The sequence below is a fragment of the Mytilus trossulus genome, chromosome 3 (genome assembly GCF_036588685.1).
Source record: "Mytilus trossulus isolate FHL-02 chromosome 3, PNRI_Mtr1.1.1.hap1, whole genome shotgun sequence".
In the NCBI taxonomy this organism is placed as follows: Eukaryota; Metazoa; Mollusca; class Bivalvia; order Mytilida; family Mytilidae; genus Mytilus; species Mytilus trossulus.
The window spans coordinates 73,476,245-73,548,333 of record NC_086375.1 but is presented as its reverse complement, the minus strand read 5'-3'; the positions used below and the strand labels follow the sequence as shown (position 1 = coordinate 73,548,333).

Below are 72,089 nucleotides of genomic sequence, written 5' to 3'. Positions count from 1 at the left end.
GTACTCACTTGGCAATTAATGTATAATCTGCTCGGTTTTCTCTTCCTATATTAATAGCTTCCTCTGATGTTTCAATACATTTATCATATTCCTTCATTTCAAAATATACAGCTGCAATGAAAATCACATCATTTATATACAATAAATTGGAGAGAAACTATCATCTTAGTGGCCAACTATCACCAAATACACAGATTTTTATACATTTAAACAAGCAGCTCACTTGGAATCTATACATTATAAATATCATATTCACTTAACCTGTGTACAAGTTTGACAAGTTGAATATACTTATAACCTTGTCCCCACAAGTCAATTAAATCTTGTGAGAGTATTCCTCTCCACAAATACTTTATGCTGATTGTTGTTTTCATTTAAATAAAGGCAACAGAAGTATACTGCTATATGAAATTCATAAATTGATTGAGAAAAAACGGATTACAAACTAAAGCTGAGGGAAACACATCAAATATAAGAGAACTATTACACAACAGAAACACAACACTCATATGTAACACACACAGAAACAAACTATAACCCATTCTCCAGCTATACCATCTATGATTGCAACAGTCATTCTTTTATAGCACATCTGACCCTCCATAATTTTCAGAAATATGTGAACAGTAGCAAAAATCAGAGAAAATTACAAGTTTAGATATATACTTTTCTTTTTTTTATTGTAAATCAATTTTATGTAAAATGGTTTTTTTTAAAGATGGAAGTCTTATTTATACTAACGATTATGATTTTTTTAATCTACAATAGATAAATGTTTGCACTTTCATTCTTTCTCATCCCGGGTGAAATTGATTAAAAATTTAGACCATAACCTTATACAGATTATAAAGTCTGCCTGAGATAAAAGCTTATGTTGGAAAATGTATCAATTGTTTGAATATGCCTACCGGCTTTGTTATTTCTAAAAGTAATGTCTGTGGGATCTAATTCTATAGCTTTATCATAATGTACAATAGCTGTTTCAAAGTCTTTCTTTTTGTATGCTTCATTTCCTTTCAGTTTTTCTTCTTGAGCCTACAAAATATTAAACTTGTTAAAAATACAACAACATATTTAAAATATCAAAATTTATCAAATTTTGGGCCAAGTTCGGATTAAACTCAAGTACTGACTCTAGTTCCATATGAACCGTAAATAATTTTGAAGAGTAAGGACTCTAGATTACTGGAAATACAAGGCCCCTATTCTGAATATGTTTACATTCAAATTTGATTGGATCAACGTCATAACATCCGGGATATCAAGTTGATCTCTAGTAACCCTGCCACAATCCAGGGCTCATTGAGTTCTAATGGCGGGAAAGCTATATCCAATCATAACAGGAGTTATATATGACCATGTAAATCCTATCTACTCTAGATATCCATCCGAACTTGGCCTTAGATACATTATATATCTGAATAAAAGTATTGAATTTTCCTAGAATTTATAAGCAATATTTTTTTATCAAATAAGACTCCCAGCTGATGAATTGAAATAGGATTACAGCCGTTTTTGTTTAAAGCTACTCAAAGAATGATATACACATACATTTAAATATATCATTCTATGCTCAAATATATATCTCAAACTCTCACCCTTACAGAATGCTGTGTTTATAAATATTAAAAAAAAACAAAAACATTTACCACTAACAATGACTAAAGTACCATGCTAAAAACATTTTTTAAATTCATTTCTGCTTTCTTTAATTTCAGGTTTATAAATGACATTCATGACTTTAGGTCTACCTGTGAATTAGGTTGGTTATCAGGTACAGAATTATAATGATTTTGGGAGTTTGAATTTGATCTTTGAGAAGGCATAGAAGTTTGTTCTGGCATTGCTTCTGTATCTTTGTCTTCACTTGCATCAGCTTGTTTTTGTTCTAAATCAAAGCCAAGTAAAACACCTAATGTCTGAATAATTCTAGGATCTTGAAAGCTTCTGAAAAGAAATAAAATACAGACATGTAATACACATTATTAATCTGTGGGTGCAATTCTTTATGTCATTTATTATTTAATGCTGTAATTTTCAATAAACCTGCTTCCTAACTATCTATCACTATCCTATGGCAATGTTTTTATACCCGTAGCCAGGGGGTTCGGACGAACCCCCCCCCCCCCCCCCCCCCCCTCCCTTGAAATCTAATAAGCACTGTTAAAGTCGATGTTCTGTTCGAATTGTGACTGTTAAAGTCGAGTTTGTGAGTCAAACGAATCCCCCTTTGGAAATTCCTGGCTACGGGCCTGGTTTTATTTTGTATGCAACACATTAGGATTTTGCAATAAGGTCCTTCAGTCTATATACTTTTTAACTAAGTTCCTTAACTCTTACCTGTTTACTATTGATTGTTCTAACCATAGTTACAAATAAAAACTGCTTCCATATTTCTAATTATGTCAGCCAATAAAATGAAACAGTGTCATGTTTTATGAAGGCTTAACTACAAGTAGCACATGAGCTTAACTTTATCTATCACAACCCTTGGCAAACGAAGATGTTTTTTTTTTTTAAAGAAACCAGATTTAATACTATGGAAAATTGGTCAATAAAATCTTCAATTATTGTCTTATGGCTATTATAGAAAAAAAACTGCAGGGGCGCAAGACATCTTCTTAAAATGTAGTGTAGTTTAAAATAAGTCTGTATAAGTATAATAATGGAAATGAACTCAAAATACTGAGTAAAACTTTTCCAGGAAGTGTGTGTGCGCCACTATGAGGTGATGAGAAAAAGGTGCCTTTAAACCCATGGACACATTTAATTTTGAAATAGCCCTTACTGTAAACTATTGGGATTCTGTTGAAGTAATTGTATCATCATTTTGTAATCTGGCTGTTTTAAATATTCTCTTGTCTTTGGATTGGCTTCTAATCGTTGCATTATATCTGGAGCGGCAAAAGGATTCCCTAAAGGCTGACTACCTGATGGTCCTGTCAAATAAAAATAAGTCATAACAAACAATGTTCATTTTATTCCTAACATAAAATAAGATCACATACAGCATCAAGCATAATTATTGACACTTATAATATTGTTATTGGTATAAATATATATATACATTTATATAACAAATGGTGTAGCATTCTTCTTTTTTCATTGGACGGTATATATAAAAATGTCTGCTCTATTGTTGGGTTGTTTTTTCTTTGACACTTTTCCTATTTCCATTGGACCCTAATGTAGACCATTTTGAAAACAGGACCAAATATTGAGATTCAAAATACATGGTTAGATTTGGCATATCAAGGAACCCAAATAATTAAATTTTTGGTGAAATCAAACAAAGTTTAATTTTGGCCCCTAATTCCTAGACTGTTGGGACCAAAAACTCCCAAAATCAATCCCAATCTTCCTTTTGTGGTCATAAACCTTGTATTTAAGTTTCCTAGATTTCTATTTCTTTATACTAAAGTTATAGTATGAAAACCAAGAAAAATGCTATTTGTGCCCCTTTTTAGCCCCTAATTCCTAAACTGTTGTGACAAAAAAAAACAAAACCACTCCCAACCTTCTTTTAGTGGTTATAAACCTTGTATAAAATTTCATTGATTTCTATTTACTTAAACTAAAGTTATTATCCAGAAATCATCTGACAACGCTGACGACGACGTTGATTCCAAAAATGATTGTATCTAAGGCAAATGCAAAATTACCTGACAATTTACTCTGTGCATCCTCCAAACCATTTTTTAATTGTGCATTTTCAGGGTCAATCTTTAATCCTTCCATAAATACTGAAGCTGCTTCTTCATATCTGTTCAAATAACAGAGGGCTGTGCCTTTCCTGGAGAAACCCTATATAAAAATTACTCTGTATTTAATAAACTTGTTGAACCACCTTATTATGAACAATGTGTGTCTTGAAATACAAAAGCTATAACCTGGCATTTAGAAATTAAACAAGAACATTTTGTTTGACATGAACAGAAACGAATCATTCTTTCCCCATATTTACTTAAACAATGTTAAACGTCACATGGTGATTTTGAGAACAGGTTATAAATTAGAAGTCACATTCAGATAGACTCCAGATTGACTCTAGATTCCAATATAAAAATTGTCTATGGAATTTTTTGGTATATTAAATAACATCTATTCCTTACCTTTGCCCAATCTGGTTTTATTTCTATTGTTTTGTCAGCATCCCCAAGTGCTTCAAGGTATCGTGCAGCTTTAGTGAGTGCTGCAGATCTGTTACTATATAGTACATGGTTTTCAGGATCTAATGCTATGGCCTCTGTATACTTCTTTATTGCCTCCTCAAAGTTGGAAGATTCTAAAGCCTTATTTCCCTCAGATTTAAGATCATTCACCTAAAATGTGTAGTGTGTTGTATCCTTTCATTTATAAAACCGGTTGCCTTTTCCTTTTAGATTATCATTTATTAAAATAGGCTGAATCAGCAAAATGTCAAACCATTAGAATTATTGAATATATATAATTTGAGTAAAAACAAATAACTATTGAGCATGAAAATATACATTCATAACATTATTACTATCTACACTGTAACAATCACACAATATTTTGTTATGAAAAAAAGTAATACACAAAATTGGCTGATATTAAAACTTGTTCTACCATACTGATGATAAAAATGTCATTACCATGGTTACAGCTTCCTGTCAATAAAAAATAATGGCAGTAGGTCAAATTTTTACTTTTTCTTACACAAATCATTCATAAAAATTATGCATTTACCCCATCTACACACCTAGTAATTTCCCCATACATACAAGGACAATCCCCAACCCAATACAAAGGAAGTGCTAGGACATTGGGTATCAAGTCCTTTCGGGCCGAATACACTTAATCACTCTACATTTTCGCCCACAAAGTCCGTTCGCGCCTCATTTTTATTCAAACTTTATTAAATTTATAGATATTTTTTATATGTATATACCAAATAATTCTATTTTCTTTAATGATTAATTATTGAATGTTCTTTAAGTATAAGATTACTTGCTAATTGGTATTTATACACAGCTAAATTTGGTGTTATTGTTGAGTGTTCAAAAATCATGATTGTTGTTTTAACTTGCTTTGATGTTAATACTGCATGTAATAAGCTTTTACCATGATAGATAGTGTACCTCCACCCCAAAAAACCATTGTCAGAATCCAAATTCCTTTTGAAACAATGAAAACAAATGTTTATAGCAATATGCTTATGCTTATGCTAACCATTTATTAAACACAAACAAAAAGTTGTCAGAATCACACTTGATTTAAATATTAGAAACCATGAAAAAATATATATTTTTAGCAATACACTTAAAATGACTTACCAAAACTCAATTTCAAATTATTAAAACACAAAACCAATAAAACATGGGCGCAATTGTGAAGGGTGTTAACAGACTTGGGTATGAACAGACCCAGATTCAGACATTGGAAAGTCGGTTTTTATGGTAGAGGAAGCCGAGAATCAGGAGAAAACCACTGCAACACTCAGCTGAAACAGAAAAGTTTCTTTGCCACAAGTTGAGGGAGGTAATAAACAGATTTGTTTCATTCACCAAAATGAGTTATAATAAGGGTAACTTTTTAATTAGCAATCTGATCGACTTTTGGCTGGAACAACATGAAATATATATCATAAACCAGGAACATATATTGTTCCCAGCATAAACCTGTTTGGGTTACTCTGATACTGATAGTGATAGCTTTACACGAATTGCGACTCCGTGGTTTCATGTCAAATCAACGTGGCATTTTCACGTGAGCTAAAAGTTAAAAGTTTGTATTTACATTTTTTTCATTGATATGTGTGCTAGGTGCCGGTTTTCCACTTTGTGTAAAACACGTGCAGGCAAATCCAACAGAATTCGTTGAGGTTAACCATACTCATAGCATAAAACTGGTTGTCTCTTCAATCTAATCTTACCCTTTTCTGATTTTCGGATGACATATTCCTACAGCTACAGTGTTTTCCTGTGTTTTCTCAATTATTGAAACCGAATTTTCTAGAGTCCTTCGTACTTTATCGGAACTCACCTAGCATTATCTATAGGCTTTTGTCGACTGATTCCCTGAATAGAAAAATTTCTTCCTACAGAAAAGAAGGAACAGTATATTTACCTCCCTTTGATAATTCGGAACACTTTGGTAGTTTTCCTCAATAGAAACGATTTGCAACTTAGTCTATACCTATGATATGCGCATTAGAATAATTTAAAATAGATCATTTAAATGCGCATATTACATACAAAAATAACTCTCGCCCCTTGAATACCAAAACCTATACAATACCAATACCAATACCAATACCAATACCAATACCAATACCAATACCAATACCAATACTTTAATATACAATACCAATACTTAAATATACAATAACAATACCAATACAATACCAATACCAATACCAATACCAATACCAATACCAATACCAATTCCAATACAATACCAATAAAATACCAATACAATACCAATACAATACCAATACAATACAATAATAATATAAATATCAATACCAATACCAATACCAATACCAATACCAATACCAATATCAATACCAATAACTTCGATATTTTTTTGGTAGGGGTGTGCCATTTTTGCCTCAAAAAACGTACCCATTTTAATATAACATTCACTGAAATTCAGTACCTATATATAGTCATATAAATATTTAAGAGAGAATGACCGTTACTTATATACAATATTTAAAATATGACCCATGCTTATAAGCACTAACTCATCATCACTCATAATTCATAAATATACCAGCTACCCTTAAGTTTTTATATATGAATTGACATCGTTTGGTGCACATATATTTTATAATGTAAGATTCTCAATTGCATATTTATATATGATATGGTATAAATCAATATACAGTTATCAAACGTAAATGCATTTTAATATAGGATGTCATTAAAAAGGAGGGTCATTGTTATATTAAATCTCGCAAAATTATGACCCATATTTTTAGCACATCCCCTTATATCCAATAATAGGAAGTTACCCCCCCCCCCCCCCGTAGAATTGGAAATGGGAATTGGAATCGAATATGTATAGGAACTGGAAAAAGAAACGAAATAGAAATTAGATGTCAATTGATTACAATTTTCTAAGTCAATGACGATGTCAAGGTCAATGACGATGTCAAGGTCAAGGTCAAGGTCACTGTCTATGTCAATGTCAATTGCAATGCAAATGACAATGTCAATGCTAATAGGAATAGGAATAAAAGAGGAATAGGAAAAGGAATTAGAATATGATTATGACTAGGAATTGGAATTGGAATTATAATTGAAATAGGTTTTGGAATAGGAATAGGAATAGGAATAGGAAGTGGAATAAGAATGGGAAGAAATAGGAATAGGAATAAGATGTCAATTGATTACAATTTTCTAAGAATGGAAATGGGAATTGGAATAGAATATGTATAGGAATTGGAATAGGAAACGAAATAGAAATAGGATGTCAATTGAATACAATTTTCTAAGTCAATGACGATGGCAAGGTCAATGTCAATGTCAATGTCAATGTCAATGTCAATGTCAATGTCAATGTCAATGTCTATGTCAATGTCGATTGCAATGCAAATGACAATGTCAATGCTAATAGGAATAGGAATAAAAGAGGAATAGGAATAGGAATTAGAATATGATTATGATTATAAATTGGAATTCGAATTATAATTGAAATAGGTTTTGGAATAGGAATAGGAATAGAAATAGGAATAGGAAAAGGAACAGGAAAAGGAATAAGAATGGGAAGAAATAGGAATAGGAATAAGAATAAGATGTCAATTGATTACAATTTTCTAAGAATGGGAATGGGAATTGGAAAAGAATATGTATAGAAATTGGAATAAGAAACGAAACAGAAATAAGATGTCAATTGATTACAATTTTCTAAGTCAATGACGATGTCAATGTCAATGTCAATGTCAATGTCAATGTCAATGTCAATGTCAATGTCAATGTCAATGTCAATGTCAATGTCAATGTCAATGTCAATGTCAATGCAAATGACAATGTCAATGCTTATAGGAATAGGAAAGGGAATAAGAGGATGATTCTGATTATGAATTGGAATTGGAATTATAATTGAAATAGGTTTTGGAATAGGAATAGGAATAGGAATAGGAGGAATAAAAGAGGAATAGGAAAAGGAATTAGAATATGGTTATGATTAGGAATTGGAATTGGAATTATAACTGAAATATGTATTGGAATTCGAATTATAATTGAAGTAGGTTTTGGAATAGGAATAGGAATAGAAATAGGAATAGGAATAGGAAAAGGTAAAGGAAAAACAAAAATATCTGCATTCGCATGGGAACAAACTGTTCCCCTCTTCGTGTCGACTTATTCCTTTATTCACATGAGGCTGACTTCTCATAGGAACTTCTTATGAAGAATGAAATTTTGTGATGCTAAAAAATCACAAGATGGTATTGACAATTATATTGAAACTTTAACTACTCAGTTAACGGATATTGTTGCTCCATTTTTTAGAAGTACCAGTAATAAATCTATTGACTGTCAACGTACGAGCCGAAAATTTGTATGTAAAACTACTGATAAGCCATGGTTCAATTGTGAGTGTAAAAGGCTTCGTCATGTTTATTTAAGTGCGTTGAATCTATACTATTAAACGAGAAGACCTCATTTTGGGTGTCGCTTCTCTTCTTTCCACAATAAATTATTCATCATGCCTCTGTGTCCTATGGGTACAGTGCATAATCGCATTTGTCATCCATTCATATGATTATTTAGATTTAGTTATTTTGGGTGAAAAACGAGAAAATAGACGTCCGGATATGTTTCCGTCATTGGGCGAAATTTCAAGTCAGATTAGACTTCCGGTTTGCGTTATCTTTTTACTTTGAGTATTTTCTGTCTGATATCATTTTCAAGTTTACTATCCACGGCAGTCACAGGGTTTATTTGATAGAGAGGGTCTGAATAATATATCAATGACCGCTGTGGATCAATTATTAAACTGAGAATTGACTGTCAAAAGAAAATACACTTCGGGACGTCTGAAACGGGTGATTTTAAGATCGAAATTTCAGGATTGACCATTAATTATTAAACTGAGAATTGACTGTAAAAAGAAAATACACTTTCGGGACGTCTGGAACGGGTGTTTTTAAGATCGAAATTTCAGGATTGACCATTTCGGGATCCGGGATTTCTGTTTTCGAATTTCGGGATGTCGAGATATTTAATTTGTATAATAAATTCAGAACCTCGAGATTTCATGTTTTTAAGCCCGGGATATTGGGATCAGGGCCCCTCTGCAGTGGCGGATCCAGAAATTTTCATACGCAGGGACCCGTTGACTGCCTAAGAGAGGCCCGCTCCGGTCATGCTTCAGTGATTCCCTATATAAGCAACCAATTATTTTCCAGAAATTGGGGGGGGGGGGGTGTCCCCTAAATCCACCTCTGCCCCGACCTCCCTTCAATGAATGTTCATAATATACAGATAAGCGCTAAAAATATTCATGTGTCATTAAAATTAATAGAGAACAAACAAACAAAAAAAAAGGATTTTTTTGTGGAAAAAGGAGGAGCCGGGCTAGAAAAACAATTATCTTGTCCCAAATTACCTATGACTTTTGCTATCTTTTCTGAAATTCTCAAGTCACTAAATGTTTTACAAAAAAAAAGAAGATGTGGTATGAATGCCAATGAGACAGCTCTCCACAAGAGACCAAAATGAAACCGAAATTAATATTTGAAGGTCACCTATATTCGGTGAAAAGCTCATTAGAGCTTATGTTTGTATTGTTTGTCAACATGCCGAATCCAAATAAAGTTTTACTTACTTACTTACTTACTTACTTTCACCTTACGGCCTTCAACAATAAGCAAAAGCCGATACTGCATAGTCTGATATAAAAGGCCCCGAAATGACAAAGTGAAACAATTCAAATGAGAAAACTAACAGCTTTATTTATGTACAAAAAATGAACGAAAAATAAATATCACTAAACCACTGAACTGGAATGTTCATAATACATGTAAACTAAATGTATTTTCATAATGAAATTAATAGAAAACAAACTTGAAATGGGAAGGAGGATTAAAAAACATTTTACTGTCCCCAAGTACCTATGACTTTTGATACTTTTCCTGAAATTCTCAAGTCGTTAAATCTTTTACAAAATTCTTCCTATACAACACTTTACATCCTTTCAAATACGCTATGAATGCCCGCGATTTCGCGGGTGTGTTCTAGTATATTTAATAAGAACAAAATAGCAGAAAATCATCAGAGACTTATCTCTACAAAGAGACAATACAAAGTGTTCGAAAATAAGTTAAAACGGCAGTATGAACATCAAGAAGGTGACATGCTTGAGCATCTACGTAAAAGCGACCCTAAAAAGTTTTATAGAATGTTCCAAAAGAAGCGCGCTAACAATACAAAAGTGCCCCTTTCGTCATTTTTTGAACATTTTAAAGAGTTATCATCAAGTAACACTCCAATAGTCCATGACTCACAGAGTATACAAGACACTACATACGAAGAACTTGACCGTGTTATCACGCAGGACGAAATTTTGAAATGTATTTCCAAATTGAAACGTGGGAAAAGTTATGGAATTGACGAGATTCTGAACGAAATGTTAATTGAATATAAGGATGTGCTGATTCCCTTCTTAGAGGAAATGTTCAACAGTCTTCTGGTTACTTTCCGACAACATGGACAGTTGCGATACTTGTTCCAGTTTTTAAAAAAAAGGCGATCCGTCTGGCCAAATTGTTCACGTCCATTATGCATATGAGATTATTACTTCTGGTCCGATACCTATAACATTATAACTGATGCACAGTTTGGATTTCGGCCGGGCAGCAGTACAGTTGATGCGATGTTTAGTTTATTTTAAAACTGTCATTCAAAAAACACTCTCCAGTAAGAATCGTTTGTATTGCTGTTTTGTAGACTACAAACAGGCGTTTGATACAATATGTAGACTGAATTTATGGTTGAAATTGTCAAAAATTGGTATAACAGGGAAACTTTTATCATTTCTAAAATCAATGTATTCAAATGTAAAATCATGTGTACGAATTGATGGTTTTTATTCAGAGCAGTTCACGAGTACAGTTGGCTTAATGCAAGGGGAAGTACTCTCTCCAATCCTTTTTTCATTATACGTGAACGATTTTGAAATGGAATTTTTAAATACTTAGTAACGGTAATGTACCGTATGAAGTACAGGAATTGTCTCTATTTTTGCTTATGTATGCCGATGATATGATACTATTTTCTGATTCTGTAAAAGGTTTACAAGATATGTTGGACACACTTTTATTGTACACTCAAAAATGGGGTTTAACTGTGAACAATGCTAAAACAAAAATTATGGTATTTAGAAATGATGGTAATATGAGGGTTGAAGAAAAGTGGTATTTTGATGGTAGTTTTATTGACATTGTTGATGAATTTTGTTATTTAGGTATTCTGTTGAATTATAACAGAACATTTTTAAAAACTCAAAAACAATTAGCTGAGCAAGGCAGGAAAGCTGTGTTTGCCTTGAAATCAAAAGTGCCATCCTTATATTTGAATGTTTTCACGTACCTTAATTTGTTTGATACATATATATGTAGTATTTTATGCTATGGTAGTGAGATATGGGGCTTTCATAAAGCTCCGAATATTGAAAAAGTTCAGTTAAATTTTTGCAAAAATATTTTAGGTGTCAAACAATGTACAACAAATGTAATGGTGTATTATGAGCTTGGTAGATATCCTTTGATATATTAGAGATTGTATGATATTACAAGATAATGGTTTAAACTTTTATCAACTACATATTGTATTCTTGAAAATTGTTACAAAGAGCAGGTACGGAATCAATATAATAACAGAAATAGTAAGATTTATCAACTGAAGTATTTATTGTTTAATTTGGGTCTGAATGACTTCTGGTATAACCAAGATAATTTAGTTGTAAATGACACTCTTAAGTATTTTGTCAAAACTAGAATATTTGATCAAGCTAATCAATATTTGAATCAATTATTGGATGGCTCGCCAAAGTGTTTTTTTATATAAATACTGTGTAAATAATGTTCGTTTACAATTTTACCTTACTAAACATGTGAATTTTAGAGTGTATCTAACTAGAATAAGATTGTCTTCACATAACTTATTTGTTGAAACAGGACGATATCACGGGGTTAATAGATCAGAAAGAAAATGCACTCTCTGTACTTTAAATACGATAGAAGACGAGTTTCATTTTATTTTACATCGTCATTTAAGCTTATACAGTTGTTGGGCACAGAAAAAGTAAAAGACATATGTAACCTTTGTAAATTTCTTTTCCATGCATTTAAACGTAGAACAGACATGTTATAAGTTATCAATACTTAATATAGATTATTATTATTCTCGGATGTATTCATTTATCAGTTATGTATGTTTTGTGTATTTATTTATGATATATTGCATTTGCATATATATTATATTTGTACTAATGAACATCATTTGCTCAAAGTAATGAAGAATTGAATTGAATTGATTTCTTGATTGACAATATATTCAGTACGTTTGAATGACGTGTTTTTAACAAAATAAATCTCCTCTCGCATGGGAACAAACTGTGCCCCTCTTCTTGTCGACTTGTTCCTTTATTCACACGAGGCTGACTTCTCACAGGAACTTCTTATGAAGAATGAAATGAAGTTAGCAGTACTTTCTGCTATAGCTATAAGATAAGATAAGATAGATAAGATATTTTTATTTCCAATTATGGGCCCCAAAGGGCATAAACATTACAACATCAATATTTTTTTCATAATACAATACAAACAATGAGATAAAAATAAAAAAAAGTTAAACGAGAACTATTTAAGTTCTTAAAGAATACGTAGATAAAGAATCTATAGTATGTTTTTTTTCTAATACTAATGCATTTTATTGCAAGTGTGGTTGATATAGATAACAAACAAGCAGCCCAAAAAGAAAAAAAGAAAAATAGATATCCACATATGTATAGTACACAAAAAGTTGGATCAATTAAATATATAATAATTAGTCAAAAAGAAAGTAGAAATTAAACATGTCCATGACTCATCCTGTGTCAGCAGCAAATAGGAAAGCATTATGGTTTCCTAAAGGCAGCTGACACCAGGGGGCGATACCTTATGGGCCATAGGCATGTAAAATGTGTGTAAATGTCTCTTTCCTACCTGTATCAAAAGCAAACAAGGAAGCATCATAGGTAACTTGAATGCAGTTGATACCAGGGGACGATGCCTCAAGGATATAAAAGAACATTTGAATAAATAATATATCTTAACAATTATTATTTTTTTTTTTTAATCGGCTAGTATGTTTGTGATATTCAGATGAATATAATTTTCTATGTCCAATCAAATGTATATACACACATAGATTTCCTTTAACTAATATTCACTAAGGAAGATGTTTGTATATAAAATTACATATTATTTTAAGTAACTCAACATTTTCTACACTAAATAACCAGATAATTTTGCTTTGACTGTTCATATGATTAAAATAAGAATTATATTGTGCAATACTAGCTAACATACAATTTCTATCATCCTCAAATTTGTTACAATCAAATAGAAAATGAGCCTCATCTTCGACAGTATTGGAAGAACATTTATTACATATTCTGTTAATTCGGGGAATACCCTGATATCTACCTAATTCTATTTGTAATCTATGAGAAGATACACGTAATTTAGTAAAACTTCTTCTAAGTTCAAAATTCTTGATCAATGTTAGATATTTTTCAAAACCAAAATTTGTTTTATATAAAAGTTTACTGTCTGAAAATTTATCTATTTGTTTTTTCCAACAGCTAATAAACAATATTGATAGCTTGGTTTGTATATATTTCTTAAATTTGTATAAGGATTCACAAAATGGAGCATTTATGGCATTTGTATAGTCAATACCAAGTAATTTAAAAACAACATTTATTGAACCATACCATGATGTTATATTCATGTGATGTAGTGTCTTTGATTGTGTATATGCCTCTTTTAATAGAGGAAAATTATTACCTAAATTCTCTAATCTATACCAGTACAATAACATTCCTTTTATAACATTAAAATATAGCTATATATAAATGATGTTCTATCTATTGGCATTGAAGGTCGGTTAAAAACAGAACTTTAGGACAAAAGAGACGGTTTCGACTCCTCAATTGTGAACTCTCCATTTGTATTTAGAAACAATTCATCAGTGCCTGCATATGGAGTACATTTCTTCCACTTATTACGATATTCCATTGCTTGTATTTTATATTATGATTACCATGATAGAGACTGGTTGCTCACATGGAAGCTATAAAACCAAGATTTCAAAATTATTTTGAAGCCATAACTGGTTGGTTAACTGTATTATCCATTAAACAGATGACAGCCGATATATATGTAACATAATTATGTTCCTAACGTCCCGTCCCCTTTTTTTAAACGTGAGACTTATTACCGGATTTGTACTCACTTGAACAACACGATATAGGTGCCTCATGTGGAGCAGGATATGCTTACCCTTTTCCGTATTACCTAAGACCACCCCTTGTTTTCGGTGGCGTTTGTGTTGATCAGTCATTAGCATTCTATGTTGTGTTTTGTGTACTATTGTTTGTCTGTTTGTCTGTTTGTCTTTTGGTCTAATTCTTTTTTTTAACATTGACACTGTCAGTTTATTGTCGATCTTGATTTTGAATGTCCCTCTGGTTTCGTTTACTTCTCTTATGCTAGTTTGATGATACCAGTCAGCAACAGCATATAGATCAAATTATTTATACATTGTGGTAGTTATGGCTCAGAATTATTTTTGAAAGCAATCTTGTTAAAATATAGACCTCTGATGTGTGGTCCTTATATATGTTAGTGGCAATAAGTAAAATTAGGCATAAGCTTAAACCCCAGGCCTAAAGATAACTTCATGGCGGTACGTCTACTGGCGAAATGTTGTTAGGCATTACTCTTAAATCCTGAAAATTATGTCACGTACTAGTTACCTAAATTGATAAAAAAAAAACAAAAAAAAAACACATTTATACCTAAATTGCACAAAAACAACATTTATACCTAAATTGCACAAAAACAACATTTATACATAAATTGCACAAAAACAACATTTATACCTAAATTGCACAAAAACAACATTTATACCTAAGTTGCACAAAAACAACATTTATACCTTAATTACATTTATACCTAAATTGCACAAAAACAACATTTATACCTAAGTTGCACAAAAACAACATTTATACCTTAATTACATTTATACCTAAATTGCACAAAAACAACATTTATACCTAAGTTGCACAAAAACAACATTTATACCTTAATTACATTTATACCTAAATTGCACAAAACAACATTTAATCCTACTTATATTTCGGTGCTCCTATAACTACCTCCCTTACTTCTATAAAATAACTTGTTATTAATTTTTGAAATAAAGCTTATAAATTTGAAAAATCATTGTAAGTTGTAATAGAATGATACTCTTTCTAGATCTTTAACTTGTCGTGGTCTAAACTACATTAAATAACTGCATAATATAACAAACAAAACTACCACTTAATTCTTCTAACATTTGTTAAAGAAAAGGGGGGAAAATCCAAAATGTCATTTATCTTAATTCAATGTCTTCAACAAATTTGTTAATAACTTAATAGATGAGTTATTTCCCTTTGAACATAAATCTAGTAATTAATAAGTATTTCATCAAAACTTTAATTTTAGGGAAAGAGCTTTAACTGAACAAGGAGGAAAGCTAAAATCGTGAAAATCGAACTTGACCAGGGGCGGGTCCAGGTAAGGGCGTAATGGGCGTACCCTTTAAAAAAACCAAAAAAACTATTGTTATAATCTGCTAGTATTGTATTGAATACTGGCAATTTATCATATTCATTAATTTAACACATATTACTCTGATTTCTTTTTATACTGATTCCCCAATCTGAAGGGTCATCATCAACCGTAATATCGTTTCTCGGAGTCCGGCGTGTTCGACTATGCGATTAGTATCCATTGTTGTGGATTTCATTTTAGGTTTTGCGTCAAGGTACATGTATACTAGAAATGTGTATATTTCCACATTAAAGCAATACTCAGAACGAAAGAACTTTATTCTTCAGTGTTTATTTGTCTTGTATCATGTGTTTCGTTCACGAAACCCGAACTTAATCAAAAATAGAGGGATTACTTCATAATTTGATGATCTTTGATGCTTAAATTGTTGAAATTCAGGAGCTTCTGAGCTTCCCCATGGACCCTCAACCGTAATCACGCCTCTCGTTCATAAAATCCTGGCCTAGAAATTGAAATGTTAAGTAACTCCTTATACCCTTGAGGTTGGAATTTCTCGTTATTGGTCTACTGCTGTTAAGATCCATCCAATCATTTTAATATACCATAGACAATTAATGGAGAGAACTCAGCATAACAATGTCACACCCTGACACTTTAACTAAAAAATATACATGCTGCAAGTCAGGAACCGTTACATTAGTGCAATTCTCTATTATTTTTATGTTTTTTAAGCCAAAAAAAGGTCCAAAATTTGTTTCGCCTCGCTTTTATTCTACGCCCCCCTTTCAGATATCCTGGACACGCCCCTGTTGACCTGTAACTTGTCATGATAAAACAATACACAAAATATCAAATAAACATCTAGAAGCATGAAGAAAACAGTCTGGAAAATTGATTTGACGGACTGACGGATTGACAGACGGACGGTACGACGGACGGACGGACGGGCGGGCGATGAGGACTAAAATGGTATCAATTATTTTTGGTGTGTTACAAAATCTTTAGAGGTTTTAAATAAAATACATGCTCTTGATGGCCCTTTTAATTCTGTTGACAGTTAGAATTTTTCTACTCTCTTCACTACACTTCCAAAAAATCTTTCTGGAAAAGGACAAGGAAAGTATGCTAGATACACTTACTGGAAATGTGAAGATATGATTGAAGCTTTAAATTTTCTCCTGGACGACATACATGTACGTTTCGGCGATAAAGTGTATCGACAAGTAGAAGGTATTCCTATGGGCACTAACTGCACCCCTGTAATAGCAGATGTATTCCTGTAATATTGTAGTACAGCTTGATTTTATCCGTGATTTATATTAATAAATAGTATTTTGTATATATTTGTTCATACTTGTTGACTTGTTGACCTTGACTCTGACACCGCTCCTCTATAAAGTTACTGTACTCTTATCAGCAGTACAGTAACATTATTTTAGATTTAGGCATTTCAATTTCTAAAAGGAAACTCCATCCTAAAATTTACGACAAAAGAGACGATTTTTCATTCCCTATTGTCAGTTTTCCCTTTTCAGACGACGATGTTCCTTCGGTTCAATCATACGTTTGTTTAGATACCAAAACTCGTTCGTTATGTTCGTTTCAGTAGTGATTTGCGTTACAATAAATGAGGGGGGCAAGGGGGTCACAATAACAGCAAAACAGCAAATTGATTTGGCTTATAACAGATAACAAGGAATTAAAATGGACAAAAACAGATAACAGTAAATGAAATATTAAAATAAGTCGGGTCCTTGACAAATCCAGTATTTCTTATTACGGGTATAATTAAAGGCAACAGTAGTATACCGCTGTTCAAAACTCATAAATCCATGGACAAAAAACAAAATTGGGGTAACAAATAAAACCGAGGAAACGCATTAAATGTAAGAGGAGAACAACGACATAACACAAAAAATGTAACACACGCAGAAACGGACCGAGCATCAAACAAAATTCCACGAGAATAACAAATATAACATCAAAACCATGCAAATACATGAATTTTGGATAGACAAATACCGTGACACGTCTTATTGCAATGTAAATTTACACTCAAAAATAAGAGAAAACAAACGACAAAACGTTAAAATGTAATACACACAGAAACGAACTATAATATAACAATGACCATATTCCTGACTTGGTACAGGGCATTTTTAAAGGAAAAATGGTGGGTTGAACCTGGTAACCAAACCTCGCACTTATAATCCTTTGTAATGAATTCCATTTTCTATGAACATGGTTTTTAGAATTATGTATCATGCGCTCATGGCGTAGCTGTTTATTTGTTATATAATACTTTTTTTCAGCATTTATTTTTGTACAGTTATAGAAACGCACACATGCTGGTAATTTAAAATAGTGTGTAATAAAATGGAAATGAGGAATATGTCAAAGAGACAAAAAAAGATATCTTGTAAAAATTCAAGGGCAGCTATGGTATCAAAGTAGGTCCAATTGACATAGTTCTTTAGTTTGTTGGTACTGAAAAATGACCTGAAAGAGTTTGAATATATATATTCGCATTCTGACTTTTTTAAATGCCCATTTAATGAGGTGTGTGGATTTTTCTGAATAAGACTATGAGGCAAAGTTGTATATAGGGTAGAAAAATCAAAAGTACCAATTATAAGCATGTCAAGCATGCAATTTATCAAGTACCTCGAAACAATTTTGACACTCCAAGAGTACTTTATTCCAGTATTTTTAAAGGCCTTATTTGAACAATTTTTTGTACCAAGTCTAATAGTAAGTAGAATACATAGTTTAGTAGGGGGACAATGGCTTGAAGACGAAATAAATCTTTGTTTGTAATGAGTTATGTGCAGCTTCGGAACCCAGAACATGGTGGGAACTTTCATCGTACAATGTATTTGGTTCTGTTTTGAAAAGAGCTGAGTCTATGAACCATATAATATAAAGTTAACTTGTTGTAAGGACCTAGTCCTTAATTGAGATCCTTGTCAGATATTCCTAGCCATATGTTTTCCTTTTTGTCATATTAAAAATGGTTCTAATTTAATATGTTCGTATGGGAAACAAGGAACATTATCCTCATACAAAAATATATGATACTTCAAAATAAATGTTCCAAAAAAAATGGAATGTATTACAAAGGATAATCATAAGATATACTTGAATTGTCATGGACCTAACTTCTGTGATGGGTATATATGTTAATGGAATCCTTCTCCGAATAGGGGACCAACATATTAGTAGTGGTAGACCGCAATGTTCAATGAATGATCTTCAATTTCTACCGAAAACTTGGCTGTCAAAAAAATGCTAACATTCCAATTTTCAATAACAGTTAGCAGCAAATACAATAATCACAATAACAGATAACAAAAATACTAAAAGCCCAATAACAGGTAACAGCAAATATATTTTCAGAATAACAGATAACAAAGAATTAAAATGCCCCATAACAGCATAACAGCTAAACCCCTTGCTCCCCCTCTTTTAACACCATTCATATATAAATATATAAGTAAGACATCACAAGACTTTAGTGAGGTTGGAAGCTCCATAGCCGTGCTTTATAATCCAAATAATTCAGTCGTTATACCTGTATTTCACTAACTTTGATCACTAAATTAACAAGCATTTCTGCCAAGTTTTGTTTTAATCAGCTTAATAATTTGAAAGAAAGTAAGTATAACTTAAAACGAAATTAACAGCGATTTGTTCAAAATTTAGTTCAAAAATACAAATCATGCCGCATTATAAAAGCATATACCAGTCCCGTAGCCAAGAATTTTCAAAAGGGGGGGGGGGGTTCGTTGGACTCACAAACTCGACTTAAACAGTCACAATTCGAACAGAACATTGACTTTAACAGTGCTTATTTGTTTTCAAGGGGGGGTTCGTCCGAACACCCCGAACCCCCCTGGCTACGGGTATGTATACTGTAGAGCAACAAATTCTCCAATAAACGTTTTGTATTCAAACAGTTGAACATTAATACACATGATGATTCTGAGATGATGAACACCACTATAATGTATCTTTTTGTTTTCATTACACCCTTTGGGTCCATTTAATTTATACCTCTGACTCCCTGAAAACTTTTTACGCTAATAAATCAAAATTTTGAGGTTACTACCACACATTCATGAATGAAATGTGACAATAAATTAATAATTGAATTGTTCAAGCTAAAAGCATGATCTATCCATATAAAAGTTGGGCGACTCAACTGCATGATGTTTCAATAATTAAGGCCTAATGTTAACAGTATTCAAGGGAGGACACATAACAGATTTCTCTTGATAAATAATGTGTTGTTACTGCTTCAAAAAGTTATGTTATGCCCCACCTACGATAGTAGTCGAGGGGCATTATGTTTTCTGGTATGTGCGTTCGTTCGTTCGTTCGTCTGTCCGTCCATCCCTTCTCCCGTCGGTCCGTCTGTCCTGCTTCAGGTTAAAGCTTTTTTATCAAGGTAGTTTCTGATGAAGTTGAAGTCCAATCAACTTCAAACCTTGTTCCCTATGATATGATCTTTTTAATTTGAATGCCAATTTAGAGATTATACCCAAATTTCACGGTCCACTGAATATGGAAAATGATAGTGGAGTGGGGCATCCCTTTGAACACATTCTTTGTTAAAAGTTAGTTAGGATCGAGTTTTCTTTAATAGCACAATATAGGAAAAGGAAATAAAAGTCAGAAAAAAAACTTGAATGAAAACAGAAGAAGATGCTTTATTTCCATAAAATGGGCTCACAAGAAGCATAATATAATATCATTGTAATATTATTCTTTTACAAATATAATAAACAATAGTACAGTATACATATATAGTCACAAACACAAATAAGAAACAACAGTTTTCACATATTATATATAAACCCTTTGTCTCAGGCACACCTCTAGAAAGTAACAAAAAAGAATACTGTGAGTAGGCTTAATATATATAGCTGCACTGCAAGAGACACCAAGGGACGGTGCTATATATGGCATGGTGGGTGCATATTAAAATGTGTATCAGGACATTACAAAAGCACTGGCCGCTGCTATACCTACTTATATTCAGTCATGGAAGAGGCCCGGCTCATTGAAAGATTTATAGATTCCTTTTTCAAGACAATTTTCCCTCAAATATGTTTTTGGACACAATCCACTGAGAATATTTTATTTGTAATCGGTTTTCGTGAAATAACATGATAATTTATAGAAGTGTTTTGCATGTTAAAATATTGGCATGTTTAATGTTATAGAGGGGAATCAAATAAAAAATAGTGAAATATTATGGGGGAATCAAGAAATTTTTGTATGTTTGCTTTAATAATTCAAGAGTATTGAAACAAAGATTTTTTATTATTATTATTGATGTATTCAATATTGTATTGTGATACAGTAAATCCAGAGACATATAATACATATGTCTCTGGTAAATCTAAAAAAAATGCATGTAGCATGTCTCTCGACTGTAACTACCACGTGCTCCAGTTGGCGTTATCACGTGGTATGTTACTTCCGCTGACGAAATTTCCATGTTTAAAGACCACGCGAAGGTATATTTTTTACTTTTTCTCATATTTAAAATATAATGGCAGTATATATAACTGACAGCTTTTTTATCCGCTTATTTGTATAAAATTAATGGTCTCCTAGCACTTTCTTTCACTACAAAAAAGGAAATATTGGACGTACGAGAGAGACCACGATGTGTTGTTTACATAGTCTTCCCGCGAAATTTCCATGTACTTTTTTGTCTCAAGTAAATGAAACTTGAATACTCACATATTGAGCTGCATACGGTAATGTTTTGTATTAAATTGTTGATTATAAAATTGTCCCTATAAAGTTAACACTTGCGGACTAGGAACGAGTGGTTCTAGTCTGATACGCATAAAGTATGAGTCATTTTAGTGATGAAAAACTTTGGCACAGTACCAAATTTGACCAAATTTTATTGTACATAGAAAACTTATAAACATTGTACAGTATATCTGGATATTACAGAAGTTATGTTGTAATTTATCTTCCTCCTTTAAAGTTGATTTTCCACATCGCACTAGATTTATTTTTTTCAATTTGTACTACAAAATGAATATAACTAAAAGTAAAACAAAATGGAAATAAAACACCTTATCGCTATTTGGGATTCTGTAGCTGTTGACCTCTGATTCTGCACTAATGACCTCTTACATCAAACACTTTTCCATTGGGGTTTCAGATATTTGTATTTTGCCAGTAAAAAATTCCGAACCTTTGTTTTGTGATGTCCAGAAATTGCAGACAAATAGCTCGAACCACATTTAATGACATGAATCCACTCTAAAACAGTCAACATTAATGTCATCTTTTAGTATCCCTTTTCATAATATCAATAATTCTAACTGCAAATTCACGAATATAATTTAAGAAATCCCAACCACTTAGAATTACAATCCCATAGACCACAATTACCAAGTCATGCTCAGTTTTATCCCTCAATATCATCCTATTATGCCCAAAAAAAATCTTCTGTCAGTTCTTTAAAGTCTAATTTTGTTATTAATATGTAACTTTGATATAATGTTATTCTTTATTTCATTTCCACTTCATTATTCATTCCTAAAATTGATAGATAATTATCAACATTAATTTTGAAATGCTTACAGTTAAACAATGTAAAAAAAAAAGAACTTAATTCTTCCCTCCCAATCACCCAAACTTCCAATATGTTTAAACACTTCAATCTTATTTGTAGACCAATAACAGTGGCGGATCCAGAAATTTTCATAAGTGGGGCCCACTGACTACCTACCATATCAGTCTTGCTTCAGTGATTCCCTATATAAGCAACAAAAATTTTTCCCAAAAAAGGGAGGACCCCCTCTCCCCCCCCTAAATCCGCCTCTGAATGAAGTAAAACTCAAATACCATATACATTCATCTATTCCTCACTTATCCATATTCAAAAAACCACCCAGAAACCTATGCTGTGTCAAATATGACATCTTGAAGCTTGAATATAGTTTCCATATACATTTTCTAAAGTGATACCCTGAAAGGTTCAGGGTTCCACCTAACTGGAATAATTCAAGCCCTTTCCGTGTCCGATTTTCTCCCACACGAGGGCTTGAACTCCTTATGATCATTGGCTGCGTCGCCTGCTCTCTGTGAGAGAGAGCCAATCGGCGGCGATCAGTATAATGAGTCTCTGCGCAACTGTCTTGTAATTGTCTTACCAAACACGTGTGTTCATTTAACACAAATCCGATAATACTTAATTAACATCAGTTAACATCATTTAACATCAGTTAACATCATTTAACATCAATTAACATCTGGAACTCCTCCTTCCTTAGCTGCCAATTTAAATCAAAATTCCCATATTGCATAGTGGTGTGATTTTTCCGGTTGACGGTCTTGATCGAGGAAGACGTTCAGGCGTTAATGTAGCCTTCGTAGATCAGCGGAATATAACGACTGAATTATTCGGGTTAGGTTCCACCCGATTTCCATGTTGGTATAGAGCTGCTACAATCACCGAGCATTTTGTTGTCTTATGAGTTTTTTTTTTTTTTATAGATGAATCAAACCCAAACTGTACACATTGAAAATTCAAAAACATTCAATAGGTGTGTGTATATGAAGAAAAATGTTTCATTAATCTTCGTTTCAAACAACATATTAAAAGTGTGTGTGTGTGAACAATGTATGGCATAATGTATAACTGCAATTTTCTGTAACAAATAGCTTACATTCTTGATTTTTTTTAATTAATGCTAATAGCATCTTATCTTATTTTCTGCTTTTTCAGATGATAGAAAGGCCTCACTCTTAAGTCAAGAATTTGAACTCTGTACACAAGTAAGTTTTGATATGTACATGTATGGCCAGTAAAATCCAATCTCAAATGTTTCTCGAGGCCTCGACACCATTTGCGAGTATGGTCTTGAGAAATGATGCTAGTCCGTCGGAAGGGGCTGATAAATAGCTTACTCAGGTGAAGAGAGAGCCATATCTCTTGCACATAAAAGACACCCTTGTAGATTTCTAAAAAGAGCAGGCTAATGCCGCTTCAAGGCAGTACTTTCACCCGCAATGTGGAAACGGATTAAGGTGGTACCTAACACTACAGGGAGATAACTCTGTAAAATCAGCTTAACTTTGTAATGACGTTGTGTTGTAAAGGGAATCAATGATCAAAATTGGTGTTTGTCAAACTACATTACTATATAACCAGTGTAATTTTTCTGACAAAACGGTTGGTTCAAAATTTTTGAATTTTTTATATTTTTGTTAAAGGGTCAAAGTAAATACTTTATCAACATTTTATGAAAATTAAACGAGCCAAATTTATTTTAGTGAAAGTGTTGAGTACCACCTTAGGCCAAGAAAAATATATGTCTGTTTCCTGTTTCCCGACGGACCCTGGCTCAAACCCCCCGACCCTAGATCTTTTTATTCAAATCCGAGAAAAAAATCGTTCCAGATCCTTATCTTACTATGCCCAAACAATAAAATGGCTGCTCCCAGCCAGCCGGACATTTTATTTATGATCCATATTTTAATATCTAAGACTACGTCACAAAAGGCAATTATGGTAATCAGATGGCCATCCCAATGATTGACATTAGTCTAGATTAAAATAAAAACGATATTAAACTTTACTTTTGAATTCGATGTTATGATGTAAACTTAAAATTTGCAGTGCATCATTCAAAGTGTACACATCAGTGTGCTCATATCTGCCTTAAGCTCTTTATTTGTGCAAAATGACAACTTTATTTAGATTTTAAAGTCACATTTTCCCAAACCGGATGTTGACTTGTCAATGGTAAAAAATCGTACGAAAATAGTTGTGAATAGACCGATGTCGGGTACTGAAAATTATAGTTTTCCTGTCACCTGAACAGGTAGTTTTCAGCTGTCCAACAACTAATTAGCCTTGATTAAAATTAGAAAGTATTGAAGTAGGGGTTGTTTTGATAGTAATTAATCATCATGTCACTTTTACGACAGAAATGTGGGGCTTTTAAAGCAAAAGTTTGGCCAAAAAGATCGTGAATTATGTTAAAATGACCGAAAAAATCTTGAAAACTAAAAAGTATATGACCATTTCATGCTTTGCCCAGCCTGACTTTTAATGGACATTATACAAATGACTGGAATATATGACCGTTTTGGAAGCCTTGTACAGGACCCTAACCAAACATGACATTTATTAACCAACTGCAAATCTGACAGGGAGTGCAAAAATAAAAAAAAAAGAAAAAAATAAAAAGTCCAGACCTACCAACCCTGATTTATTTGCCTTGGAAGCAGGAAACAGACATATATTTTTTTGGGCCTTAATATAAGTTTCAAAAACTTGTTTCCAATCCACTTTGTATAAATAAATATGTTTATATTTAAAGTCATAAGAAACGAGTGACCGATGAAAAATAATGTTCTTCCAATTCTTGAACCAACGCATACAAACATCATAAACTTAGTCTTCTGTACTCGAATTTATATTTTTTTTCGTGTAAATTTCGTATAATCATTTTTTTTTTTCAATCGGTCAGTGTTGTTGTGAAAATATGGCAGGTAATTAAAGTTCGTGTTTTGAAGCCGAAGTTTAACGATTGTCACCTGTTTGTCAACAATTGACGAAAAATAAACATAAAAGCATGGCAATTGAGCACGTGTTTAACATGTAAATACAGATAATGGTTTATTTTAAGGACATCCATGCAAATTGTGGTCACTGGATTTTTACGCGATGGGTCACACTGAGGTCACCATGCATGCGGAAAATATGTCGGGGGGGAATTGCTTGCTGGAAGGAAGCAATTCAAATAAAGTAAACTTCTTCTAAATATGAATAAATTAAAGAATTTTCTTCAGAAAAAAGTATATGTACATAAGTTTTATAATGAAAACTATCCATTGAGTTATAAAAAACATGTGCATTAATTTTTTTTGACTTGAGGTTTCCTATGACTTTTAAAAAAAAGAAGTGTTGTTCAAATGTACTTAGAGCCTACAAGTTTACTGTGTAGGATGTAAATCACCTAGTCTCCAATCCTCACACTGAACAACATGATCAGCCCAGGCTTGTAAAATAACCCTCTGGCCTGTAAAAATCAAGTCTACAGGCCCGTGATCAGTCCAGGCTTGTAAAATAACCCTCTGGTCTGTAAAAATCATGTATTCTGGCCCATGATCAGCCCAGGCTTGTAAAAAAACCCTCTGGTCTGTAAAAATCATGTCTACTGGCTCATGATCAGCCCAGGATTGTAAAATAACTCTCTGGTCTGTAAAAATCATGTATTCTGGCCCATGATCAGCCCAGGCTTGTAAAATATCCCTCTGGCCTGTAAAAATCATGTCTACAGGCCCATGATCAGCCCAGGCTTGTAAAATAACCCTCTGGCCTGTAAAAATCATGTCTACTGGCCCATGATCAGCCCAGGATGTAAAATAACCCTCTGGCCTGTAAAAATCATGTCTACTGGCCCATGATCAGCCCAGGATGTAAAATAACCCTCTGGCCTGTAAAAATCATGTCTACTGCCACTGGCCCATGATCAGCCCAGGCTTGTAAAATAACCCTCTGGCCTGTAAAAATCATGTCTACTGGCCCATGATCAGCCCAGGCTTGTAAAATAACCCCCTGGTCTGTAAAAATCATGTCTACTGGCCCATGATCAGCCCAGGCTTGTTAAATAACCCTCTGGCCTGTAAAAATCATGTCTACTGGCCAATGATCAGCCCAGGCTTGTAAAATATCCCTCTGGCCTGTAAAAATCATGTCTACTGGCCCATGATCAGCCCAGGATTGTAAAATAACCCTCTGGTCTGTAAAAATCATGTCTACAGGCCCATGATCAGCCCAGGCTTGTAAAATTTCCCTCTGGTCTGTAAAAATCATGTCTACAGGCCAACAGAATCCAACTTAAAAATTTAAATTTAAATTAACATGCAGTAACTGGTCTGGCTTGTATATAAAATAGAAAAAATGTGACATTTTTGTAAATGAGACCACTATCCTCAAGTCCATATGCAGTGTTAGTATTTATTTATAGGCCTCAGTACATATACAAATATGCACATTTGCAGTGTCACATATTGGAGTTTCAGAAAGTTGTACAAACTTTGTATGATTCAGTTACTGTATTCTCATAAGCTAATAGCTAAGTTACAGAGGCAATAAGTATTTATATGGACAGTGTGTACATGTATGTGTGTGAAAGAATGGTTATACCAGGAGACAATACAGATTTACAACTTATTATATAAATTGACATTTTTTTTATAACTCTTATGTACCTATTTTCTCCAAAGGTGAAATTTAACAGAAAATGAAAGAAACATAGAGATACACAATTAAGAAAAAATCAGTTGAAATGAGGGAAAACGATTGGTGAGTAATTGATTTGTTAGTCTTTCTCAACAGAACTATTGGATTGTATCATTGCCCTTTGTATTTATTTGAGTATCAACATCATCTATAAGTATTTCTTCATAGCTTCTACTTCTTGTACTGATAGACTGTAGACTTTTGTTCCCTTTTCTAATAAAAATTATCAATTTAAAAAAAGCAATAAACTCTACTTGTAATTTGTTGATTTCCAGAAGCAAAATAAGTATGTATACTTCATACATCTCTAGTTGAATGATCCTTTGATTACCTCCCTTACACTGCCCTTAAATTATGTATAAAGAATCTAGATTCCAGACTATAACTTAATTCAAACACAACAATAATTTGAATTAATTGAATTACCTCCCTTACACTGCCCTTAAATTATGTATGAATAAATGTCATATTGTCTTGAGGTGACCAGCTATCAATTTATTTTAAGAAGTTATTATTTAAAAATGCTGATGAAGGCAATTTAAATTCAGCCATGATTATGTATATCATTTTCTATTTGAATACTTAAAAGTCATATAACGAGTGACCAATGAAAACTAATGTTAATCCAATTTCTGAACCAATGCATACACATACAGTGCTCTAGCTAGAAATCAAAAGGGGCAGGGTGCCAGTGGAGGGCAGGGCACTTTTTATGATAAGAAAAGGCACTGCTTATTTTTTTGTTTACATTTCTGTGTGTATCACGAGTTAACGAATCTCTTTTTTTTTTTACTGTGTATGTTTGGTTTTTTTTTAAAATTAAGATGCTTTTCAACTACAGTCTTTATTTCATTGTTTGTGTAGTTATGAATGATATAGTATATCTTCCTCATCATATTATGTTTAAACAGTTTAACTTTACTCTACCCATTATCATAAAATATGTTGGTTTATTTTTTTATCTATATAAAATGTATCATCTACCCTGCTTAATTGAGCATTACTTATTTAACAATGTTTAGAACAAGAATTGCTAAAGGTATAATTATCAAGTAGAAATCGCAATTTTTTTTTTGGATATGTTCAAAGACAGTTAATATCTTTAAGGTAACATTATTATGTTATTATATATTCAATTAGTAATTTATTCCTTTTTTTGAAACTAGATAATATTTTTAGAGCACAAATTTGTAATAAGCTAAAACAGGGGAAGTAACTCCAAAATCAATTTCCACCACGTTTGCGTTATAAATTAAAAACTGTGCTTGTCGCTAACAAGTTGAGATGGAAGGCATTTCTGTATTAAAAGAAATAGTTTTATTTTGATGACTTAAATTCAATTCTAAGGTCATGAAAGTCTTCATTTATACACTCTTCCATTGTGACTTGGAGACCCAAGCTTAACACACTCGCTGACACATTCATCAAAAGTATGACAAAAACAACATTGTCCTAATTAAATTTCCTAGTTATTAACACCTTTGAAGTCTTTATCATTGTAATTGATTGTAATGACATGATTAACCTGGGGGCAATCACACAGGTGTCATATAATTATGTAATTAACTTGGAGATCAGAAATCGATGAAACAAAATTTTATCAAAACGGCACAAGATAATTTTGGAAAAAGACGTCAGGGCAGAAGGGCGCGGATGAAGGCACCCAGGGCGCGGCGCCCTTCTATTTTGGGCTAGCGAGACCACTGACATATCTCAGTCTTCTGTGCAGGATTTATCAATTTTTTCGCATTAATTTTGTATAATTGATCAACAGAAATTCCAAACATACAGTGTTGTGAAAATATGGCAGCTTATTAATGGTGGTGTTTTGAAACTGAAGTTAAACGATTGTCACTGGTTTGTAAACAATCAACTAAGAAGCATGGATATTTGGGTTAGCATGTGTATGAAGCCAAATAAAATTATTTGATAGATTTTCATCCCCACCTGCCCCCCAGAAATCGTCCCGCCCCAATTTTTGTTATTTTAAAAATTTTACGATATTCAGATTTTGTTCATTTCCGTTACAGTTTTTAAAAAATTTCGTTTCATTCAAAACTTTCTGTTTCAAATTTCAGTTTTAGTATTTCTATGAGTAATTTAAAATGATTATGTTGATATATTTTGCTGCTCAATGATGACAACACCATCTGTACTAGGAATAGAGTTTAACTACAGGAAGGGCAAAAACCGCTCTGGTTTATAAGAGTTATGTGCTGTGTCCAAGAATGCAATCGCAGTATGTCACAAATTTTCTGTGATTAGTAAACCAAAGAATTTTTATACAACCGCAAAAATTGAATTTTTTTTTGTTGTATATTGGTATCACGTTGGCATTGTCGTTGTAGTTGTCCGAAGACATTTGGTTTTCGCGCTCTAACTTTAATAAAAGTTAATAGAAATCCATGAAATTTTAAATACAAGGTTTATGACCATAATAGGAAGGTTGTGATTGATTTTGGGTGTTTTGGTCCCAACAGTTTAGGAATTATGGGCAAAAAAGAGCCCAAATAAGCATTTTTATACGCCCATCAAAATTTTGAAGGGACGTATTATGGTATTCAAATGTCCGATGTCCGTCCGCCTGCCTGTCTGTCCAGCGTAAACAAGTTGCACTGCAACCTGAGAAAGACTTATCTAAATTTCATGAAACTTAATATAGTTGTTTCTTATGATGGTCAAATGATCTGTATATTTTTTGGTGAACATAAGATTTAAACTTTTTGAGTTACGGCACTTTGTAACTAAAACAGGGGGGGGGGGGGGGGGGGGGGGGGGGGGGGGGGGGGGTTCACATGTCGCACTGTACAATGTCTCTCAAAAACCTTTCTTGATTATTGCTTAAAACTTTACACATTTCTTAGCTATTTTAATCTCAATATCTGTATACTTTTTAGTGATCATTCAAAATTCCGTTTGAATTTTTGAATATTTGGGAAAAATAGGGGGAGTTTTTGTTTTTTTACATGTCACGATGTATCTGAAATTTTGAGTTGAGTATTTTGTAAAAAAAAAGGGGAGTTTTTTTTACATGTCTTACCGTATCTCCAAAACAATGTATGATTATTGCTTGAAACTGTACACATTTTTTTGTTATATTAATCTAAAGATCTGTTTACTTTTTGGTTTGATTCAAAATTTTATTTAAGTGATATTTATTTTTTTGAAAAAAAAACAACAGGGAGGGGGGTTTCAGATGTCCCACTGTGTCTCAAAAACAATAAATGGTTATTGCTTAAAACTTTTTCAGAAATTATTTATGATTATTGCATAAAACTTCCACACAAGACGTCAGGCGTATCATGCGCTCATTGTTGCAGCTGTTTATTCTTGGTTTTCACACAATAACTTTGTATAAGTAAACAGAAATCTATGAAATTTTAACATAAGGTTTATGACCTCAAAAGGAAAGTTGGGATTGATTTTTGGAGATGCATTGTTAAATAAAATTGAGAATGGAAATGGGGAATGTGTCAAAGAGACAACAACCCAACCATAGAAAAAACAACAGCAGAAGGTCACCAAGGCCACACTTAAAAATGTTTTGGTTTGCCCAAACCCTACCCAAATGTTGAGACAATGGGTAGGTAGGTAGGCATTTTTTTTTTTTTTCAAAAAAAGAAATTGAAGTATTAGATGTTTATAAGTCTTCATGCCTATTTGATTAAAAAAAAAATCTTCAAATCAGGACAATAAAAGAATTTGAGTAGGCAGCTTTTTTCTGGGTAGGTAGCGTTTGGGCAAACAAACCTATTATTTATTATGGCCCAATGTAGTGAAAAATTCCCGCACCCGAGGCATCCTTCAGCTGGCCCCTAAACAAATATATACTAGTTTAGTGATAATGATAATAAAGGCTTTCAAATTCTTTGTTCCTTATGAGGTGCTGACCAAGTGTTGTTACTTTGTAGCCCATCTATCATTCAAGATGGCCCCCAGTGAGGGACTTAATCAGTTTAATTGAAGTCTGGAGCTGGCATGTCAGTTAACTACTAGTAGTCTGTTGTTATTTATGTATTATTGTCATTTTGTTTATTTTCTTTGGTTACATCTTCTGACATCAGACTCCGAACCCTTTTGAACTGAATTTTAAATGTATGTATTGTTATGCGTTTTCTTTCTACATTGGCTAGAGGAAAAGAGGTAGGGTTGAGATCTCATAAACATGTTTAACATAGCCGCCTTTTTGCACCTTTTCAAAGTCAGGTGCTTCTGGCCTTTGTTAGTCTTGTATTATTTAAATTTTAGTTTTTTGTGTACAATTTGGAAATTAGTATGGCGTTCATTATCACTGAACTAGTATATATTTGTTTAGGGGCCAGCTAAAAAACGCCTCTGGATGCGGGAATTTCTCGCTACATTGAAGACCTGTTGGTGACCTTCTGCTGTTGTTTTTTTTAGCTCACCTGGCCTGAAGGGCCAAGTGAGCTTTTCTCATCACTTGGCCTCCGTCGTCGTCGTTAACTTTTACAAAAATCTTCTCCTCTGAAACTACTGGGCCAAATTAAACCAAACTTGGCCACAATCATCATTGGGGTATCTAGTTTAAAAAATGTGTGGCGTGACCCGCCAAACCAACCAAGATGGCCGCCATGGCTAAAAATAGAACATAGGGATAAAATGCAGTTTTTGGCTTATAACTCAAAAACCAAAGCATTTAGAGCAAATCTGACATCGGGTGAAATTGTTTATCAGGTCTAGATCTATCTGCCCTGAAATTTTCAGATGAATCAGACAACTCGTTGTTAGGTTGCTGCCCCTGAATTGGTAATTTTAGGGAAATTTTGCTGTTTTTGGTTATTATCTTGAATATTATTATAGATAGAGATAAACTGTAAACAGCAATAATGTTCAGCAAAGTAAGATTTACAAATAAGTTAACATGACCAAAATGGTCAATTGACCCCCTAAGGAGTTATTGTCCTTTATAGTCAAATTTAAACAATTTTCATAAAATTTGTAAATTTTTACTACTGGTAACATTTTTCACAGAAACTACTGGGCCAAGTTCATTATAGATAGTGATAATTGTAAGCAGCAAGAATGTTCAGTAAAGTAAGATGTTCAAATGTACAAACACATCACCATCACCAAAACACAATTTTGTCATGAATCCATCTGCTTCCTTTGTTTAATATTCACATAGACCAAGGTGAGCGACACAGGCTCTTTAGAGCCTCTAGTTCTATGGTCCGGTTGTTGTCTCTTAGACACATTTATTAACCGGATTTTGTGACAAAAATGTCAGTTATTGATTTGGGGATGTACTGCGGTCTGGCGGGCAGCAATAAAATGTTGTCTGTGCATTAACTCATGAACGGTTCAACCAAAGCATTTAAAATTTTAATATGTTGTTACTGACAACTAAATGAAGGTCAAGTTCAATAATGGCGATTTTGACTTTTACCGTTCAGGAGTTATTGTTCTTGAAAGGTTGAAAAAATGGAGTTTTCAGTCGTGTCCGTGCATTTACGCATGAACTGTTCTACCAAAGCTTCCCAAATTTTGATATGTTGTTACTGATGACAAAATGGAGGTCAAGTTCAATAATGCCGATTTTGACTTTTACTGTTCAAGAGTTATGGTTCTTGTAAGATTGAAAATTGGTGTTTCCAGTCGTGTCCGTGCATTTTCTCATGAACCATTCAACCAAAGCTTTTGAAATTTTAATATGTTGTTACTGATGATAAAATAGAGGTCAAGTTCAATAATGACAATTTTCACTTTTACTGTTCAGGAGTTATAGTTCTTGAAAGATCGTAAAATAGCATTTCCATTCACGTTGTTGCATTTACTCATGAACCATTCCATCTAAGCTTTTCAAATTTTAAAATATGTTGACATTTATGATAAAATGGAGGTCAAATTTGATATTGACGATCTTCACTTTCTCCATTCATCAGTAATGGTTCTTGTGATATTGCCAGGACACAAATAAATGCTAATAAATCCGGTTTGCTGTCGTTGTGACAGCCTCTTGTTTAGTTTAACATAGGGCCCTATGGGAAATGCATACAAATGACTTCTTTTTGAAAGCCAGTTTAACTTTTTTTAATTTGATGTTTCATATAACTTTAAAGCTATATTTAGATAGGTTATTATGTTTACAAACTCCATTGGAAATTTGAATTGAGATTATGTCCATATCTTGAGGGAAAGATTTTGTTTGTTTAATTGCAATCCAAATTTAGACCTGTATCAAGTGTGAATATTGTGGCCATTTTTGCCCAATCTCTTCAGGGTTGGACCTCTGCGATTGTATCCAGCTGCATAACTTTATTTGGTATGTGTGTTCCTTGCAAGGTCCTCATCCCCGTCAGACTGTTTTCACTTGACCTCTACCTCATTTCATGGATCAGTGAACAAGGTTAAGTTTTGGTGGTCAAGTTCATCTCAGGTACTATAAGCAGTAGTTGTAGTATATTCAGTGAATGGAAGCACTGTAAGGTGTACATGTCCAACTGGCAAGCATCATCTGACCTTGGCCTCATTCACATAGTTCAGTGGTTATAATTGAGTTTTTGTGTTTTGGTCTGTTTTTCTTGTACTGTATGCATAAGGTCTACTATAATTGGTTCATGGAATGATTGTAAGGTGTATTTATGTCAAGCTGGCAGGTGTCATCTGACCTTGATCTCATTTTCATGGTTAGGTGGTCAAAGAAAAGATTTTTATATTTTGTCTGTTATTCTCATACTATATGCATGAGGTCAACTATATTTGGTGTATGGAAATATTTTTAATCTATGTAGTAGTCGCACAGGTTTTATTTGACCTTGACCTTCTTTTAACGGTTCATTACTCCGTGTTTAGTTTTAATGTATTGGTCTGTTTTTCTCAATCTATAAGCAATATATCAACTGTATTTGTCGTATTGGAAGGATTGTTAGCTGTACATGCCTGCCTGGCATGGCTCATCTGACCTTGTCCTATTTTTCATGGTTTTCTGGTCAGTGTTTTGTTTTCTTGGTTAATGTTAACTTCATGTGACAGTTGTAAAAAATCTTTATATTTAAGACTATCAACATAATATCAATGATTAGTAATGAAGGCGAGACATTTCAGTGTGTGCACTCTTGTTATAGTGATTCTGTCTGGTCTATATTTAAAAGCAAAAAATACTGATATGGCAGAAGATACACACCAAATATGATGTGTAAATTATGTGAAGTGTTGTTCAATAGCAGGAAATCTTCAATTATATAGTAATATGCTATAACATCAGTATTGAAATCTTCAATTGCACAGAATTGCTCAAAAGCACAAAAGCAACAAATCTTCAACTGCATAGTTTTGCCTAATAGCACAATACTGCACAATTTCAAGAAATCTTCAATTGAAAATGAATACAAAAAAAAAAAAAAAAAATCAACCCATTTCAAATTTTTTACCACAATTTGTTTTGGTCAGAAACCTAAATTATGTCAAAATTTGATCACAATTCAAATTCAGACGGTATCAAGCTTGAAAATTGTGTCCAATCTGTTCTGGATTTGAGCTCTGAAGTTGTTTAGAGCTGTGCTCTGGGAATCATTTTATTTATAAGCTATAGTTCAACTTTAATTGGTGTATGCATGGAAGTATTATATTGACAGGAACTACTACGACCCGACTTTAAACGTTTCATCTGCGATGCAGCGCGCAATTTAATGACATGTTAATTAGCTTGAAACATGACATGTTATTTGCATACAGCGTGTGGTGCCCTACAATATTGTCATTCTCGGTTGCTTTCGGGATTACGGAAATAAACGAAGAAATCGAAAGTTGTGATAAATTCTTATGAAACATCAATCAGCAAACCTCGGCATATTCCGTTTCCTAACATCTGCATATGTGTGCCGATTGAGTGATTGATGGATTAATTCGAATCATCATTAATTCTCTAGAAAAACACATTCACGATGGAAAATTGTACCAAACTAATTGAATAAATGCCCCATTTTTATTGATTTTTTTCCCGGTAGAAATTGGACAATATGTAATATATGATCGCAAGTCGTGATTATATAATAACTACTGTTTACTCCACTGAGTGGCACACATTTACTGCATTTTTAAGACGATTGTAAACGATCGTTCTGATAAAATCAAAAGATCAAAGAGATTTTATATAAATGTAGGAATAATTTAATCTTCGCTCTAAATCCAGGGTTGGATCATTGGTTGGTATATACGAATGTTCAGCTGAACCCCGATGTGTTGACATTTTTTTTGTACTGCGACTCAAGGATTTGTATAGTGACATTATACAAATACTTGTGCGTCTGTTCAATAATATTAGCCAGTATCATTTGGACGGTTTCATTTGGTCGGATAGTGATTACATATTTTAGGGGACAGAAATGTAAATACATAATTAGCTATTTAACGTAGTTAGATCTTATCAGGGCCTTTTATAGCTGACTATGCGGTATGGGATTTGCTCATTGTTGAAGGCCGTACAGTGACATATACTTGTAAATGTTTGTGTCATTTTGGTCTTTTGTGTATAGTTGTCTCATTGGCAATCATACCACATCTTCTTTTTTATATTAGATCTCTGTTTTCTTCTGCTATATTTTGTTGATTTGTACTTGCTCGATTAATTTTCGTATTGTAAACTGGAAATTTCTTCTTTCCAGGATTATCCAGTAACTTAACCATAAATATTGCTCTAAACTTCAAAGTTTAAATATTTATCAAATATATTTATTGTTAACCGGCGCTAACCGGAACACACCTTAATCGCGATTTAAACTTCACCCACAAACTAATAAAATAATGTCACTCACTATTTCAAATCGTTGTAGAATAATTAATTCTGGGCCGATTTTCATTTTTTATGCATCAGTCGATTTGTTTAAATAAGTTGTACACGAATAAAGGTCTACCGACGCGATTGAAATAAGTAAAGGCGTTTTCCTACAGGTAATATTATTAGGCTGTCTCGATTAAAACCATGTGATTGATAAGAAGTATCTCTGGTCAATTTATGACTGCGGCATCGCAGATAGTCACAAAAGAAATTAACGACAGCTTACTAATTAGATAGTTTCTATATCTTTTCTACAGGGCTACCCGGGTTATAAATAAATGCTAATTAATCGTTGTAGTTCCTGTCAATATAATACTTCCATGGTGTATGGAATGATTATAAGGTGATTATGTCTGGCAATTATCATCTGATGGTGATTACGTCTGGCAAGATCATCTGACCTTGATCTCATTTTCATGGTTTATTGGTCAATGTTTAGTTTTCCTGGTTAATTTTGTTTCTAAGAACCTATAAGCTATAGTTCAACTATGATTGGTGTATGGAATGTTTGTACAGTGATTATGTCTGGAAAGTATCATCTGACCTTGATCTTATTTTCATGGTACATTGGTCAATGTTAAGTTTTCCTGGTTAAGTTCACTTCTAAGATAATATATGCTTATAGGTCAACTTTACTTTGTGTATGTTAAGATTGTAAGGTGAACATTTATTCAGGTTTGGTTTATCTGACCTTGACCTAATTTTCATTGATAATGTACATGTTAAGTTAATGTGATTACTTGCAAAGTTTGTATTTAGGACTACATGTATCAACATAAAAACAATGGTTAGTTAAGCAAGCTCGACATTCCAGCGAGTTTACTCTTTGTTGCTAATATCTTGAAATGTGAAATACATTGGGTTTTTTTTGTACATTCAAATGTAGATACAAATATGTCAACTTGGTAGTGTTATTGCCATTTCATGATGATTTTCCCTGAAAAAAAGTTGTAGATCAAGGTGAGCAACATCAGTACTTGTGAGGTCAAAAAAAAAAAATGTCCGTTTCCTGTTTTCGGACAAACCCTGACTCAAACCCCCCGACCCTGAATCTTTTTTTTCAATCCCGAAAAAATAATATTTTCCAGTCCGGAAAAAAGTCATTTCCGGTCCGATCCAGATCTGTATCTTACTATGCCCAAACAATCAAAATGGCAGCTCGCAGCACAAATGTGCTAAAATTAAGGTTTGAAAAATGTCGACACTGGGAGAATAGGTCAATTAAAGCTTATTTAAAGACATTAAATCATTTTGGGGTACAGGACCCTAACCAAACATGACATTTAACAGACTGCAAATCTGACAGTGAGTGCCAAAAAAAAATAAAAAAATCCTGACCTACCAACCCTGATTTAGTTGCCTTGGCAGTAGCAAACAGACATATTATTTTTTTTGGCCTGAGCCTCTGGTTTTTATACGACCGCAAATTTTGAAAAAATTTTCCTCGTATATTGCTATCACGTTGGCGTCGTCGTCGTCGTTGTCGTCATAGTCGTCCGAATACTTTTAGTTTTCGCACTCTAACTTTAGTAAAAGTGAATAGAAATCTATGAAATTTTAACACAAGGTTTATGACCATAAAAGGAAGGTTGGTATTGATTTTGGGAGTTTTGGTCCCAATATTTTAGGAATTGGGGGCCAAAAAGGGCCCAAATAAGCATTTTCTTGGTTTTCGCACTATAACTTTAGTTTAAGTTAATAGAAATCTATGAAATTTTGACACAAGGTTTATGACCACAAAAGAAAGGTTGGGATTGATTTTGGGAGTTTTGGTTTCAACAGTTTAGGAATTAGGGGCCAAAAAAGGGCCCAAATAAGCATTATTCTTGGTTTTTGCACATTAACTTTAGTTTAAATAAATAGAAATCAATGAAATTTAAACACAATGTTTATGACCGCAAAAGGAAGATTGGTATTGATTTTGGGAGTTTAGGTCCCAACAGTTGAGGAATTAGGGGCCAAAAAGGGACCCCAATAAGCATTTTTCTTGGTTTTCGCACCATAACGTTAGTATAAGAAAATAGAAATCTATGAAATTTAAACACAAGGTTTATGACCATAAAAGGAAGGTTGGTATTGATTTTGGGAGTTTTTGTCCCAACAGTTTAGGAATTGGGGGCCCAAAGGGTCCAAAATTAAACTTTGTTTGATTTCATCAAAATTGAATAATTGGGGTTCTTTGATATGCCGAATCTAACTGTGTATGTAGATTCTTAACTTTTGGTCATGTTTTCAAATTGGTCTACATTAAGGTCCAAAGGGTCCAAAATTAAACTTTGTTTGATTTTGACAAAAAATGAATCGGTTGGGTTCTTTGATATGTTGAATCTTAAAATGTACTTTGATTCTTGATTATTGGCCCAGTTTTCAAGTTGGTCCAAATCTTGGTCCGAAATTAAACTTTATTTGATTTCATCAAAAATTGAATTAATGGGGTTCTTTGATATGCCAAATCTAACTGTATATGTAGATTCTTCATTTTTGGTCCCGTTTTCAAATTGGCCTACATTAAGGTCCAAAGGGTCCAAAATTAAGTTTGATTTTAACAAAAATTAAATTCTTGGGCCTCTTTGATATGCTGAATCTAAACATGTACTTAGATTTTTGATTATGGGCCCAGTTTTCAAGTTGGTCCAAATCAGGATCTAAAATTATTATATTAAGTATTGTGCAATAGCAAGTCTTTTCAATTGCACAGTATTGTGCAATGGCAAGAAATATCTAATTTCACAATATTGTGAAATAGCAATTTTTTTATATTAATTAGATTTATCTTTCTTTGTCCAGAATAGTAAGCAAGAAATATCTTATTGCAAGATTTTTTTTTAATTGGAGTTATCTTTCTTTGTCCAGAATCAACTAAAATCTTTGTTATATACAATATACACCTTAATTTTTACATCTTAATATTTTATGATGTATTTAAATGAGTAGTTATTGTTGCAAACTCCATTAGAATATTTTAATTGAGATTAGTTTTGGAATAAGGGAAAGGGGGATGTGATTAAAAAATTGGGTTCAATTTTTCTCATTTGAAATTTCATAAATAAAAAGAAAATTTCTTCAAACATTTTTTTGAGAGGATTAATATTCAACAGCATAGTGAATTGCTCTAAGTGAAAAAAAAAATATTTTAAGTTCATTAGAACACATTCATTCTGTGTCAGAAACCTATGCTGTGTCAACTATTTAATCACAATCCAAATTTAGAGTTGAATCCAGCTTGAATGTTGTGTCCATACTTGCCCCAACCGTTCAGGGTTCAACCTCTGCGGTCGTATAAAGCTACGCCCTGCGGAGCATCTGGTTAAGTTTTGCCCATATCTTCATATATAAACAAACTTGACAAGCATTATATAATGGAAGGTCCTCTACAGACAAGATTCATCAACAAAAATAATGCCACTGTCTGCTTCTTCCGAGTTGATGAAGTTAAAAAAGCAAGACTGAAGCATGCTGATTCAAGCAGGAGTGTCAATGAAATATTAGTTTGTAATTAAGTCAGTTTATGGTGAACCTCTAGTGGATGGGGAATGATTTCTGGAACTAATTATGATTAGAATTTAGTATGTGGTTTTATAAGCATTGGCATTTCTCATTTTCAAAGATTTTTTGGCACTGCATCTTAAGTCTTGGTTCATTGACTTTGATTGATTTGCATAGTTTATATATTTAAATATTGCCATTTTTCAACATTTGCATAAGACCCTAAATATATATCTGTGTCATCAAGTTTATCTAATATACCTGAATCAAAAGTTGATGAATGCAAAAACTTCTGAATGATAATTTGGTGGTGGCAGCATAAACTATTCCCATAAAGCTTCAAGTTTCAGAATAAAGAAGACTTTGGATCATTTTTATGCGCTTGTCTTTTAGACGGGACCTATTATGGTATACCGTTGTCTGTCCGTCTGTCTTCCACACCTCGGAAAATAACTCAAAAACTCATTAATCCATTTCCATGAAACTTGAGTGAATTGTTCATATCTATTGATGTAAGCTCTCTTTCGTTTTTTTTTAATTTCAGATTTAAAGTTTTGAATTTTTGGGGCTTTATTCATTAAAAAGGGGGGATTTTTAACACTTCGGACAATAACTCAAAAAGGCTTTCACCAATGTCCACGAAACTTTGGTGAATTGTTTATATCTATTTATGTAAGCTCCCTTTCAATTTTTGTAAGTTTCAGATTTTATATTTCCGTGTAATGAATTTTTATGCTTAAAAAAGGGGGGAATTTCAAATTTTGGGACAATAACTAACACTTTCACAAAATTTTATGCAACTTTGATAAATTGTTTATATCTTTTGACATAAGCTCCCCTTCCATTTTTATAAATTTTAGATTTTACGTTTTCTTAAGTAATGAATTTTTATACTTAAAAAAGGGAGATTTTATGCAACTTTGGTGAAACTTTGGTGAATATATTAATGTAACATCCCTTTTGATTTTTATAAATATCAGATTTTACATCAACTATACCAATTTCGTCAGATTTTACATTTTATGCTGTGTCTTATTAAAAAAAAAAATCGAAAACAGCCGGACATTGCTCATATAAATTCATTTAAAGCATAAAAGACAAGTGAAAAGAGCAACGGGCGTATCATGCGCTAAAGCGCAGCCCTTTATTATTAATGTATGCCTTTTGTAACAAATTGTTCACCTGTCTCATTTCCAGTCTATGACCTTTTTTATATGGTTCAGCAGCTGCTTTTAAAAAATGGTTTTTCATGAAATGATTGTTAGTAATATATTTCTGTCTGTCATGAATCATCTGACCTTGACCTTAGTTTATTAGTCTATTGTTTCCTGATTTAGTCTTTTTCTTGAATACTGAAAGCAGTAGGTCAGCTATATAAATGTATTTATAGAATCATTGTTTTTGAAACATGTCTGTCTGGCTATGGTGGATATACATGGATCATGATTTTGATAAGTTTTGTGATACTTGTAGTAAAACCATTTCAAAGACTTTTTTTAAAACATGAAGTCAATTAGAATCAGAATAGCAGGCAAGACATTTTAGTGTGTACACTCTTGTTAAGAAATTAAAATAGAATGTTTATATCAGCTATGTTTTGGATTAATCAAAAGTAAAGTACTGATCAACTAAGCTCATATGTTGTGAACGTTTTAAATATTTGTCAGATTACATATTTGATCCAAATATCAAAATTCACTGAACATGTGGAAATTGATAGTGCATATCAAGTTCAAGGTTTTGTTTGAAGTAGTTGAAATCATTAAATTGTGGTCACATTAAATTTATACTTAAAAAAAACATGTTCTCTTTAACATGTATATGCCAAACTAGAATGTTACCCAGATTTTGCAGTTTATTGAATATGAAATGTTTTAAGGCAAGCAAGACATAGGGACACATATTCTACTTTAAATAACTGTTTTCTTAAAAAGTATATTGGACAAACAGAAATACTAATCATAAAGATGATCAGCAAGTTAAGATAAAGGACTAAACATAATCAAAATCTATACTGGGTTACTGGGTTATCATTTCTTCATAGGAGCTACTGTTGGTTTTTGCATTTTATGCAATTATCTTGAAAAGTTGTATAAGTGAAACAAATAAAATGTGATCTCTGACTATTAAAGTTCAAGATGATCTATTCAGGCTTCTTTGAGCCTCTAGTAAAACTAAAACAATCAAAAATATTTACTAGGATAAGGTCATTGCCATTGGCTTGAAAATCTAAATAGGATGTTCTTATATTTGTTTACATTTCTGAGTAATTGTTAAATGTTGCCTGTCCTATTAATAGAACAATTAATTACAAACAAGATTTTCAAAAGGAGTAACAAAAATATTTTTCTTTAATATTTCTTAGAAAGTTGAGGAAAAAATATTGAATCAATAAAAACATAATTCCCTAAACATGTAACACAATCTATAAATGTTTTTATTATGTAAATAAGGAAAAGAAAAAAAATAGTGTACATGTCATAATTGTATATTATCAGTGACATAGATAAATAGATTAAGTATATATATGTGTGTGTATTGTCATCTCCAGGTCATTATCTTATGTGTATTCTGGTCACAATCAACAAGTGGTCCTGTTATAATCATTGATTGCAGCCAGTTGTAGGTGTAGCTCTGAAACATACATCTACATCCAAGGACATGTGGAATTTTCTACAGCTGTTGTCTAATCAATACTCTCATTTAAATGTCCCTGAAATGCCTCAGTGATTCTGGTTAAGATATATTTGTGAATGTAAGTTTAAACTTTTCTCTTATTTCTTTAAAAAATCTGTCTTGATTTTTGTTTAAATGCCATTTTTGTGAAAATAGTGATTTTAAGAATTTTGTAGTGATTTTTACCGACAGTAAAATTAATCCTTTATATAAACTTCCTGTGGTGTTTATTACATCCCCCTAATGTAAATGAAGTATTTGTGACTATAATGATATGATGATTATAAATGTTTAGATATGTTGTATAATTGCTTGTATCTATCTTAAATCTAGATAACAGGGCCAATGGGCAAATATCAAATGTTCTTCCTATAGATTTTGACATGTCCAATTGTAATTTGTGCATAGCTGGCAGGGATGTAATTAAAGCCCTCCATGTCACTATTTTAAATAACAAGTACATGTTGCCAAGGAAACTGTGTGTGGTATCCATGGATATGATGCACAGCTGTGTGAACTATCACATGGTAGCCGGGATGATCTGGTCAGCTAACCAATGAAATCCTCTCTCTATCTCCCAGCATTCTTTTTAGTGATGAGTTGGTAGAGACGCCATCTTACCCCTTAGCATCTATGTAAACTTTCTTTTAGTTGTGAGATTTTGTGTCTGGAATATGAAACAGAAAGTTAATGCATTGACAATCAGATTGGAGTAATCTTTATAAAGTTATAAGGTAGGAGTATGAAATAGGATAGGTTATCTGTACAATCTGTCAACTAAAGTGAAATATGTCACATGAAAAGTTTTACAAGTAAAAATGTCCTATATCTTCATTTATTACCTCAAATTGTCTCATTGTTATTTCTACTGAAGCATAAACTCAATTGTGTATATTACTATTATATTCCCTCATGTGAAATATTTAAATATGTCTTACAAAATATGATACAATTTGTAGTAAGAAGGAAAGCATGGTTTTCAGATCAAGAGACATTTAAATGCCCCAGAGTGGATTTAAATGCCATCAAGTCATTGATTAGCTATTAAATCACAGTTTGATCACTGTATTTTAATGGAGGCGGTATTTTTGAATGAATTTAAGGCTGTTACACAAGTTTCTTTAGTCTATTTTTTGGTAAGATCTTATTATTTACACAATGGGGTCAACTTCCTGTTTTGTGTATAAACATACGTGTAGTGGTTTACTATGACAAACTTCTACATTCAAACAGGGGCATGTCCATTTTGTTTTATTTTCTGTGAGGAAGAGTAGAAGATGTTTTTGATAGTCTTCTAAATATAGAAAGACAAATAAATGATCAGAAGAAAAAAGGGGGAGGGGAGGGGGTAAACAGTGTCCATCTTAACCTGGTATGATAATGTCTTTTAATGATGTGTAATATTAGTACATAATAATACATAACAACAATTCATGCATGAGAATTTGTCCATCTTTATATCTTGGTACACATGTAAGTTGGTCACTATTAAATGTTTGGAGCAGACGGTATTGGATAATTTACAAAAATGAATAAAAGGGGATAAGGAATGAAGTGTGTACTTGAATTGAGAGGGTGACCAAAGCATGTTTAAAATTCTGTTTAAATTTGGGATTTTTAAAGTTGGTAATTTATTTATTTATTTATATTTTTATTTATTTTTTTGTTGTTTTTTTTGGGGGGGGGGGGGGGGTTCTGCATGTATTATGTCAAATCTTACACATAAAGTCTTTTGTAAAAAACAAGATAAGGTCTAAAAATGTAATTGACAATACTATATATATTTTTCTACTGTATAATTTTGTTAACCTGTGTAAATGATAAGATGGATTTCAGAGAGTATTACATTAAATGCATTTAAAATGAAAGTATCATTATATTACTTATAAAAATTGCCTTACACCTGATTCCATATTCTGCCAGTTCTCTGGCACAATCTTTAATTTGGCTAGACAAAAAAAAATCTTGATATCTTCACCTTGACAAGACTTGATCATGCGATGAAATATAAATGTCTATGCACTAGTGGGTGACCTTCAAAGTTTAATTTTATACTTATATAACTGCTGCTTTTGCATATATTTATTAACTCTGGTATAGCATTAGAGATATAACTGTCCATCAACATACCTTAACCTGAGACCTTAACCAAAAGAAAAGTCAACATGACCTACTGAACCTATATACTATGTTCTGGAATTACTTTATTCTTCTTCAATATTCTGCTTCATTTTATTTAATGCTTCTTGTAAAGTTACTAAAAAACAAGAAATTTCAATTTCAGTCAAATCTGAAGATTGAAATGGGTTATATGTTATAAAAGAAAGCCTTGTACAAAATTGATTGATTTTCTAAAGTCCAGTCTTTTATATAAGAAGAATTGGGCAACATTATATCAATTTTGTCAATTTTTTTGGTAGGTAATCTGAAATGATACATTAGAGAGCAATAGAGATCATAAAAAAATAATTACTAAATGCATAATTGTTAATAATAAAAATAAGAATATGGTGATAAGTTACATTTAAATTTGAACTATTGGTTTTGATAGTCCTTTCTGAAGATGTTGACCATTATAATTTTGTTTCTGTTTTAATACTTCTGGAATAAGAGAAAGAAAATGAAATCCTCCTTTATTCTATTTTGGGTTAGTATTATTGCTATATTTGTATTTACCCAGAATCCTTAGCTTTTCAATTGATTCTGTTAAAGACAGTTCCAGAACTAATCAATAATTAAGGCCATATTGGAAATCTAATGAATATTAGCAAAGATTGTATTTGACTGTAACTTAAGAATTCAGGAAATCTAAAATTCAGTCAAATTTGCATTATGTGTGTCAGTGTCATGACTGTGTATTTGATATATAACAGTTGTATAATGAATTTTAAGATGTGACTGTGTTTGATCATATATTCTATCTGTTAATTGTCAAACTCACCTGTACTCCTTGAGAGAATTCATTTTCTCTTTGATCTGTCAATATCCATGAAAAAAATGTAAATTTCATTTGGAAAACATGTTTCTGATTTTCCACAACAATTTTTCTCCCATTTTTCCTGATTCTTTAGCATTTTTGGTCAGGGGACTTGATAGATGAGATTGTCTCACCTGTAATTCCACCTGTCTGTTTACCTGTTCAGGTAGAATTGATGTTGCTTTATGGATGCTGAACCAATAGATTTTCAGCTTACATATCCATCAAGCATTCTATTGATTGGTATAAATTAATATCATGATTAATAATTCTTTTTATTTTTTTTATTAGTAATTGATCCAATTTTGTAACTCATTTGATTTACATAATCTCACAACATGGAATTTTTGTAAGAAAAATAAAAATGTGAAATTTGATATTTTTGTGTGTTAAATCTGACTGCATGGCTTCCATTTGTTACCATAGTAACTCATAAAACAACTTTATTGATCTCACTAGCTTAGGAATGGAGATAAAGTTTATGGAATTTATATGTAATGACAATTTCTGCATCTGTCAGAATGAAAAGGTAACTTTTGTATATTTCTTTGTTCCTGACTAAAGAATGATGGAAAAAAGAACCTTTGAAGGGATATGAAAGACTAACAAATTAAGGAACATTTTACTTAAGACTTCTATAAAAAGCTTTTCAGTCTTTTAAGTGTCAAAGACAAAGAAAAGATTAAAAATATATGGTGTAAAAATACCACCACAAAACAATTGTAGAAACTGAAAACTTAGACTAACAGCTGTTATACTGTAAATTGTGTGACTTTTTGTTAAAGTTGTACTAACTGCAATTTAAAAAAAATAAATCCTATGTTTTCACAAGTAAAACCGTTGACAGTGATAATTCTTATACATTTGCAGTTTTACAAACATTTCTTTGTTAGGAGTTAATAATTAAATGAAGTTTGGAATATTTAATTAACCTGGAGATTTTATGTAATTAACCTGTACAAAGACATCAAAGGATTAACCTAAGGTTAATAATAGCTATGGCCTCTTGGTGTGAGGCTTGTCTATTAGTGGTCTTGAGTAGTTAAAAATTGTCATTACTTAAGATAGTGTGATATAAGATAGAAGTACTTTAGATAGTTAGTTAGCACATTGTGATTTAACGTGGAAGTACAGATGGTTATTTTATCTTCACAAACAAGGTAAAAATATACTTGAATACCTGTATTTTGGAAATTATTATGGTGATTTTGTTTTTTATTTCCTTAATTTATTTACAAGGAAATGTTTGAATTGTTATTTTTGGAGACAATACTGATTTAGAAAAAAAAATCTTTGCTTTGCCTTCATTTTTTTTTTTTTTTTTATCTTTGAAAATAAATTTCTGTGCAGTAACTCACAAATTTTACACTTGCAAGTTAAGTGTATTTAAATTTGGATGTATACTATATTTATTTGATTAATGTATAGTGCTAGTATCAATTGAGAAAGAATGTAAAAAAAAGTTACTCTTGGGAAGATGGATACTTTTGTAGCATAGAAACAAAAAAGGTAGAATGTTACAAGAGGGATCACATGTGTACATAACTTGGGTAAAGTGGTCTGACATTAATTGTGTATGAAAAAATATGTATTGTACTATGAGATAATGCAGGTTTTTTGGTCAAATACAATATCGTTTTGTTTATCTTTTGCAGCTTGCAGTTGATGCATTTGGTTGCCATGGCACCAACTCGTAATTCCGATGAAAGTGATGCCTCAATGAGAGAACGTCTTGTAAACAGTCTTAGTCAGAGTTTCCCAGGAAGTGCACTGTCGAAGGCTTTAAGTTGTATGTCAGCTGAGGACTCTGAATGTGATGACGACATGAAGGACCCATTAAGTAGTAGCTGCTTTGCTGAATTAAGACTGGATAAAGTTGACATAGAAGATGATGATGAGTTAACAAGTTTATCTTGGCTACAAGATAATGACTTATTGAAGAATATTAAACCTAGTGATGTTGATGATGATGACGACTCACAAAAGGAGAACGACAACAATCATAGAGACGGCAACCATTTCAACCCAAGTCATCCACCACATGTTCCGTACAATCCACAGAAACATATACATAGTAAACCGCCATACTCTTTCAGTTGTTTAATTTTCATGGCTGTTGAAGATTCCCCACACAAGAAGTTACCAGTTAAAGATATTTACTCATGGATCTTAAACCATTTCCCGTACTTTCAGAATGCACCAACTGGTTGGAAGAATTCTGTCAGACACAATCTTTCCCTCAATAAGTGCTTCAAGAAAGTTGACAAAGATCGTGGCCAGGTTAGTAATTTTTTATTGAAATTCTACAGTTTAGGTTTAAAAGTGTTCTTCATTTTGAAATTTTTTAAGGTTCCATTAAGAATCTAAAGACCGTCAGTTCTTGCCATTTCTCACAATATATATAGAATTGGAGATATGTTATTTCTGTCAACTTTAATTTCAAATGTATGATTGTTTAGAATTTAAAGGAAATAATAATGTACATTTCAAAGAAATGTACTGACATTTTAAAGAAATGTACTGACGTTTCAAAGAAATGTACTGTAAAGTAATGAGAATCTGAAACTTGAAAAAAGTTCATTTCAATAAATGATTTCTTATGCAGTCAAATTAAAAATTTTCATAAGCAACAAATGTTTAACATTTTGTTCTGACATATTAGTGTTGGGAAGATTTTCTAAGATTGGTAACATCCAGGAAACAATATTTAATACAATAAAACTATTTATATTTGCACTTTTTTTATTTTTTTTCCCCCGTCATATTTGTACATATACTTGTATTGTTAAAATTGCATTGAACTATTAACTTTAAATCTTTATACATGTATTTTCATTTCAAGGAAATCCTAAAGAAAATTTGAACAATCAGTATTTAAATACATTTTAAAATGAGTATTTTGTTGTCTTTTGAAGGATATGATGAGGTATATAGCTTCTGATTACACAATTACATCTTCTCTATCACCCACAATCAATAATTGATAGGAAATGTTAACATCATCATTTTCCCTGTTATAACAATGATTTGAGTAGTTAAACTAACATTCTCCTGTGTGTGATTGTAACAGGAAGGGTTGGTCTTTTGCTACTTTAAATCTTCACACTTTTATGTGTTTCTTCATTCAGATAAATAAAAGAACAAATAAACCAACAATAAAATGAACATAATTACAACCTCAAATGAAACTTTAAAATAGAAAGCAATGACTTAATTTGCTATTTATCTACAATCAGACATTTTATTTTCGTATTTGAATTATTTTAAAATGATACTTATTATCTATGATTTGGCATTTATAAATTCACTACTGACAGATGCAGCATGTCTAGTTATCAAGTCATGTGACCAAACTATCAAGTTGTCATGGTTTCTTTACACACAGTAAATTGGCTTTGGCAAACAGCTTTGGTTCATCTGTAAAACTGTACACTATGATACCGATTCAGTGATTAACAAACAAAGGAAATATTTTATCAACTAATAATAATAGAACATATATTACATATATATATACCAGTGAGTCTGGTTGTATCTGAACCCACAATATCTATAGATTGTCTAATTAGATAAGTGGCACTTCACTGAAAAGTTTTAAACTGCTGATGTTCGTTCTAAACTCTTTCTTGTGTAGAAATTCCTATAGGGAACATATATATATTAATTGATCATGTTGATTTCACATCATTGTAGTTTTTATACAAACTTTCTTAGAGTTCAGCCAATAGCCATCTTCCGATTCTTTTATCACCCCCCCTAACCTTTCTGAGCAGAAATGAAACTTCATAAACCCAGTGATAATAAAATTGTTCATCCATATTGATTTTTTAAAACACTTTCCTCTGTCATTGTTTGTAACTTTGTTTATATCTTATTTGTGCACTTGACTAATAATATTGCAAATTTTTTTTTTATAGTTATACTGTTGAGTCATATAAGGCAAAATTAAAAAAAAAACCATGTTTTTTTAATAGTTGCAAACGTGTCTGTTTTAGTTGGGAATTAAGAACAAAAGAAAACCTGCTATAACTTGATTATTAGGGAACCAGCAGGTGTAGAAGTTAAGGGTCCATCTCAAGCAGGTGTTATCACGAGAGTACACACTTATCTCCTTGTAGGCTTCTCATCATCTTATCTCAAACAATGTGTCGAAAATAATGCAACTATCAATTATCTTTGGTAAAATATTTAATATTTATTAATCTGGTGATAAGGTAAATTTAGTACAAATTGTTGTATGACTTGTAGATAACAGGAGAGCTATCACTTTAGTTCAGAGTAGAGTCCATCTCTTGATTGTTAGTTATCTTTATTGGTAAAATATATTATGGTACAATGGTCAAGTGGCTATTCAATGGTCAAGATACACTATTGAAATACCACAAGATTGGAAAAGGAAAAAACTGCCCTGATCTTGTCGATACATGCACATACACATGTAAAAAATGTATCATGTGTGGTCATTATCTTTAGGGTAGCATGTAGTTATTTTCAAATGCCAGATTCATTAGTGTTGACAAATTCAGGCATGTTGGCGAAAGCAGAATGGACAGTTCAGTCTATTATATCTTAAATTGGTCTCGCTCTCAATAATAAAGGATAAGATATAAGTGTTGTAACTATTAGTAAAGGGTAATTTTACGATAATGATCATGCAACTATGGCTTAATATAACACCTGTAAGGGATATCCTTAGCTTCCTTCTGCTTCTGATTGTATTCCATTAAACGATTATAAAAAGATAATTCCATTATAAATAGTTAGACCGACCATTCCTATCGAAATCAGGGATGACACTAATTAGACTTGTTCCTGAAGAAATTGCCTCCTATATTCATTTGTATTTTGTATCCCAGTGATAGTTTAGTTATGTTTCCATAGATACCATTTCTGGTTATAGGATTTCAATTTCACAACTTGCTAGAATAGAGTTAAGTAGCAACAACAGTCATGCTATAAGAGATCACTGTTGTAGTGTGGAAACTCTCCCTTAAGAGCTTTCGCATCTAATGTCTAAGCTTAGAAAACAATGTTGGTTTTTTTAGTGTTTTTTTTTAATTCTTGATTTTTGAGGGGGTCAGAATACTTTTGTAAAATTGAAATGTCCCATACAACTTTTTCAATCCTCATGATTTCTAGATAGTGAAATCATTACGTCTTAAATGTGAAAATTTTTGAGGAAACTGAATGTATTTTCTTATGATTAATTTTGCTATTGTAGAGTATTGGTAAGGGATCACTATGGTGTATAGATCCCGACTACAGACCGAACCTACTCCAAGCTCTCAGGAAGACCCCATATCATCCATATCATCAACTACAAATGTTGGCTAATCCACAACCCACACAGCAATACCATTATGTTCCAAAGTATGTATAGACCCATTTAATATAACAAATGACGGGATGTTGTTACAAATGTGATTGCTGGGGATGAAATATGATTATGTATTAAACTTGCTGCGATTAAAGATATCATTCTTTAAACATGATATTTAAAAAAAACATTTACCAGACTCAAGCACAAGGCACAATGATATATATATCTACCAAAAATATACATGGATATTTGATAGAATTACATTTTCACTTTTTAAAGACAATTGCTGCTGATATCAAATAATAAATAACAAAATCCAATTTTTCAAAGCAGAACATAGGAACATTGATGTTAAAAAGTTAAGTTATAGACATTATATAATGTCTATTTTTTTAGTTCATTGACTTGTCACATTTCATTGAATAAACATGATAAAGGCAGATGATACTTGTATTATATATGTTTCATAAAATGATGGATAATTATAGACATGTCTTACATGCTTAGGGCCTTTCTTACCTGTGGAAAAATACATGTTATACCTGTGGTGATCAGGGGAAAATTTGTTGTGTAGTTTAGAATATAGTTATAACAAGATCGTATTTGGTGACTTTTTTTTATTACTAAAAAAAAGGTTAATACATGTAGATCCAGGCCCGTCAAACATTGTCTAAGGATTTTCCACATTAATTGACTTTTAAAAGAATATTTAGAATAAAAATGTTGTTATGAGAGTGTTTTATAGGAGAGTTTATTTATTACCATTTTATCTTCCAATAAATTGTTCTTTTTGTACCAATATTTATGATGAGTATAATAATGAAGGTAAAGTGGCTTTTACTACAGTTATAATTCATCTATATATAGAATTTACTTTCACAACCTCTTTATATAGTTCTATGGCAATCTGTGAACACTCTCATTGGTGTAGTAGGACAATGGAGGAGGATTTGAAACTTTTATAAGAAATATTCATAAAATGCATCAAACCAGACGAATCAAAAGACAAACAAAATTTAAAACACGTAGTTATCATTTAGTTTGAATTAAAAATATTTTTACTAATTTTGTTTCATCTAATGCTGGTTAAGTGAAAAAATGGCAGCAAATAAGATTGAAATTGATTTTTTTTAAATGCACATTATATGTTTTTAAACATTTTAAAACAAAATCTTATTTTTTTTCAGTGGCATGAGGCCTATGCCATTAACACCAAGATTCGGACCAAATACCATCTCTCCTCGTAAGTATTACATTTCCTATATATCACTTTAGATGTGGCTTCACTAACTTTGCTGTGTATTTTTCACTAGATCATACTTTTATACTGCTATATAACTTTTCACATTTTAATATGTAGTTTTATAGTTTTCTTTTTACATGAGTGTAGAACATATAATTCGCACAGGATGTGCCAATCCATCTTAAACCAGAGAACAGAAATATACAAAAACCAACCCCTAATTTTGGATTTTATTTAAATTGAAAAGCTGATAAATTTACATATAGCATGTTCAACCCATGTCAGTTGTTATGCATGGAGTGAAATAAATTTGGAAATTGAAGTTGGAAAAAAATGTAGATTTAAACAGAAGTATAAGGATTTTCCGTTTTCTTTCTTTGCAGATCTGTTTCCATTTTTAAGTAAAAGATTGGCACAATCAAATAGTAGTGATAACAATGATATTGGTAAGTGTATATTCCCAACCACCATGTGTGAAATGAGACAAAGGTTATTAGTTACACCACCAAAGGAGAATCAGGTCACATGATATCAATACAAATGTTTATATTCCAGTATTGACAATGTCCATAATACTTGACAGATTATTGAGATGGTGTTGGCATTAATCTGATGGGCACACTTCCTTAACACATATCATACAATAACAAACGATTCTCTGTTGGTGTCAATTTTGTATGTTAAAATCAGAAGTGCAAAAAGTGTAAAATAGTTAATTGGCCCCTAACTGATAACAATAAATAAATCCTTTTTGAGTGTTGACATATACCTAATAAATACATGTGGATTAATATCACCCTAAAAATTCATGTTGATTAATATCCCCTAAAAAATACATGTGGATTAATATATACACAGGAAGTATCAAGATAAAGATAGTAGGGATTAGTACATTTGACCATAGATTAATGTCTTTATTATAAAAACACTAATATCATCATGTTGATGTGTTTTAGAGTTGAAATAATATAGCCTAGAATATATTCCTCAAGTGCATTGAAAAGAACTAGTCATTTAAAAATAAATGTCTAATACTTCTTCTTTGGAAAAGACAAAAACAGCTAAAATTGTAAATAATACATTGTGATGCTATTTCTATGTGTTTGTTTTTATTAAATCATATCATCAGTTTAATAATTCCCTTTGACTTTAAATGACCTTGTCCTGTTAGAATGATAAATTATTTATTGGTTACAAATAAAAGTTGGAATGATTGAAAGATTCAATATGATATTGAGATTAATATTTCAGGCAAGTTGGAAAAAGTGCATAAAAACCATTATTAGAAATGACAAACAGGAGCATGAAGCAATACATGTTTGCTCCAAGAAAATCCATGCTTTAAATATTGGGCTTCCATTTCCAGCCATAATATTCTTGTTAAATTTTTAATTCAAATTAAGATAATTGATCTTGTGACTTAGTGGTGATATCATCGTATTCCTTCTCTTAGTTCAAACAATAGTTTACACACTAGGGAGCATTTGTTTGTAACATCTGTGTACATGTTTCTATGGTTACATTACATGGTAACAGATGTCAGCAAGTTTATGATACTTGATGTTAGGTCTCGTTTGTTCTGATGATATTAAATGTCGATCAGTCTGACAAAGCAGATCATTTTGTTTCTGTTTTGTAAGACAAAAAGTTCAATTTTTATAGGAAAGCACACAAAGCCGTATTACAACACAAAATCTGAACTTGACATTTGAAGCATTGATTTAAGCAGATGATTTCTTATGATTTGAATTGCATAAAGATTAGTAAGGCATTGATTGTTTAGAAGAACTTATTTCTTCAAACATGATGTATAATTTGGTATATTTGAAATAATCAAAAAATCAGATCATAATTTTGTTCTGATATTAAATGAAATAACCCCTTTTAATTTGTGAAATCAATTATTACTATAAAAAAAACAAGTTGACATTTTTCGTGTTTATTTTTTTTAAAAGCGTTAAAACAGTATGATATTAATTTGCTCTATCTGTGGCAAAGAACAACCTTTCCAGAATCAAAATAGAATCAAATGAAATGATATAGTTTTACCAGGTACACCAACATACAGTGATTGTTTATTAAAACAATTCTTTAATGTGTCAAAATAAGTTTAATTCTGGTATTATCATGTTATTAGAACAATAATAACTCCAATGAATAAATTTCATCATAATTTAACTGAGAGAATCAAAAAATAAAACATGAGACCAGATGCATCCTCTTGTAATGAATGTAGGAAACTAAATATTAGACCAAACCCATCTATCTCTCTTGATAATGAGTGAAGTACATTGTATTAAAAAAATATTGATTTTGAAAGAGAGTTTTATTTTGTTCGAAATTTAAAAATTTAATTATTCAGTAGTTTTACAAAAATCCCCTTTGTTTAAAATTACTATTTGAAATTGAAAGATGTTTGACAAGTGCAAACTGTTTTATTTATGATAAAACTACCAATTTGATTTAAAAATATTTTAGAATGGACCACAATACAATGTTTTAGCTGTTAATATATTTAATAAGTTATGATTTCATGACAATTTGTTTATATGTGTAATTAATCCTATATATTTTTTGATTACAGACAGAGACATACAAGATGTTGCTCATACATTGGTTTCTCTTAAAGGATTGGGCAATCGAGGTAAGATTATAAGTTGGAGTTGTTTCCCTTTAATGAGAATTTGTTTTTAAAAAAGTGTTTTGTAATTCATTAGAATTTTGTACATAAGTTAACAGTAGCAGTTATCTAAGATTTCTCAGCAAACAACAATTTTTTTCAATTTTGATATAAAATTAAGTCCCTTAAATATTTGTATTTTCAGGTTCACCAGCAAGGTCATCTGATGGTGAAGATTATGCTTCAAATAGTTACAGAATGAGATTGAAAAGAAAGCAAATGTAAGTTGTTGTCTACTAGAAGGGGTTACAATTCTGGTCTGTCTGTCTGTCTTCATTTTGGCTATGTGTAACTTTTCCTTGAAATTTTCACACAGGCACAATGTCTTTGCAAGCTGATAATAAAGAAATTAATTCTGTTGGTTCTGTATTACAAGATCACATCCTTGATTTGAACTAGTAAATAAGATAGGATACTAAACTAAATGAGGGGAGCCATATATGGAGCAGGATCTTCCTACCCTTCCAGGGCACCTGATATCATCCAAATTATTAATTTCCTGTGTTTAATGTACTGTTGTATGTTTTTTGTTCCTGTTGTTTATTTTGCAAGGGCGTTCTTAGTTTGTTTTCAACCCGTTATTTTGAATATCCTATTTCATTTCATTCAAAGAGGCTGTTTCAATGAAAGTTTAGCTTATTTTCTATTTGTTTCATGCCATTATTTTTTCGTTTAAATTTTTCATAAGTTGAATGGATTTATTTTTTTCCCTCGCTGCAATCTGTAAGAGATCAAATGTGTCCATGTTCAAGAATAATAGTGTATGAACTTTTTAAAATGTTGTATATATTTACTTACAGGCAACTCAAGACGGACTTTGTTAAGCGACGACACACAGAGCCGATTGTAGTTACAGAAGTACCAAGTGACGATCATACATACAGTTTAACAAACTTCGGTAACATTGGTTCACCAGCTTCGTCTATTGATGAAGAATATGACTTTGGAGAAGAAGATGATAATTTCAGTGAGGAGTGTAGCGACATGTCTGACTGGGATAGTGATATGGACGAGGTGGACGGAGATATTCCAAATAAACATACAAAAGTTACCCCTCATAAAAACATTCACAATAGTAGTATGGCAAAAATGACTTCTAGGAAACGAAAAGAAATGGAGGAGGAAGAACAGAAAAAAATCGTAGAAGGTGCTGATGCATTATTGAACTTGGCTGGTATTATGACAAACTCTAGTTCACTCAAATCTAACAGATCGCATTCATGATTGTAACTTAATAGCCATGACAACAGATATAGTGCAGGGAAAACATAATGCCATAGAGGGAGAAATGATGTCTTCCTTTTTGCTGCTTTGTATATAGAATACTTCCATTTATCATGTTTATTTTTCTTTATTTCTGTCATTATGAAATTTGTTTGTTATTGTATATCTATAAACACTATGTTTTTTTGGTTTTTTTTTTTTAAATAACTTAAGGTATAGTTGACCAATCCTATTTAAATTTTAACAAATATTACTTGGCACACAAAGTCTGGTTATGATTTTTTAAAGTCACTTCATCTGTTTGTGAAAAAGCTACTAAATTTTTGTTCAGCTTTTATTATTTTTTTTATCAGATTGCTTCAGCAATTTTGGTTTTTGTTTGTTTGAGGGTTTTATAATGATAAAAAAAAATCCTATCTGGTCTATATGAACAGATTTTGAGAATGCCAAAATTGGCCAAAATGTCTTTTAAATTGGGACTAATTTTTGGATAAATTTCCTGTTCATATTACTACCAGCATTTTAAAAAGATTATATTTGTGCAACTATGCCTAAGAGAGAGGTAAAACATGGCTTACATTGTTTAATGAACACTGTCAAAAAATATTAAAAGTCTAGGTACAACAGATAAATTTGATTATATGTATTCTCTTCTTCTATTGTGATTTTTCTTTTCTTCTTTAAGCTGATATTATATAACACTTACTTATCTTTTTCGTTTTTGTTTTACTTCTCTGAAATCATTATTTGTTCAAATTCAACATTGATTGTGCAGATAGATATCAAAATTTTGAGGTTGAAAACCTCTTGCCTGTCTTCCTGAGGACAATTTTTTAGTGAGTTGAATGTAGAGATATCCTATCTTAACAGCACTTTGACTCTTTAGATGTTTGCACATAGATTATTCTCTTTTTTTTCATTTGAGTCTTCAGATATTATGTTGTTTTAGTTAGCATTGAGGATTTTAATTAATTGTGCCAACTAAGTGAAGGCCAAGGTGCTGTTGTTTTAAACCTTTAGGTGCTAAGCAATTTAATGTATGTCCTTTTTACTTAAAAATGACTGCAGTAAATTTTGACTGAGCTTTAAGAAATTAAGAAAGGCAATTTTTCATGAGAGCCTTTATTTTAATGAAGTTTAATTTTCTTCATTTATGATGTATCACTTTAAAAATGAATTATTGAAAGTCACAGAATTTTGTTTAAATTGGTTATATAAATGTGCAATTTTGAATTGTATCCGTATGTGTTCAAGTTTATATATTTCAAGTCAGGGCCATTTATGGTTTAGTTGTGCGCAATTATGTGGGGAATAGCTCACTATTTCTATTAAAGTACCTCTAGCAGAAAGTTAAAGAAAACTTAAATTTGCTAGCTTTTTGATTTTAAATGATTGATGTAACAGTTTTATGATTATTTCAAATACATGTAGCTTACATTTGTATTTCAACATAAACAATCTTGAGGTTATCTTAAGATGCCAAGTTTTAAATTTTATGAATGTTGCTTCTTGTCATCATTATTATTTTTTTTTTAATTTTACAAATGCCATGAATGTTACAAATTTGCCAGTTCAATGCCAATACATTCCTTATAACAAAGTTTTAACCCTAGCAAATCTTCAATCAGATAATCATCATGACATGAGCAAAGATGCTCTCTTGCAATGATTCTACACAAAATATTAAGATATAGCATTGAAAGATACCTCAGCTCAGATTAACATCCCTTTTTTGTTTGAAATGAGGACATAATATTTTTAAAATTTGGTAGACATCGATCAAGTTTAAAATTTCAGAAAATACAGGTTAATACCAAACACTAGACATTCTACAGTTCTATGTTTGATAAATTAAATCATATTCTCACATTACATCATTTATTGATAAATATTGAAGACGATTACAAAAAGTTATTAGAATAATTATATACTATTGAATAATGCTGTGTTCATAAACTGTTTTAATTGTCCGTGTGACAGTTGGCACCCAGTGCTAAAGCTTGGGTATTGTTTGTTATATAAGTTGTTGATTTTTGTTGTTAAACATTTTTTGAACCTGTTGTACATTTTAAGACGTGTATATAAATATCATTGAATACTCAGTTAATATTTAGTGCTTAGATATAATGTATAGGCATTATTCACTTATAAATTTCATTAATGCATTTATACAAACTCAACATCAATTTCTTATGTAGATGGGATGAATTCAAAGGATAACATACCAATCCAGAATGTTTGGCATTATATACCCGGCTTGCCTCTTTATCGGCAATAAAAAGACAGGGTTTGTCTCTTTTAAAAACTTCTCTGTTGTTCAAATTTGGGATAAAATAATGTCTTTTTATTTGAAAGCCATTTTTTTTTAAAAGCTAAAGGTTAGTGTGTAGGCAAGTCTGCATTTGTGTTAACTTTTATGGTATTTTATAAATTCAAAAGAACCCTAAAGTCCAAACAAAAGCATTGAAGATCTCACTTCAATTATAAAATAACAATCTTCAGGAAAAATTAACATACTGATTCAATTGTTGGTATTTTAATTTTAATGCTGGATATGAAGTCTAGTTAAAAGCCAAATAATGTTGAAATTTTAAAAACTTAAAACTGAATGAACTGAGATGATTGCAAATTACAATTATGTTTTAAACTTAAATGAATTAGGTAAACAATATATTTACAAGTTGTTATTTAATATATATCTTCAAATGTTATAAAAATAATTTACCATCTGTTACTAGACTTATGTAATTTATAAACATGGATGTTCACTTCTAACATGTATTTTTTCTACATTTTTTTTTATAAAATAGATATGTATATGCCAAATGTCTTCGTTAACTATGATTGGTTTTTTTATGTAAATGGGTAGTGGTGATGTTATTTTTTTTTAAGGTGATTTTTTTATATAATTTGTCGGGAAAATAACTGCAGCAAATAATTTTAGACGAAAAATGTTTTCTTATATTGTAAACATTTTCAATTAATTCACTAGTAAAGTTTGCACAATAATTTATGACATATTGCAAAGATTGACAAATATGATCCTAAACAAAAAAGCTCAGATAAAGATGTTCTGGAATATTTAAAGACAAATTAATTTACACAACAATTTGGTGGAGGAAATTTTCTTAAGAACAAATCATGATTGAGAAATTTATAACTACTTTCTTTAAAAACTTTGCTGTGCAATAAAACATTGTCAGTTTCTTTTCAAATCCTTATTTTTATATACTGAAATAAATTTCTAACTTTCAAAAGTTTAATCATGTTAAAACTTTTAGAATTATTCAATGATTTTTTATTTCCCTTCAAGATACTGACAGATTCCTGTAACAGTAGAAATGAAGCTTTAATCATGAAATAGTATCATTGTTTTCATCAGTTTCTGCTTGTTAGGTGTAGAATTTCTTTTCCATGAATTTCATTGTTTTATTTGTTTATTAAACCCAGGTATTCCAACATTTATTTTATTTAAAACATTTAAAAGCATCATAATTTTATTGGTTCAAGAAATTGTGTTCAGAACTACCTAGTCAATGTTATTTTTTAATTGTTTCACAATCTCAATATGTCATTTCAATTTTTAACATGCAGTTTGTTGAGTTTGTTAAGCTTTGTTTTGTTTTTGAAAAGCCATTTAAAATTTTAAATATTAAGAAATTTGACATTAATTGTTAACAATGTAAATCAAAGAATTTTTTAATCATGATATTGTATTTTACACAAATTGGAAATAGGAATCAGGTGCAACATTTTTTTTTAACAAAATGTGTGTGAAAAAAGAAAAAAATGTTTTTTAATGCATTTGAGCATTAAATATAACTACAACAATATATAAATGCAAAGTTATGTCTGCCAAAATTTAAGACAATCTTAAATAAAATTATACACATTAAAGAAAGAATAAAAGAAAAGTGAATTTGCAGCATTGTAAATTGTTGATATATTATGAATATTGGGAAAAAAAATCAAGTTTAAGAAACATTTGTAGAGAAGAACAGTTGACCAAAGGGTCAATTGTTTTTGTATAGTGCTCTGTTACTTTTGTCTTACATGCTTCATTTCAGTTTATCATTTAAGAATGGGAAAAAATCAGGGATTTCTATGCAATGTCATTATTTGAATCAAAATGTCATTTTCAATAATTTGTGCAATATACTTTGAAGATAGAATCCCATTGTTATATAAATAAGTTGAACAGGTGTACAAAGGAACATCAATAAATAAAAATATAAAATAATACTTTGTTTTGTTATCTTAATTTGATTGTCAATCCGGTTTAAAGAATGACCTCCCTTTGTTTGGATCTTCATCATCAGAGAGTTCCCACTTTCCCTGTTGTGATCTACATTAGAGAATTTTCTACATCACATTACTATTCACCATTCAAGAATTCCTTACTCCATGTGCTCTTCATTATAAGTACCCTACTATCAAAGTCAAAAGGGATTTTAGGTTTACACTCAGTTCCGGAAATCTGTTGTCCACTCTTTTTTCGTCATGCTTGAAGATATTTATTTGATAATAAGTCCATATCTGTCTGTCTGGCTAATTAGTTGTCCACACTTTTTAGCTCACCTGGCCCGAAGGGCCAAGTGAGCTTATGCCATCACTTGGCGTCCGTCGTCTTAAACTATTTCTAGAATCTTCTCCTCTGAAACTACTAGACCAAATACTTCCAAACTTTTATCTGAATGTTCCTTAGGGTATCTAGTTTATAAATTGTATCCGAAGTTTTGATCTATCAATAAACATGGTCGCCATTGCTAAAAATAGAACATAGGGGTCAAATGCAGTTTTTGGCTTATATCTCAAAAACTAAAGCATTTAGAGCAAATCTGACATGGGGTAAAAATGTTCAATAGGTCAACATCTATCAGCCCTGAAATTTTTAGATAAATCAAACAATCCGTTGTTGGGTTGCTGCCACTTAATTGGTAATTTTAAGGAAATTTTGCAGTTTTTATACGACCGCAAATTTTGAAAAATTTTCGTCGTATATTGCTATCACGTTGGCGTCGTCGTCCGAATACTTTTAGTTTTCGCACTCTAACTTTAGTAAAAGTGAATAGAAATCTATGAAATTTTAACACAAGGTTTATGACCATAAAAGGAAGGCTGGTATTGATTTTGGGAGTTTTGGTCCCAACATTTTAGGAATTAGGGGCCAAAAAGGGCCAAAATAAGCATTTTCTTGGTTTTCGCACTATAACTTTAGTTTAAGTTAATAGAAATCTATGAAATTTTGACACAAGGTTTATGACCACAAAAGAAAGGTTGGGATTGATTTTGGGAGTTTTGGTTTCAACAGTTTAGGAATTAGGGGCCAAAAAAGGGCCCAAATAAGCATTATTCTTGGTTTTTGCACAATAACTTTAGTTTAAGTAAATAGAAATCTATGAAATTTAAACACAAGGTTTATGACTATAAAAGGAAGGTTGGTATTGATTTTTGGAGTTTTGGTCCCAACAGTTAAGGAAAAAGGGGCCCAAAGGGTCCAAAATTAAACTTTGTTTGATTTCATCAAAATTGAATAATTGGGGTTCTTTAATATGCCGAATCTAACTGTATATGTAGATTCTTAATTTTTGGTCCCGTTTTCAAATTGGTCTATATTAAGGTCCAAAGGGTCCAAAATTAATCTTAGTTTGATATTAACAAACATTGAAACCTTGGGGTTCTTTGATATGCTGAATCTAAAAATGTACTTAGATTTTTGATTATTGGCCCAGTTTTCAAGTTGGCCCAAATCGAGGTCCAAAATTAAACATTGTTTGATTTCATCAAAAATTGAATAATTGGGGTTCTTTGATATGCCAAATCTAACTGTGTATGTAGATTCTTAATTTTTGGTCCAGTTTTAAAATTGGTCTAAATAAAAGTGCAAAGGGTCCAAAATTAAACTAAGTTTGATTTTAACAAAAATTAAATTCTTGGCCCTCTTTGATATGCTGAATCTAAACATGTACTTAAATTTTTGATTATGGGCCCAGTTTTCAAGTTGGTCCAAATCAGGATCTAAAATTATTATATTAAGTATTGTGCAATAGCAAGTCTTTTCAATTGCACAGTATTGTGCAATGGCAAGAAATATCTAATTTCACAATTTTGTGAAATAGCAATTTTTTTTTTTAATTAAGAGTTATCTTTCTTTGTCCAAAATAGTAAGCAAGAAATATCTGCAAGAATTTTTTTTAACTGGAGTTATCTTTCTTTGTCCAGAATCAACTTAAATCTTTGTTATATACAATATACAATGTATATTCACTTTTTACTACCAACTGATAAATTTAAATAATCTTTACCATTCAGTGATAACAAGCAGTTTTTTTACATCTTAATATTTTATGATGTATTTAAATGAGTAGTTATTGTTGCAAACTCCATTAGAATATTTTAATTGAAATTAGTTTTGGAATAAGGAAAAGGGGGATGTGAATAAAAAATTGGGTTCAATTTTTCTCATTTGAAATTTCATAAATAAAAAGAAAATTTCTTCAAACATTTTTTTGAGAGGATTAATATTCAACAGCATAGTGAATTGCTCTAAGAGAAAACAAAAATTTTAAGTTCATTTGAATACATTCATTCTGTGTCAGAAACCTATGCTGTGTCAACTATTTAATCACAATCCAAATTTAGAGCGGAATCCAGCTTGAATGTTGTGTCCATACTTGCCCCAACCGTTCAGGGTTCAACCTCTGCGGTCGTATAAAGCTACGCCCTGCGGAGCATCTGGTTGGTCATTATCTTGAATATTATTATAGATAAAGATAAACTGTAACAGCAAAAATGATCAGCAAAGTAAGATCTACAAATAAGTTAATATGACCAAAATTGTCAATTGACCCCTTAAGGGGTTATTGTCCTTTAATGACAATTTTTTCACAATTTGGTCATCATATTTGCTAACTTTAAAAAATCTTCTCCTCTAAATAGTTACCAAAAGTACCAGGATTATAATTTTATACGCCAGACGCGCGTTTCGTCTACATAAGACTCATCAGTGACGCTCAGATCAAAAGAGTTTAAAAGCCAAATAAATACAAAGTTGAAGAGCATTGAAGATCCAAAATTCCAAAAAGTTGTGCCAAATAGGGCTAAGGTATTCACTCCTGGGGTAAGAAAATCCTTAGTTTTTCGAAAAATACAAAGTTTTGTAATTAGATAATTTATAAAAATGACCATATAATTGATATTCATGTCAACACCGAAGTGCTGACTACTGGGCTGGTGATACCCTCGGGACTCTAAAACTACTCAACCAAATTCAACCATACTTGAACTAAATGATTAGTAGGGTGTATAAAATAAAGTTTGTGTTTTATTTTCTATTTCGTCAAAAAACATGGCCGTCATGGCTAAAAATAGAACACAGTGTAAAATGTAGTTTTTATACGACCACAAAATTTGAATTTTTTTTCGTTGTATATTGCTATCACGTTGGCGTCGTCGTCCGAATACTTTTAGTTTTCGCACTCTAACTTTAGTAAAAGTAAATAGAAATCTATGAAATTTTAACACAAGGTTTATGACCACAAAAGGAAGGTTGGGATTGATTTTGGGAGTTTTGATCCCATTATTTTAGGAATTAGGGTCCAAAAAGGGCCCACATAAGCATTTTCTTGGTTTTTTGCACAGTAACTTTAGTTTAAGTAAATAGAAATCTATGAAATTTTGACACAAGGTTTATGAACACAAAAGGAAGGTTGGGATTGATTTTGGGAGTTTTGGTTCTAACAGTTCAGGAATTGGGGGCCAAAAAAGGGCCAAAATAAGCATTATTCTTGGGTTTTGCACAATAACTTTAGTTTAAGTAAATAGAAATCTATGAAATTTAAACACAAGGTTTATGACCACAAAAGGAAGGTTGGTATTGATTTGGGGAGTTGAGATCCCAACAGTTTAGGAATTTGGGACCAAAAAGGGGCCCAAATAAACATTTTTCTTGGTCTTCACATTATAACTTTAGTATAAGTGAATAGAAATCTATGAAATTTAAACACAAGGTTTATGAACACAAAAGGAAGGTTGGGATTGATTTTGGGAGTTTTAATTCTAACAGTTAAGGAATTGGGGGCCAAAAAAGGGCCAAAATAAGCATTATTCTTGGTTTTTGCACAATAACTTTAGTTTAAGTAAATAGAAATCTATGAAATTTAAACACAAGGTTTATGACCACAAAAGGAAGGTTGGTATTGATTTGGGGAGTTGAGATCCCAACAGTTTAGGAATTTGGGGCCAAAAAGGGGACCAAATAAACATTTTTCTTGGTCTTCACATTATAACTTTAGTATAAGTGAATAGAAATCTATGAAATTTAAACACAAGGTTTATGACCATAAAAAGAAGGTTGGTATTGATTTTGGGAGTTTTGGTCCCAACAGTTTAGGAATTTGGGGCCCAAAGGGTCCAAAATTAAACTTTGTTTGATTTCATCAAAAAATGAATAATTGGGGTTCTTTGATATGCCGAATCTAACTGTGTATGTAGATTCTTAATTTTTGGTCCCGTTTTCAAATTGGTTTACATTAAGGTCCAAAGGGTCCAAACTTAAACTTTGTTTGATTTTGACAAAAATTGAATCCTTGGGTTTCGTTGATATGCTGAATCTAAAAATGTACTTAGATTTTTAATTATTGGCCCAGTTTTCAAGTTGGTCCAATTTGGGGTCCAAAATTAAACTTTGTTTGATTTCATCAAAAATTGAATAAATGGGGTTCTTTGATATTGCAAATCTAACTGTGTATGTAGATTCTTAATTTTTGGTCCAGTTTTCAAATTGGTCTACATTAAGGTCCAAAGGGTCCAAAATTAAACTAAGTTTGATTTTAACAAAAATTAAATTCTTTGGCTTCTTTGATATGCTTTATCTAAACATGTACTTTGATTTTTGATTATGGGCCATGTTTTCAAGTTGGTCCAAATCAGGATTCAAAATTATCATATTAGTATTGTGCAATAGCAAGAAATTTTCAATTGCACAGTATTGCACAATAGCAAGAAATATCTAATTGCACAATATTGTGAAATAGCAATTATTTTTTTCAATTGGAGTTATCTTTCTTTGTATAGAATAGTAGTTGAATCAACTTTAATCATAGTTTTATACAATATACAATGTATTTTCATTTTTACTACCAACTAATAAATTAAAACAATCTTTACCATTCAGTGATAACAAGCACTTTTTATTACATTTTAATATTGTATGATGTATTTAAATCAGCAGTTATTGTTGCAAACTTCATTAGAAATTTGAATTGAAATCAGTACATTATAACTTTAGTATAAGTGAATAGAAATCTATGAAATTTAAACACAAGGTTTATGACCATAAAAGGAAGGTTGGTATTGATTTTGAGAGTTTTTGTCCCAACAGTTTAGGAATTTGGGGCCTTAAGGTCCAAAGGGTAAAAACTTAAACTTTGTTTGATTTTGACAAAAATTGAATCCTTGTGGTTCTTTAATATGCTGAATCTAAAAATGTACTTAGATTTTTAATTATTGGCCCAGTTTTCAAGTTGGTCCAAATCGGGGTCCAAAATTAAACTTTGTTTGATTTCATCAAAAATGGAATAAATGGGGTTCTTTGATATTCCAAATCTAACTGTGTATGTAGATTCTTAATTTTTGGTCCAGTTTTCAAATTTGTCAACATTAAGGTCTAAAGGGTCCAAATCATAATGTGACATAAACCTATGTTGTGTCAACTATTTAATCACAATCCACATTTAAAGCTGTGTCAAACTTAAAAGTTGTGTCCATACTTGTCCCATCTGTTCAGGGTTCTACATCTGCGGTTGTATAATGCTGCGCCCTGGTTGGCTTATATCTTAAAAACTCCAGCATTTAGAGCTAATAAGACAAGAAGTATTTATTAGGTCAAGGTCTACCTGTCCTGAAATTTTCAGCCGAATTGGGTAACTGGTTTTTCAGGTATAATGCCCCTGAATTGATGATTTAAAGAAATTTTGCAGTTTTTGGTTATTATCTTGAATATCATTATAGATACAGATAAACTGTTAAGGGCAAACATGTTAAGCAAAGTAATATCTACAAATAAGTCAAATTGACCAAAATTGTCAATTGACCCCTTAAGGAGTTATTGCCCTTTAAAGACTTTTTTCACAATTTGTTCATCATGTTGACCTACTTTAAAAAATCTTCTCCTTTGAAACTGCTGTATCAATTGCAGCCAAACTTAGGCTAAATCAGTTTCAGAGTATCTAGTATAAATTTTATATTTTATTTCCTTGTATGTCAAGAAACATAGCTCCTATGGCTAAAATAGAACATAGGAGAAAATGATTTTTTTTTTTTTGCTTTTGTAGAAAATAGGACGATTCAAAGAACATTTAAATAAATTGAAAAGCCAAAATAATCATTGATGAGAGATTTAACCAAAACAATTAAGGTGAGCGATTCAGGCTCTTGAGAGCCTCTTGTTTATGACCCATTTATTGGCATTATGTTTTCTGGTCTGTTCATCAGTCTTGGTTCAGGTTAAAGTTTTTGTTCGAGGTAGTTTTTGATGGAAGTTGAAGTCCAATCAACTTGAAACTTAGTACACATGTTTTTTTTATGAAATGATCTTTCCAAATATAATGTCAAATTAGAGACCTGGGGCATCCATGTACTGGGGACACATTCTTGTTCGTCATGCTTGAAGATATTGGTTTGATGTTTAGTCCCACTCTGTCTGTCTGTCCATCTAGTTAGTTTCCAAACTTATTTTCTACTTGCTTTGAATATATTCATTTGATATATGGTGTATAGTTTTATCATGACAAGTTACAGATCAAGTTAGAATGTTGTTCCAGTCAGTTAATTTTGTGCAGAGTAATGGTCTTTTGACTTTCAAAATTCACTCAAATAATAAGTTGAACACACTTTCTTCATCATGCTTGAAGATATTGATTTGAGAATTGGTGTATAGTTTTACTGTAGAGCCTTCAACTATTGTCACAGAAAGCTCGATATAGGGATATTGATCAAGCAGGGGTGTTGGCTAACTTCTTAGAAACTATAAGCAGTAGGTCTACTATGATTTGATATTTATTGTATTGAATGAATGTGTGGTGTACATGTATCTCTTTTTTAGCTCACGTGGTCCGCCAATACATAAATTCGGGATATAAACCGCTGGATTCTTGTCCAGCAATTGAAAATTACATATTCTCAACAAAAATAGAACTTAGTAGAATGAAAATAAACAAACACACCAGAAATATATCCGCCGAGGAATTGTCAGCTATTCGGAATCTAAAGAAAAATAATAACATAATTAGTAAAGCAGACAAACACTCAACACTATATATTCTTGACAAAGACAACTATTTACTTGAATGGTAAAGACAATTACATAATATATATTATGAAGAAATTGTTGAATGATCTCACAAAAAATCATAACTAACTAATATGTTATTCAAAGACAACCAGTGTATGGTCCAATATAATATACGAAATAAAACAAAAAACATAAATAATACGCCAATATACAACTTATTGAGTCAACCACTGATGAAGCCGGACTCGGGGATTTTTTCTCCAAACATGGCAGAAACACCGGGCCTAACATTCATGCTCATGGGTGATCTCGGATGGGCTATTTAAATATATAAATATAATACGCCAATATACAACTTATTGGGTCGACCACTGATGAAGCCAGACTCGGGAGTTTTTTCCCCAAACACGGCAGAAACACCGGGCCTATCATTCATGCTCATGTCTGTCTGTCTGTCGGTCCAGCTAATCAGTTTCAAAGTTTCAAAACTTTTATCTTCATGCGCAAATATATTCATTCGATATCTGGTGTATTGTTTTATCATGACAAGTTGTAGATCAAGTTCGAATCTTGTTCCAGTCTGATAATTTTGAGCAGATTTAGGGTCCTTGGACAAAATTCAGTCAAATAATCAGTTCTCACACTTTTATTCATGATGCTTTCAGACATCGACTTGAAATTTGTTACATAGTTTACACCATGACAAGTTATAGATCAAATATTAGCATTTTGTTTCAGTACAACTGGTACAGGACTATGTATTGCCATGCAATATTCTCAGAATGCTTGTTATTATAGAGTTCCCTACCTCTAGTTGTGCAATTCACTATCGAATTTCTCGAACTCTCTGCTGTGAAATTTATCATCAGATAAATCCCAACCTCCGTGTTGTGCTTTTCATCATCAGATAATTCCCTACCGCCGCCAGAAATTCAGAGTTTGTCGTTTGTTGCTGTTTTACATATTTGTTTTTCGTTCATTTTTTGTACATTAATTAGGCTGTTATTTTTTATTTTGTTTTACATTTTTCATGTCGAGGCCTTTTTTAGTAGACTATGCGTTGTGGGTTTTACTCATTGTTGGAGGCCATACGATGACATATAGCCGTTTATTTCTTTGTCATCTTCTTTTTCATACATATCTTTGAACTTGAGTGGCGTTATTTTCACCATTCTCAAGCTGTGTCCCTTCACAGAGTCGGATTGATGAGGAGGGTGGCATTTTGTTCTTTATAAGGCTACATGTTAAGATAAGCCACGAATCCACCGCTGCTTCTCAGATGGAAAGCAATACGGAATTTGCCATATGTTTTCAAGCCAGTCACAAGCGGCAGTCTTTGTGTCCCATGAACACATTCTTCTTGCATTTAAAGATATTTCTGTTAAGGTTCATTACGATTGTTACTATTTTGATGCCGATCAGAAATTCAAACTTTTATAAAGCTGAATAGAAATTCAATGGGAAATGATGTTTTGCTTTTATTTCTAAGAACACATTAAGTGAATTACTAGTAAACCTTACCACGCAAAAATGTTCCGTAGTGTCTCCTGAAGAAAAAGTTCTGAGTGACTTTAAGGTTCAAACTGGGTCCGGCTGGTTTGATTTATTAGCATCTTCTCAAGGTTCACTGAGGCAATCATAACCATTAATGATTTTTGCTCAGATCTGTTCCTGTGAAAATCTTTCCTGTTGTTCTAACTTTAAAGCCAAAAGTTTACATTGAACCATATGGGAAATGACAGTTTCATCTTTTTTAAGAACAAATGACGTGAAGTTTTTAAAAATAACAACACGAGTCAATGCCGTTTCTTAGAAAGTTCTTACAAACCAATTTCTTAATTTTTTAGCTTATAAATATACTGATGAAAAACTCAGAGATAATAGAGAAGAACCATTTTCGCAAGTAAACCTTAGTTGTCGCACAGTAGAAAGCTTTGCCGACAGTGGTGTGTAATACACGTAATTTGATTGGTCGACTAATCAGTTTCTACAATAGATCGGCTCACACCGGCTGTCTATGAACAAAGTGTAGTAGTCAGCCGAGAACCAGCTTAAAGTAAAATGAGATTTATTAAAAAGAGTTATCTATCTTTGTACTGGCTAACTCTCCATCATTAATAAATATCTGGTTTGGAAAATGAATAATAGTGATCACATTTTAACATTAAAAACTCTGATTGACAAGACCTTTGAAAGATCTAAACACCTCTACACTTGTTTTGTAGATCTAAGAAAAGCGTTTGACACAATCAATAGAGAGGTTTTTTTTCATAAGTTACTAAAATATAATATAAAAGGTTTTTTTTTCAATATTTTAAAAGATATGTACAAAGATGTATCGTTCTCTGTAAAATTAAAAGAGGGACTAACACAAACGTTTCCCTCGTGTGTAGGATTAAAGCAGGGTTGTATATTAATTCCTTTCATTGTATATAAATGAACTGGTTGAAATGTTTGACCACAAATGTGATCCAGCATAGCGTCTAGATAATAAACAAGTGTCTTGTCTTCTTTATGCAGACGATTTAGTAGTAATATCAAAATCTGCATCTGGCCTAAAAAATGCTTTTGATAGATTAAATATCTTTTGTGAAAAATGGAATCTTTCTGTTAATCTTAATAAAACCAAGATTATAATATTCAATAAAACGGGGAAAATTATTAAAAAGCAAAAATTCTATTATAATGGAAAATCATTATTGAATACAAGTATCTATGTATAATTTTTAAACCATCATACTTCAGCAATTGATCAGTTATGCAAAAAGGCTAACAAAGCTATATTTTGTAATAGAAAATTATATTTTTTGAAAAGATGAATTTATTACCACATGTAACGCTTTTTGATTCATTTGTTAAACCTATTCTGTTATATAGCAGTGAAGTATGGGCTACTACTAGTTTAGTGAAACAAAACACTACCATCGAGTCAAACTATGCAAACTTCAGGCCAAATAAAATTCAAATAAAATTTGCTAAATTTTTATTGGGTGTTAATAAAGGTGCTGTTACTTTCGGAGTTATGTTTATTCCCACTTTCATTGTCAGCCCTTAAAATACAATTAATTTCTGGCATCATATCAGTAATATCGAAAGTGAGAGTATGGTAAAGAAAGCATACAATGAAAACTTAAACTTTCCTAATGGTTTCTGTAATAAATTAAAAGTGTTATTAGGCAAACTTGGTTTTCAGCATATCTGGGAAAATCAAAATACTATGTCAAAGAAAAAAAAATCATTTCAAAAGAAATAAGAAGAGGAGTTCATAAAATACTGGAAACAAGCTCGTTTTTGTGACTCTATTAATGGTAATAGACATGGTAATAAACTAAGAACATATCGCAAAGTTAAAAATAATTTTGAATTAGAAAAATATCTTCTACTGGACCTTAACAAAAGTTGTTTTTAAAATGGTAAAAATCAGAATAAGTAATAGCAAATTACTAATAGAAGTTGGTAGGTATACTAGAACACCTTTAGAACAGAGAATTTGTCAACTTTGCAAGGATGAAGTTGAAGATAAGTTCCATTTCCTCATTCAATATAAAAGCGTTAGAATTTAAAATAGAAATATACTCTTTTCTAATTTAAGGTCAAGGAACAGTGAATGGGCTATGTCACAGATTTTGCTAAAAAAAATGCATACAACCTTGGCTCGTTGAACTACACCTGAAAATCGAAAAAATAATACATTAATCTCTTTTATTATCTGAAAAATTGCAGATTGATTTCTTTTAATATGGGTGAATATTTGTATAGAAAGCACATAAAATCAGCGATCTTAAAAACCTTCTTAAATTTGTGTTAAAATCGCCAAATCTCTCATTCTACTCCATAGATTTTTCTTAAAAAACTATATATTGTTGACACCTAGATTTCTGTTTTAATGATATAAAATAAGCATAGGGTCACCGACTTCGTTTTTTGTCTAATAATCAATTTGTTACCTTGTTGATAGTGAAAAACGTCAAAAATCAACGTTTTACGGCCTGCAATGCGATAACGTTACTATTATTTTGACGTTTTGTTGGATTTTTTCACAAAGAACGCAACTTTGAATGATGTATACTGTTAAAACGAAGTCGGTGACCCTATCTTTATTTTGCATCATTATAACGGAAATTTTTGTATCAACAAACATAGTTTTTTAAGAAAAGTCTATGCATGGAGTAGAATTAGAGATTTGGCAATTTTAAGACAAATTTTAGAAGGGTTTTCGCCGATTTTATGTGCTTTCTATACAAATGTAAACCCATTTTGTAAGTATTCAATCAGTAATATTTCAAATGATAATTGAGATAAATGCATTATTATTTCGATTTTCAGTTGAAGTTCATCGAGCCAGAGTTGTATGCCAAATTTTACTGAAATCTAAGACATAGCCCATTTGCTGTAACTTGGCCTTAAGGTGGTACCTAACACTACAGGGAGATAACTCTGTAAAGTCAGCTAAACGTTTTAATTACGTTGTGTTGTAAAGGGAATATTAAGCTTCTCAATGATCAAAATTGATGTTTGTCAAACTGCTATATAGAAGAAGAAGAAGAAGATGCTTTATTTCCATAAAATGGGCTCACAAGGAGCATAATATAATATCATTGTAATATAATATTCTTTTACAAATATAATAAACAACACAAGTTACAAACACAAATAAGAAACAACAGTTATCACATATTAGTATATATATAAAACCTTTGTCTCAGGCACACCTCTGGAAAGTAACAAAAAAGAATACTGCGAGTAGTCTAAATATATCTAGCTGAACTGCAAGAGGCACCTAGGGACGGTGCTATATGGCATGGAGGGTGCATATTAAAATGTGTTTCGGGACATTAATGATATGGTAAGATATTGTAAGAAGTTGCACATAAATGGTATGTCATCCTCGTGCCTGGTGCAGAGGAGTCAGTACTATTTAAAGTGACACAACTGCAAGAGGCACCAAGGGACAATGCTAATTGACATGCCAAAGTGCACAAATTACAAAAAAGATAAAATATTACCAGTTTAATAAAAAAAATAATAATATCGCAAACAAGAAGGTAATAGAACTTGTACGATGTGTCCTGTACCCCACCATGCCAACCTTGTGCCTAGTGCAGAAAGCCTGATTAAATATTTATCTTTAAAGTTATATTTTATCTTCATCAATTAACTCACAGACAGATATCAAAATATCAAGATTCTCTACATTAAGAAGCCATATCAGTTTTTGACTAGGAATCAAATGCTTAAAGTTTGGGCATAGTAAGTCAATAGTGGAATTCAAATAATTTCTCTTATCTTGTGATGATGTACATGAGAATA

The 72,089-nt window shown here is 31.7% G+C and overlaps 2 protein-coding genes across 9 annotated transcripts in view; one reads left to right on the top strand and one right to left on the bottom strand.

The window, feature by feature from the left end:
- The window catches only part of LOC134712367 (stress-induced-phosphoprotein 1-like), a 13,736-nt gene extending 7,657 nt beyond the window's left edge, over positions 1–6,079 (bottom strand). Inside the window, exons 1-7 of the mRNA XM_063573851.1 lie at positions 5,897–6,079; positions 4,113–4,322; positions 3,663–3,804; positions 2,789–2,939; positions 1,752–1,947; positions 909–1,035; positions 9–111 (exon numbers count right to left, since the gene is read on the bottom strand). Of these exons, the coding sequence (XP_063429921.1) occupies positions 9–111; positions 909–1,035; positions 1,752–1,947; positions 2,789–2,939; positions 3,663–3,804; positions 4,113–4,322; positions 5,897–5,920 (953 nt within the window). The 5' untranslated portion in view covers positions 5,921–6,079. The remainder of the gene's footprint in view (positions 1–8; positions 112–908; positions 1,036–1,751; positions 1,948–2,788; positions 2,940–3,662; positions 3,805–4,112; positions 4,323–5,896) is intronic.
- Positions 6,080–21,240: 15,161 nt separating this feature from the next.
- Positions 21,241–55,612, top strand: LOC134712366 (forkhead box protein N3-like). Of its 8 annotated transcripts, none has more exons than XM_063573845.1 (10): positions 21,241–21,318; positions 23,556–23,605; positions 27,068–27,146; positions 46,675–47,299; positions 50,241–50,389; positions 51,527–51,582; positions 51,966–52,028; positions 54,167–54,226; positions 54,408–54,483; positions 55,063–55,612. In XM_063573845.1, the coding sequence occupies exons 3-10, from the start codon at positions 27,130–27,132 to the stop codon at positions 55,484–55,486; spliced, it is 1,470 nt and encodes a 489-aa protein (XP_063429915.1). In that variant the 5' UTR covers positions 21,241–21,318; positions 23,556–23,605; positions 27,068–27,129; the 3' UTR covers positions 55,487–55,612. The 8 variants fall into 8 exon arrangements, with proteins under 8 accessions (XP_063429915.1, XP_063429916.1, XP_063429918.1 ...); XM_063573846.1 differs by lacking the exon at positions 21,241–21,318 and adding an exon at positions 21,437–21,564; XM_063573848.1 differs by lacking the exons at positions 21,241–21,318; positions 23,556–23,605; positions 27,068–27,146 and adding an exon at positions 41,920–42,121.
- The last annotated feature ends 16,477 nt before the right edge of the window (positions 55,613–72,089 follow it).

Excerpts from the sequence above, each read along its gene's own strand:
- LOC134712366 (XM_063573843.1), top strand. The coding sequence starts at position 45,517 with ATGACAATTTCTGCATCTGTCAGAATGAAAAG. Across the intron at positions 47,300-50,240 it reads TTGACAAAGATCGTGGCCAG|AGTATTGGTAAGGGATCACT; the intron begins GTTAGTAATTTT and ends TTGCTATTGTAG. Across the intron at positions 54,227-54,407 it reads TAAAGGATTGGGCAATCGAG|GTTCACCAGCAAGGTCATCT; the intron begins GTAAGATTATAA and ends TTGTATTTTCAG.